Below are 72,089 nucleotides of genomic sequence, written 5' to 3' on the forward strand. Positions count from 1 at the left end.
ATGCCCCAAGAGCTTCTGAAAGTGTTTCAGTGGTACCACCATCCTGCCTCTGAAGGAACACAGGCAGTTCAGCATGGACTGGGCACACTCATTGGTGAGACGCGCCACCACACTCACCGAGTCTAACTCCATACTGAGAAAAGAGTTTCCCTGCACGGGAGAGAGCTTTCTCTTTCTCAGTTGACTCAAGCCCCAACTGCCTGAGGTGCCGGAGCACCAGGTCCCTGTGATCGCACAACTGTTCTCGTGCGCGGGCCATGCTCGAGACAGTTGAGGTTCCTGATGCCAACTTCCCGTAATGGGGCAAGGGCGCCCTCCAAGATTTTCGCAAAGACATGAGGGGACAGGGAGAGCCTGAAGGAGGACCCTGTACTGCCATGCCCTACCCTCGAACGCAAACTGACAGTCTGTGTCGAGGGAGAATCGAGACATGAAAGAAAGTGTCCTTCAGGTCAACCGCTGCAAACCAATCCTGGGGTTGGATGCATGTGATGATGCGCTTCTGCATCAACATCTTGAACGGAAGCTTGTGCAGGGCCCGATTCAAGACTCGCAGATCCAGGATTGGCCAGAGGCCACCGCCTTTCTTGGGTTCGATGCATATTTTTCCTATTTCAATTTTTGTTTTAAAAGTATGGTAAAGACTGGTAAAATGTACCAGCAATGACATTTAAAAATATACACTTTTTGATATATAAAAATAACAGGTAGCCCATTAGAATGATATAACATCTAGGTTATCCATCTCATAGTAGCCTACCAAAATTTTATTAACAGTAGAACTGAAATCTTATTGTAGTCTTCAAATCTGGGTACTGTCTTCTATTTTAAAATCACTTACAGAGGAAGTTTCGTCCCATCAGGCTAACATGACAGTCACGACTCGAGCCGATGTAAGCTTCTCTTTTTCTTTTGTTTTCACTCGCGATCTTTACAACACACATTACATTATATATTTCATAGCACACTCATTTTATGCGTGTTTGGCACCACCTATTGTTGTGGGTGTATTATTAACATGTCAAAGTCTAGACCCTGAATATAAGGCGACCGTGTTTTTTCAGATGTATTTCCAAGAAAAAAACATTGTCTTATATTCTGGTCAATATGGTACTTATTTTGGACAAAAACAACGCAAAAAACAACACAAAAGTTTGGGTGAGCCTTTCTCACCTCCCTATAGCAACTCACTTCCTGTTTCTCACTAGCTCCCTCTAGCTCGAGAGGGTGGTATGTGCCGTAAGCGAGGGCTGCCACAAAGAGCGGACTATTTAAAGATCAGCCACACTAAAGGCCAGTGTATTAGATAAGTAGTGGAGAAAACCTAAAGCTTACAGTACCTGGTATTCCCAGGCGGTCTCCCATCCAAGTACTAACTAGGCCCTACCCTGCTTAGCTTCTGAGATCAGACGAGATCGGGCGCAGCCAGGGTGGTATGGCCGTAAGTGAGTGCTGTCGCAAAGAGCGGGCTAATTAAAGATTAGCCACCCTAAAGGCCAGTACTGTCCTTTGTTCCATCATTAGCTTCTTTATTTTCCATCACATCCTGCTTCACATTGTCCACAGATAGTTGTAGTCCACTCATTACCTCTTCTTCTCCTTCTTCTTCTGCTCATTATCACTTTCTTCCTCTTATTCTACTTCTCCTTCACTGCTCAGTATATCCTTTGTTAATCCACTTGTTTGCTGTGATGCATTTACTTCATCAGCCTCCTCCAAAGACTCCACTTCATTATGTGTCTCCATCTCCATTTCCTCATGTTCCTCTTCATCTGTTTTACATGTGCATCTTAGCAATGCCTTTCTGCAGCCTTGGCACCGCTGGAGCTTTACAGTCCCGTGCTTAATGCCCCTGCTCAAGACAATTCCTGCATAGAAATAGAGGGCAGTCCTTTAGCTCATGTTCTGCACTTGTGCAGATCCTGCATGTTTTCCATTGGTTATCATGAATCACTCTGAAATTCTCCTTCCTTAGTCATAAATTTTGTGGTATATGGTAAAGATACCACCTCCTTTGGGAATTTTACTCTCAAGAGGCGTGTTCCGTCTGCCACTGTTGTCCCCGGATAATATCTTCTTCTCACAGGAAGAGTAGGAGTTACACCCCAACTGATCAGTTTTTGAATTATTTCTTCATCCACTATGTAACTTGGAAAATTCAAAAAAGAGACCATTCTTCTGTTGCACACAACTTTCTGACTTCACATTTCTGTCCATTTATCATTATTCCATCCAACATCACTTCACAGTCCATCTCATTTTCCATAGTCATTTCAGTCATTGCTTTTTTTCTCCTTAGCCCAATAATGTCAGTTTCGCTTCTTTCTTGTATTCTCTTTGATATCTTGTTTTTCCCTTTAATCTGTTTATCATTTGTTGACGTTGAGATAAAGTCCCAGTTTGCTCACCTCCTTTTGCAAGTTCAATAACTTTGCTTGTTTTCAAATCTCTCTTTCCTTCTTGTTCAGTTGTTGTTCCTTGCTGTTTACTCCTTGATACAACCATTGCCCATGTTTCATTACTATTTTCTCTTATGCCTTCTTGTGCATCCCTTTCAACTGAATCTGGATTCCTTTCTTCATCACCATCCTCCATCTCATTCCATGTTACCAGTCCTTTTCTTTTCTCCTGTAAATCACACTTTATCAATCTCCAGAGCCAAAACATTTAGTAAAAACATGTTGTTCATTTAAAAATTAAACACACACACACACAAAAAACATTATTTGATTCAATTTTAAAAACCTTGATTTCATTAAACTTTAAATGAACAATAAATGGTACAAATCTAAAAAAAAATGAAAGAAAAAAAGAACAAAAATATAAAAATATAACAATGTGTGTGTGGAATGTTGTTTTATAATTATTTATTTACATTGATTTTTTTTTTTACAGTAACTTGGAGGAATGACAAAATTACAATGTGCCTAAAATTGAGAAAATGAAAAAAGTTTTGCACAGTTTTTGTGAGGTCATTTTGGGGCCCTTGAGATGTTTTGACATGCCCTGATATTTGTGCTTATTTCAGCTGCTGAAAACATAATATTGACCGAATTTTTTGTATTCAGCACAAACTGTGCTACAATAATATGTGACCAAGATGGCTGTACATGTTTGCATCTTTTAGAAAAAAAATATTATGCGTGGTTAGTAAATTTTGGAAAAATTCTTTTTAGCTGAAATAAGGCCATAAAACCCACACTAAATAGTTCTGAATAAGACTTTTGAGTAATCAGCCTTGTAGGCTAGAATATTTAGAATCATTCTGCTTATTCATTCACAGAAAACAATACATTGATTAAAATTTTTCAAGACATGTTTTTGTTACGGTCGTGTCTTCCAAGAAGTACGAGGAGATGACAGAATGAAACTTAAGTACTTTAATGATGGATAATCCTTCAGGAATAACAGAAATCACATAAATCACGATATTTAACTTAACTTGGGCACTACATAACTTTAAGACTAGACAAAGGAGAAAACCAAACTGAATGCTTATAAAGGAAACAGGAACAAAAGAGCAAACAACATAATCAAACTCAGGTGGAGACAATCAAACGATAATTAACCAAATGAGGACAGGAACAAAACCAAATAAGGAAACGAGGACTAGGGTAGACAGATATGTAACAGTTTTGTGATCGAAAAACTATATGCGAGGGAGTGGCAATGGCCTTGAATATTAAGTGCTTCTCACCAAAGAGACAAAGGGCCCTCCCCTAATGGCCTCTAATGGCCCATCAGTGTGACTGTGACTTTGAGGCAGGTAAGAGAGAATGTGAGTTTTTTTTTTACATTATTTGTATTTTATTTACAACACCGTATAATCAAAACATACATAATGAAGGTCAAAGACACATTATTGTGCACACTGATCTAACCACAGAGACGTGAACAGACTTTGAGTCATTCCTGCAACAGATTCTGTTCAACAAGTGAAACAAGTAAATCATACCTGATATTTACGTGTGTTATTTAAGTGTTTCTACTTCTTTCCATGGATTCAAGAAGAAAAAAAACATAATCAGTAGTCAAGGAGCTTGTTTTAACATAGAATATCAGTGTAGTTGAACATCTGATGTTGGTGCAGCACTCTCAGAGGAAACCAGTTTGAAGAGACATCAGGATACATCTGGTGCTGGTATCTGATTCAATAAAATACAAACAAAAAAAAACATTTGTGAGCATGTTAATATCAGGAACATCTGTATATATATCATAAATATCATATATATCACTATCATAAAAAAGAGAAAGAAATCTTATATCTGAGAAACTAATTATTATTGTTTAGCACGTTATTAAAATCTATTTCTGAACAGAGTAGGCTATTAATAATAAACATGTACTAAACATTCTTAGACTCATAGCATTCATCATGTTACAGTGTACACTCATATTACTTTTATTGTTTTATATAAAGCATGAAAACATCATCGCTCTGTAAGAAATTTAAATACAGTGAATTGCCTATCATATTCAAAATGTTTACATGATTTCAGACATTGTAGTCAGGAATTATAGTTTGGGAAAAACCCAACTATGATTTTGTAGTCATATAGCCTAGTATGTATGATTTTATAGTAGCTTATGATATGATTCTGTAGCCATAAACTCATGCATGCTTTGTACTATAAAAGGATGTACTCCTACTATAAAAATGATATTTTATATCTGAGAAACAAATTATTATTGTTTTAGCACGCTATTAAAATCTATTTGTGAACAGAGTATTAATAATAAACATGGTCTAAACATTCTTAGATGCATCAAATTCATCATGTTGTCGTTTGGGAACAACCCAACTAGTAAAATGGGTTCAAGTTTATGTCACAATAACACGTTAACTAATGCAAAAAAAGAAACATTACTTACTCATCAGATTAATCTCCTCTACTGGATGAAATCTTGTTCTTCTTTCGAGGGAAATCCTGCCTCTTCCCGAAACGAACAGTAGCCGCGATGAGGATCTCCTCGCTCTTTGTTTGTGTTGGCCGTTTACACGCGCACGTGTCTCGCGTGGTTATTTACATATGAACGGCGTGAGCCACAAGGGGGCGGAATCGCATTAAAGATAATGAGTTAGACGGAACAGACTGAACATCGTGTTGGTTTCATACAGATTACTTCACCACATAATGTTTTAGATATGGCTTAATTTAAAAGTAGACATTTCAAGCTTTCTGTAGATATAACTCCCATGTCTGTGTGCTGAGTATTTGCTGAGTTACAAAGCCAGAGACAAAGAGCTGCTCAGAGCTTCTAAAGCTCCAGGTGCGGTCCACATATATGCGCAGCACTCTTACGGGACACAGCAACGTTCCTTCTCGCACAGACACTGTGCAAGGTCAACGAAGACGAGGACCTGTTCCTCATCCTTGTTGACCTTGCACAGTGTCTGTGCGAGAAGGCTCACTGGGTGAAACGCAAACTTGCGTAAAGTCCAAGGCCAGCTGTGTGCTAGTGCATTCGTGCCAAGGGGGCCTCGGTCAGGGAGTCATGCAACTGACCGTGGGAGGGCTCGTGGAAGGCAACCAGGTTTACCTGAGCTTCCCCGAATTGACTCCAAAACAGCCGGATCGTCTCGGGATGGAGTCGCCATTCTCCGGGGAACGTGAGCTGTCGTGAGAACACATCGGCTGCACGATTGAGATCCCCCAGGATGTGGATGGCATGCAACAACTTGCGCTGCATCTGACTCCAGAGGACGAAATGGCGGGCGAGTTGTGACATGCGACGTGATCGTAGACAACCCTGCTGGTTGATGTACGAGACAGCCACAGTGTTGTCCGTGCGGACCAACATGTGCTAGCCAAGTAGCAACGGCCAGACCGCCGCAAGGCTAGTAGCACTGCCAGCAACTCGAGGCAGTTGATGTGCCAAAGCAGTCACGGCCCTGTCCAGAATAGAGGCTGACATTTTTTCGGGATTCCCACGGGTCACGGGATGGGAAACAAAATCGCATTAAAAAATGTCATCGGGAGTGGGCGGGACCGGGAATAGTAATGATACTCAACTTTATACACAAATATACCTTTTATATAAATAAACTATAAACTGTATATTTTAATTCTGAACTCAGTTCTAGTTGCCCTGTCTCGCTCTCCTCCTGTTTGCTTTGGTGTGGCTGCGTGAATGACTCGTCCGTGACGGACAGATCATTAACGGCTGGTCTATGTAGTAATATAAACTATCATTCATTGTAAAAAATGAAAGTAAAAAAACTGACGGTTAACGCTGCAGTAACGGCGCATATTCTCTCCGAGGCACATTGCGGGTAATAATTTCATGTAATTTAATAATAAAAGTAGGCTAATCTAATAATAATAATAATAATAGGCCTAATAATAAGAAGAATGTAACAGGCCTACATTAATTGGAAATGCTAAATCCTCTTAATATTGCCAATTTTTATGCTTTTGACAATATCTCTGGCTATCTACACATGCATAATACGATGCAAAACAGCACGGGAGGTTATTACCCGCAATGTGTGCCCGTGTGGAAATTACTAGATATGTGTAAAAAATAATAAATAAAATAAAATAAAGGTAACTTAAATGAATAAATAAATAAAACAAAACAATGAAAAAAAAAAAACTTTCTTTCTTTTCTATATTCATTCATAAATTATATTACTTTGTAAGTGTCATATTTGGCATCATCGACCTCAAATATGGCTTTTCATCTGAAAGATGTATGTAGTAGCAACTTTACATGGCCGCTCAATATGATGTTAACCTAGAGAAATGTGCGCAATTGAAGAGTTTGTGCGGAGAGTGGAGCTGAATAGCGCCGCTGCAGGACAGATGGAGGCGCCGGTGCGCTCACTTGCTCTTAAAATCTCCGTAATTTTTGGTCATACAGATAAAAGTAGCCTAATACATCTTTCGAATCTGTAAAGACTCGCTTATTTGTGTACACTCAGAATAACAACGAAATGTTGCGCTTTAAAGCAATCAGGGTGTGTTTTAGGTCTCTGAGCGAGAAACTTCAAACTCTGTCTTTGAAAATATATCTATAGAGAGTGAAATGTCTACTTTCAAATGAAAAAAACGAAAAAACAAAATTCAAATAGAAAACGTGTGTGTTAGCATGGATGATTTACATAAAATTTAATGTGTGCAATGTAGCCTACACGGTGCATAAATTGGCTTTCAGTTCAATATAATAACAAAAACTACATTTTGGGTTTTATTCAACTAAGGTGGGCACGCCAGATCTGTACTATAATTTTACTGTAACTGACAGATTTCGCCAAAAAAAAAGTATAAAAAAAAAAACGGGAGTGGGAGGGAATGGGAGTAATTCTTCCGGGAGTGGGCGGACGGGATTTCCAGTTCTTTCGTGGGATTGGGACGGACGGGATTTTTTTTTGTGGGAGTGGGACGGAGAGGTTTCAAAATGCACTCCGTGTCACCCTCTAGTCCAGAACCCCGAGCATGTAGCGCACCAGCCTGCACTGGAGGCATACATCGTGACAACAACATGCCGAGACACTTGTTCTAAAGGCACCCGATCCGTAGAAAGACAAGGTCCATCCAGGGGCTGAATAAGCGGAAACGCTGCTGGCGTGATGGTCACGCAAACTGTACCGCCGCCATGCCCATCTCGGGACTTGGGAGTGTAACCGGTGCTGAAGTTGTCCCATATGAAGCAATCCGGCGGCGAGACTGCAGCTGTGGATGCCATATGCCCCAAGAGCTTCTGAAAGTGTTTCAGTGGTACCACCATCCTGCCTCTGAAGGAACACAGGCAGTTCAGCATGGACTGGGCACACTCATTGGTGAGACGCGCCACCACACTCACCGAGTCTAACTCCATACTGAGAAAAGAGTTTCCCTGCACGGGAGAGAGCTTTCTCTTTTCTCAGTTGACTCGAAGCCCCAACTGCCTGAGGTGCCGGAGCACCAGGTCCCTGTGATCGCACAACTGTTCTCGTGCGCGGGCCATGCTCGAGACAGTTGAGGTTCCTGATGCCAACTTCCCGTAATGGGGCAAGGGCGCCCTCCAAGATTTTCGCAAAGACATGAGGGGACAGGGAGAGCCTGAAGGGAGGACCCTGTACTGCCATGCCCTACCCTCGAACGCAAACTGACAGTCTGTGTCGAGGGAGAATCGAGACATGAAAGAAAGTGTCCTTCAGGTCAACCGCTGCAAACCAATCCTGGGGTTGGATGCATGTGATGATGCGCTTCTGCATCAACATCTTGAACGGAAGCTTGTGCAGGGCCCGATTCAAGACTCGCAGATCCAGGATTGGCCAGAGGCCACCGCCTTTCTTGGGTTCGATGAAGTAAGGGCTGTAAAACCCCTGCTTCATCTCGGCTGGAGGGACCAGCCCGATTGCATCCTTTGCCAGGAGGACAACAATCTCCTCGTGCAAGACAGGTGCGTTTCGGTCTGTCACCAAAGTCTCGAGAACACCGCTGAACTTGGGAGGTCGCCTGGTGAACTGAATCGCATAGCTGAGTCGGATTGTGCGAATGAGCCAGCGGGACGGGTTGGGCAGCACAAGCCATGCCCCCAAACTCTGTACAAGTGGCACCAAAGGGACAATCGACGTAATCGACCCTTTTCCTGCAACGACGACGACAAAAGGGAATCCCTGTAACACAAAGGCAATGCAAGCAAGTACCTCCAGGTCTAACTGAAGTGGTGCATTTAATATAAATTTTAGCCTTATTGAGAAACTCAATGCAAGGGTTAATTAAGTGATTGATGGTTTGTTCAGGTCTATGCGATAGCACGTATTGCTATAAACTTGGGATTTCACATTCTCATTCTCTAAACTCCTCCTTTCTCTCTTTCTGCAACGTGTGAATGTGTGTGTTCATGTTAGATTAGTTTGTTTTAGGTTTATATAAATAAACTCATATTTATATTGAAAAGAGAAGTATCTTGTGTTTTGTGCTTACAAGTTAATGTCTTAATCTGCCGATCTCGTTACTGTGCTTATTAATAGTGTTTTCACTATATTTTTGTATAGTGCAGAATTTGTGCAGAATTAATGTTATACGGCTCGTTCAGTGAATCGCTGCCGACTCGGTGATCAGCCGCAAAACAGTGATTCTGTTCAAATTCCCTATAAAATCATAAATGATTCCCTTTGAGCTAAATTAAATTATATTTATGTATCAAACCCTACATCAGTAATGTATCTTGCACATATTCTGAGAGATAATTTGCAGCGAAAAACAAAAAGGTCCTCTCCACTACCCGTTATACTGCAGATAATGGTTGCCCTACGCTTCTTTGCTTCTGGGTCATTTCAAGCAGTTTTAAGTAATACTGTGGGAATTAGTCAATCTAGCGTAAGCCGAATTGTCTTCAACATGTCAAGGGCTCTCAGCAGAATGGTGAAGAACTTCATCAAGTTTCCATCTACAGTGGCAGAGAAAATCCTCATTAAACATAAATTCTTTGAGATTGCAGCCAAATGTATTGGGTGCAGTGGGACACACATTGCCATTAAGGTACAAGATATGTAATACATAAATTAGTTAGATTAACATTATTTATCTTTAACTTGCTTTCAACATTTATCTTTGTAGGCACCATCTGATGATGAAGAACTGTATGTCAACAGGAAGAATTTTCATTCAATTAATGCCCAGATAGTCTGTGATGCTTCACTGAAAATAACAAACCTTGTAGCAAAATGGCCTGGGTGTACCCATGATTCTTTCATACTCACCAACTCGGCACTGGGTCAACAATTCAGTGAAGGCCAAATCTCTGATGGGTGCCACTAACCAACATTGCAGAAGCACGCAATAATCTAATAGCACGACGATTCACCTGAGAAAAACTAATAATGCTTTACTGTTACTTTAAAAACACACCACATTCACTGTTACTTAAATTTTTTTACTTCATTTGTTCATAAAACATTTGACACATTTGATTTTTCATATAAAAATATATTTTATTTTCAAGTAAATTATTACAATACAATCAAATTATACTTTAAGTCTGCCCATTTCTTTTTCACCCCATCCACATCTCTAAGCGAGTTGGCCACCGCTGAAACGGCCTCCGCCACCTGTTCCCATGCGCGTTGCTTACTTTGCATCGAGATACTATTATCCAGTCTCCCAAGGAGTACTTTCTTCCTTGCTATAATTTCCTCTATCTCTTGCCTAGTGAAATTTTTGTTTCTTTTCGTCATCCATGTCAAATTAGCTGAATATTTTATGCTTTTCTGCGAGTAAATTTCTCTTTTGATGGTTAATGTCGTTAAATGAGCCTGATGAGCCTCTGAGGGATGTAGAAAACCCACCAAGCAACTCAAGAATGCAAGCACGCAATAATCTAATAGCACGAAGATTCACCTGAGAAAAACTAATAATGCTTTACTGTTACTTTAAAAACACACCACATTCACTGTTACTTAAAATTTTTTACTTCATTTGTTCATAAAACATTTGACACATTTGATTTTTCATATAAAAATATATTTTATTTTCAAGTTAATTATTACAATACAATCAAATTATAAAAATTCCGTCATAAAATATATATTTATATTATAATATTATAAGATATATTTCTAGAACTACAATTCTGCAGAATAAATATTTGTATGTAATGTATATAACATGATATTTGTATATAATAAATACATATTTGTTGAATTACTGCAGTTTACCTTTCTTTATTTCTAGTGTTAGTCTCTCTATTTCCAGCCTCTCTCTCTCCACCTGAAGCAACTCCTCCTGAACTTTTCGGAGTGCAGCAACTTCTTTCAGCAGCTGGGTCTGTATGTCAACCATCTCCTCTGTGCGGAACCTCTTTGGCTTGGGAGTTTGGCACAGAGTAGGGTTGCCATCTAACAGGATCTGGGATAAATTCATCTCAGGCTCCAGGGGGGGCCTTAAACAAAATAAATGCAACTTTCATGACACATATACTGTATACAAAGATATATTAATTATAAAATTCATGATGCACAGATTACCTCTTCAACTTCTCTCTCACCAGCAAGGCCCAGTGTGGAAGGTGAAACAACCGGCAGGAGCTCCAAAGTCAAGGTCACTGCATAGTAAATAAAGCATTACCCTTGGCACTTGCTGACTTGTTTGATATAGGCCTACTGTGTTTGGGTTAAAACAACGTTAAAGTTTATATATACTGTATATATATATATATATATATATATATATAGTATAATTTATAATTACGTTTTAACAGTTAAACAAACATTAAATCCGGCTATTGTAGTCGATAGTGTAGCCTATGTAACTAGCAATGTTTCATTAAAAAATACTACTAACTTATGTGAATAATAAAAACAATGAGCTGAATGTACCTTAACAAATGGGATAACTGCTTACCATCTTCTGTATCCACACAGGATTTGACGCCTGTCACCGCTGTATCTCTGATGACTGGCAGAACCTTCTCTTTAAATGCATCCAGAATAATAGACGGTGATCCACCACCTGTCATTTTTTGCTCCCTTAATCTCTCTGCTCCTTTTTTTTTTAACAGCCGACTTTAAGTCTGCCCATTTCTTTTTCACCCCATCCACATCTCTAAGCGAGTTGGCCACCGCTGAAACGGCCTCCGCCACCTGTTCCCATGCGCGTCGCTTACTTTGCATCGAGATACTATTATCCAGTCTCCCAAGGAGTACTTTCTTCCTTGCTATAATTTCCTCTATCTCTTGCCTAGTGAAATTTTTGTTTCTTTTCGTCATCCATGTCAAATTAGCTGAATATTTTATGCTTTTCTGCGAGTAAATTTCTCTTTTGATGGTTAATGTCGTTAAATGAACACATCTCACGTGCTTTACATTCAAATACTTGACCGGGATGTGGCAGCTACTTTAAAACAGGATAATAAAGTGATACAATTAAAATGTAGCGGTAATGAATTTGTTGTTGCTTATTTATTTATTCTTAAGAAAAGAAAAAAAAATGTTCTTAAGAACAAATTTGAGAACTTAAGATTTTTTCAAGAATTGCACTTAAGAAAATTCTTACGAACTTCTCAGAATTTATCTTAAGAAATTTCTTAATGTATTTCTTAAGATGTTCGTGAATCCGGCCCCTGGTTTTGTTCTGGTCTAAAGTTGGAAAAATAAACCCAAGTTGTCATCAAAATGAAAAGAGGTGGCTATGAATTCAATAAGTGGCCCTCCATGTGGGCATTTGCTGGGGAGGAGGAAGGAGGAAGGAGAAAGGTTGATAAAAAAGCGAAAAAGGTGACACAATCCCAGTATGCCATTTTGAGAATTCTGGATATCGGTGAATAATTCAACACACCTGCATTATTTATGCTGGGAAAAGCTCAGATCAAGAGATCTTCTGTACAACACTTGACAACTTGTAGGTGAACAAATATCAGCCGTGCATGATACACACTGTACCAAACACGCAACAGCATCCACACATACACTAAAAACAATGAAGGTTGTCCCGTTTGGGCTAGTTTGTGGATGATTTACTGACTCGGTTTTGAGTCCTGAACTTTTGTTTCAGTGGGAAAGACACCTCCCGCTGAATCCAAGCAGTAAATTCTGCTGTCTGTAGTAAGTTTACAATGATTGAACAACCTAAACAAGGGGAGAAACAAATGGACATGATTTCAGTCATGCTGAAGAAATAAATCACTATTGGCATACTATAGAACAGGACTCATTCATCAGACAATGTTCTAGAACATGTTCCTCAGAGGAAGTTCAATATGACACTATTTGTGGGGGAATTACAGGCATCAGGTAACTCAGCTACCATTAGAAGACATATTTTTGCTGATGTGAGAACAGTTTTGTGGTGACTTTGAAATTTAAGGTGAAGCAGACTGAGAAAATGGAAGTGAAAAAGGTTGATTAGTCTGTGAAAAATATAAACTGTGTTCCAAAACCTAATGAGCCGCCTAAAAAGAAAGCATTTTAAGGCATCATAGGGGCACGTCAGATGTGACTGCTGTGTTCTAAGATACCTCATACCTCAGCCAAATTATATATCAGTATAACATGTATAGTTCAAAAAGAAGGCAATTCCTCAATGCATTGTGATTAATTAGAAAAAAAAAAATCTTAGATGCATAATACAATCTTAGAGACATAATATTCATGTCCTATATATTCTGTATGCTTATTAAAGTATCGGTGTTGTTGCTATTAACGAAAACTTAAAATATTAAAAACAGTTTTCAGTAATTAAAATAAAGCTTATAATATAAAACAGTGTAAATATAAATTTTTTATGAAATTAAAAATTTAAAGAAAAATGTAAAAAAGGATGAAAAAGTTGGCGTACTAAAATGAGTAAAACTGACAACGAACAAATAAACAAACACAAAAAATTAACCCTATAAATAAATAAATAAATGATGAAAGCAAATAACAAAACAACTATAACAAAGAAAAAATAAAATACAAAAACATAAAAATAAAACATTAAAAATATTAATAAATACCTTAATAGTATATAAATAATTTTAAAATGACACTGTAGAGTATTAGTCAGTTTAGCAACATGCTAAAATCGGACTCTATTGAAAAACCTTTTAGGTTAATTCCTAAGAAACTTGGCTTGGGTTTGGGGGTGGGGCTATCCATTTCAAGTCAAGTCAAGTCAAGTTGAGCTTTATTGTCATTCCGCTACATGCGGGGGCATACAGTGGAACGAAATGTCGTGCCTCACAGGACCACGGTGCTACATAAATACAGGCATACAACAATGGAGTAAGACAATATAAACCTATACACAACTATCCTACTGATAGATTTTGACTATAAATATAAATATACTATCTATAAAAAGTACCTATACAAACTAAAAAATACAAACTATACAAACTATACGAATGCTTCAGATAAATACTGTACATGTGCAAGGAGAAGCATTGAGAGTTCAAGCAGCTGGCTGGGGAACAGTGCAGGAGGATTTGTAGTGCATGAGCATGTAAACATACATATATTACTGAGTCTTTTTGTGGGATTTGTATACACACAGCAGTGTGTGTGAAAAGTGACTAGTGCGCATAGAGGAGGAGAGTGTGTTACTACAGGTGGTTTGTACAGGCCCACTCACCTGTGTGTAGCACACTTCGAATTGCACGTTACATGTTACAGGAGGTAGGGGGTTTGTGTGGGGGTTCAGAGAGGGGCGGGGTGATTTGAGTTCAGGGCTCTCACAGCCTGGGGGAAAAAGCTGTTGAGCAGTCTGGCAGAGCGGGCTCTGATGCTCCGGTACCGTCTTCCTGATGGTAGGAGCTGGAAGAGACTGTGGGAGGGATGCGTTGAGTCCTTCACGATACTATTTGGCAAACCAATAGCTGATGGAGAACCTGTTTGTTTTTGCTAATCCATGTGGTGGTGCTATAGTGATGTAGAAATGGTACATTTCACCTTTCACTCATAACTTAAAAAGCGATGTAAGATCTGTAGGCAGTTTAGGTCTTTGATAAAGAGGACAGATAAATGAGGACTAAAGCTTCCGTTACTATGGAGATAAAGTGTATCCCACATACTTATATTTTAGCCAATGTATCCAAATAGTAAGTCTTTACAATTTTCTTTACTCATGTATGTTTGTTCTCAGGAGTTGAATTTGTGGGAAATCTCTATTACCTCTATAATCTCTATTATTAACTCCCACACCCAAACAAGATCATTAAGATAACATAACATAAAACTGATTATGTAAACACTCAAATCTTACATAACAACATTGATACATTTACAAATTGGTTGTCATAGTAACGACACTAATTTGTGGAAATTCAGCACATTGTTAGTTCCACAAATCTGAATGCATTAGGCCTGTTTGTAAATTGACTGTTAAAATAAAACATTTTGCAGTTTATTATATGTGATACCATTATAGCCACTGGATGCCTGTATAGCTCTATGTTACAATAGTTGCTAAGAAATTGTCATCACACATAAATTTATTTTATTACGTTTGGATGTGATACATGTTTAGCTCAATGGTTACTTTTTGACTTCATCTGTTTTTTTGTTCAATTGTTTTGTTGTTGTTGTAATGTCAGTTATTGCGTTATTATTTCAGTCAAAACTATAAAACCCCTTGTTTCTATAAAACCCCTTGTTACCCCAAACTACGTAGGCCTATAATCAGTGACATAAAAGTATTCAGAATGCTACTTGTTCTTTTATTACTCATTGATGTGTACCCTCTATATGTATGACGCTGCTCCTTTTAAGCGCTGTTGGAATTTATTTATTTATTTTTAATTTTTTGGAAGCTAATTAATTGATTCAGCATTTCGACACTTCCGTAAGGATGCGTTAAATTTGACAAAGCGGATTAATAAAGTATGTATTGAATTGATCTTGTGAATAAGCGAATTTTACTGCACCAATATTTTTTAACAAGTTTTATATGGGAATATTACACGACACACTGAATCTTTAACAATGCATTGGCGCAAAAACGCACACCTTTTAGACCAGTTTCACATCAACATTTCTCGACTTCCACAAATACTGCCTAAACATAATACTGATTTTGTGCACTTTTTATGTACCAATATTTTAAATTGGCCTTTGAACTTGCATGGCAAAAAAAGCCTTACCTTGCCAAAACACTGACAGAACCCATTGATCTAATGGCATTGTTGAGCGCTCCAAATCCAAATGCAAACTTTGCATGCACCAATCAGAGGCAACAACTAACAGCGCTCTGATCCAATGGCATACAGGCATCGTCAGAATGACAGTACTCTAGCCCAATGATGTTGGGGGATCCAGTGGGGGCGGCAATCATATTTCAGGGTGTCCGTGCCACTCTTGATCACAAACTTGTTAAAATGTAGTGGCAGTATGTGCGCTCATTGGCGCCCCCTCTAGCTGGTCCTGCTCTAGGCTACCGCCTAGCTTGCCTATGCCTAGAAACGGTACTGGTCTGACATAATCTCTCTTTCTCTCTATTTGTGACTATAGATCTACATTTATTCAACACTTTTTTTGTCCTACAGGCGCTTTAAATATTTAAAATGAGGCCCTTTACCAAGGTCAGGCCGCATGTGGTGCAAATCACGATCGGATGTCAGCACTCTGCACCTTTCAAGCTCGAGGCAATAGCTCCTGATTGCTAATACCCTGTTTGTGCTGTTTTAGAATGGTAATTTGGTAATTTAGCATAGCCACAAGCACTCACTGCGCTGTAACGCCTCGGTGAGAGGGAGAAATAAATAGCATAAAATCAAATGAAATAACATGAAAAAATCAGGAAGAGCCAGTGTTTAGGGCTCATTACTTCTCCACTCCTGCAGAGGGTTCTGGTGAGCCTAAATGAGCAAAATAAAATCAACATCTCTCTCTCTCTCAATTCAAGTCAATTTTTCAATTCAAATGAGCTTTATTGGCATGACTGTGTAACATCACAACGTTGCCAAAGCAATAAATATATAATACAAACATACAGATAAATAAAATCTAGGGGAAACACATATACATGTCCATATTATACACATGTAAGTAAATAAAAAACAAACAAATAAGAAATTACAAAATAAATGAATACAAAGAGCAGTTATAAATGGAAAGGAGGGATCATCCTTTTTCCCCTCATTTGATGGCAGGAGGATACACTTTTCCTTTTCTCCCAAAATATAACAGAGTTTGCTTGCATGCTTGAACTCTTTTGTTTGAAATAGGCGTCTCTAAAATGTTTATATTTGCTGCACTTTGTGAGGAAGTGCAGCTCGTCCTCTATAAGTCCCTCTGTGCAGTGAGAACACAGTCTGATTTCTCTGGCTCTCCAGCTCTGCTTGTGTCGGCCCGTCTCCACACACACACTGAGCTCACTCAGACGATACTTCGTCAGCAGCTTTCTCTGACCATAGTTTTTAATACTGCTCAGGTATGGTTTCAATTTATTATCAGATTGTATACTGTGGAAGTAAGTTAATTTCTTTAATTGAGCTACTTTGCGCTGCCAATCATGAATGTATTCTTCCTGGTTCTTTCATTTTTGAATACTTTAACTGAATTGTTGAATTGAGTTGATGTTTCTCCACTAAATAGTGTAAGGGGTCACTCTCTGGGTGTTTTTTTCCTTTAAGTGAAAGCACTGTAATGGTAGCTATCTGTCAGTGTGTCTGAAACATTAAGTGAGTTTTTGCTTGAAACAAGCAAAATAATCTGCCAATGGGGTAAGAAAAATCTTGTTTTCTGTTTGACATAAGATTATTTTTCTTACCCCATTGGCAGATTATTTTGCTTGTTTCAAGCAAAAACTCACTTAATTTTGACATGTTTTTTCTGAAAACAAGACAATAATTTTTACTCATCTAGTAAGAAAAGCATTTTTTGTCACAATTATCACGCGGTATCACGATGAAAATGTAATCCCATGTGTCCTACCCCTAAGTCTGAATGCATTTAGGAAAAACAGCATTTAAATGATAATTTTGCTACAGTTTTTGCTTGGACATGTTAAACATATCTAATCAATTTGGGTAATACATTTTAATTTTAATTTTGCAACTTATAAAGCTTTAAAATATGTTTTTAATATGCATATTAAAACTAGTGTAGAAAATTGCAAATTTAAACTATATAATTGAATTTTCATTTTGCAATAAATGTTGCAGATTGTAAATTTAAATACAGAAATACATTGCCATTTTGCATATTACATTGCAAATTGAATTTTGCTACACAAATGCTTCCATAGTTTGTGGTTTGTACCAGAGAAAAGAGGAAACTCCATTTCTGCTTTTGTATGTTACTAAAACAGCATTAACAGGACTTCAAACATTTGAAGCCTTTTATTACATCCTGCAAACTGTATTTGTTTGAGCACATATAAGGTAAAAACAGTAATACTGTGTGAAATATTATTACAATTTGTTTATAATGTTTATACAGCAGAAATACACTCCTGACAGAAACACAACATAGACATCATTACTAAAAAATTACCTTTACAAAATAATTCATGCCTAAATTTAAAATAAAAATAGCAAAAACTTTGTCAGAGGAACTTATTAGTTTTTAAGTCAAAACAAGAGATTAATTTTCAAATGAACACATAATACATTAAGCAGGTTTTATGCATTAAACGACCAAAAACTTAATTATATGTATGTGGTTTAATTACATTCAGACATGTTTCATTTATAAAAATAGATAATTTTCATTTTTCAGGAAGATCACCTTTAACGACTGGGAAGTGTAGAACAATGCTTTTCAGTGACATGCTAATTGTTGGGCCGGTCTTTTGCATACAAACATAATGGACCACAAATTGACTTCTGTCACGTCACTTCAGTAGCTCCGACAATTAAAACCTCAGGTGGGAGAAATTGCACGGAGAAACAAAGAGAAAGTAGATGACAGAGAGGAGGGAAAATTTGTCTGACAGATTAGCAACATAATAGTTTTAGCTGGCTTGCCTGCTGAGTTTGGCTTTTCTGAAATCGCAGAACAAAGTGACCACGATGAAGCATCTTGACAGCCAGTAGTTACAACCATTCTCTAATATAGAAGAATATCTGACACTGTGTGCGTTTGATATCTGTTTGATTTAAATGGACCCATGAGTCACATGCCAGTGAGCAATTGAATAAAACAGAAATTAAGAGCTTTTGCTTTTCCAAAATTATAATTTGAGTTCATCTGTCTTTGGTGCTGGATCCTCTGACAATGAAATGAGAAGTTGTGCAGTTTGCAAAGTGTCATCCTGAGAAGTGTCATCTCACCTCACAACATCATGATTTCTGAATTTATATTTCAGGATTCTGATAAAATTTCATGAACTGGCTAACTTCCGAGTTTGATGCTAATGTTAAAAGTAAAAATACATTTTAATAGTAAATAAATGCTCTATTAAACACTGTTGCACAGTTACACAAAATAAGTCACTCCTTTGAGTTCACCAATCCAGTCACAGAAGATTGTGACATTTGTGTTAACTTCCTACATGTTGCAAGTTCCTTTTTGCATAAAAACATGACACATTATCACAAACACACAGACACATCTTGAGTACAACGAAGTAGGAGAGATATTAGTTAGTTAGATATGACTTATAGCTTTGTTTAATACTTCACATTTATGCTTCAACGTTAAAAGGTTGTAGCCATCCAAACCACGGTAAATGTCTGGGCATGTGAATGATGGTATGGATAAAGGTTCGATAATGGACTCAGAAGACAGAATAGAGAAGATGGTTGATATCTATGTGAGTGCCGAGGCTGTAAGAGATATGAAACATAAAGACAAAGAGGACTTTGACACCCAAACAACGAAAACCCAAACACCTCAACACACAGGTAACTGAGATTAATTGCTAATACATTTACTCATGAAAGCTGATGTAAATTGATGGAGAAATGGAGAAGAAAATAAACTACTATAATGTCTGTCATTTTCAGGAAGTGATTCAGTGAGGATCAGAAGCTCCAGATCAGCTGCAGTGTGTTTGGTTCTGCTGTGTGTTCTTCTGCTGACTGCAGTCATAGTGCTGTGTGTCTTCTTCACTCAAGAGAGACAACAGTTCATATCCAAGAACACAAACCTGACCAGTGAGAGAGAGCAGCTAATGCTCAAGAACACAGACCTGATCAGTGAGAGAAGCCAGCTAATATCCAAGATTGAAAATCTGACCAATGAGAGCGAGCAGCTAATACTCAAGAACACAAACCTGACCAATGAGAGAGAGCAGCTAATACTCAAGAACACAAACCTGACCAATGAGAGAGAGCAGCTGAGAAATGAACTTCAGGTTTACGGTAAAGTTTCTATTGTCTATGTAGTTATTTGCTATACAGCGGACATTTTAAAAACCATGGAGTTGGGTTGTGGTCTCTGTAACTTGTGCACACAATATATGATTATTTTATCTGTTATAAGCAGTGTTGGGTGTAAATAATTACTAAGTAATTAGTTACTGTAATTTAATTACTTTTCCCTTGAAAATGTAAAGTAAGGGATTACTCTTATTTTTCTGTAATTTAATTAGTTACTTCTTGTAATTGAACTTAATACTGTGTATAGACTGTCGAACATTTATACACAATACAATAGTGGATTTAACATCAAAATTTAAAGTCTTACCTTAAAATGCTTGCTTTTTATGTACCCTTCTCACTTTAAATACTTTGGTGAGTTAATAAGAATATTAGTAACACTTTAGTGTCCAATTCTCACTAACTTGCTAGTTATCAGCATGAATATTACTGGCATATTGGCTGTTTATTATTACTTAAAAAGCACATATTAATGTCTTGTTCTGCAAGACCTTATTCTAAATCCTTAATCCTACCCAATTCTTAAACTTAACAACTACTTTACTAAGTATTAATAAGCAGTAATTAAGAGTATTTTGAGGCAAAAGTCATAGTTAATAGAGAGAATTGGACCCTAATCTAAAGTGTGAGAATGAACCATTTCATGTCTATCCTTGTATCGTTAACTTGTCGAAGTTGATATAGGATTTAGAAAGTAATTAGTAATAAGTAATTAAATACTTTTTGGAGAGAGTAATTTGTACAGTAATCTAATTACACTGTTGAAGATGTAATTAGTAACTAGTAACTTACCCAACACTGGTTATAAGATACGGACAGATGAGTGTAAATGGGAATAAAAAGCTAACAGTTGAACTGGTTCTGTTAACAGTTGGGTGGACTTGCTATCAATCCAGTTTTTACTACAAGTCCAATGAGCAGAAGAACTGGACTGAGAGCAGGAGATACTGTACAGAGAGAGGAGCAGATCTGATCATCATAAACAACAGACAGGAACAAGTGAGTGAAAAGCAGGTTTATGTGTGTTTATAGTGTTTAGCAGCTGAATGAGAGATGATCAGATGAAGTGTGTCTATTCATGAAATAAATGTGCAACTGTTTCTTTTGCTCAGGATTTTGTTAAGAACATGTCTGGTGCTGCTATATTTTATATTGGTCTGACTGACAGTGATGTGGAGGGCACATGGAAATGGGTTGATGGCAGCACACTGGGCTCTGGGTGAGAAATCACTGAACTGATTATGTAATAAATGATTCTCACAGTCAGCATCATATCACACAGAAAGCAACACTGATCATCTAATGCTGATCTGTAGTTTCAGCTCCTGGGCATCCAATGGACAAATAACTGAGCCAAATGGAGGAGGATCAGAGAACTGTGCTGTGACTGTGGCTATACCTCCACCAGAGTGGACTAATTTAGTAGGGTGGCTTGATGTTCCATGTAATAAAGCTTATCAATGGATCTGTGAGAAGAGGATTTCACAAACCAAACTGCCATAGAAACAGCAGTATTTCTCAACCTTGTACCCAGGAAATACCTACAACTGCACATTTTGAATATTTCCTTTGTCAGACACCCATTTCATCTGCTGGAGTTTCTTCTAATGAGCGGATGAGTTGAGTCAGGTGTGTTTCATTAGGGAGACAAACAAAATGTTCAAAATGCGACTCCTGAAGTGTGTTTAATTCAACCAGAAATGTCTTGCAAGTGAACATCACAGAGTATTCTGCCATATAAGAGAGATTCCAGTCTTCAGTTTTTATTTGCACATTATTCAGTTATACATCGCCAATCATTGCAAGTCATTTCAGTAGTTAACCGTCTGGGGTCTGAGGGGGTTTTGGGGCCCTGGAGAAGTTTTGACATGTCCTGACATAACATTCTGCCTTTTTCAGTCTCTTAAAAATATATTAATGTCTAAAGTCTGATTACACTGTAATCAGCACAAACTGAGCTACAATAATATGTTAGCAGCATGAAAGTACTGTAGGTGGCCAACCAGAACGTGCTTTTTACCACCGTTAGCACTGCTGCTGCCGCCGCCGCCGCATCTGCAAAATGCATTTGCAGCTTTTGACCGCTGAGTGGCACTTTAACCACAAGTTATCAAGTGAACGCTTCAAAGTGCATTTTCACAAATAGCTGTCAGCTTTGCCTCGCAGATGTGTTACTTTTGACTGCTGCAGTCAGCGGAAAATGATAGAAAAACACTGCAGGCCTAGATAAAATATTTCATATTCACCCATGCAAATTTAGTACTTATGAAGTTATGTGCATTTCTCATTTAGAACAAATTCAAGAAGGATAAATGTCAAGTCTATGAGCCTGTGCTTATATTTACGCTAAGCTAAGAATTACACCATATTTTAGATTTGAAACATTTAACTGTCACAGTACGTCGGAGCCAGGGAAACGAGGAGACGAGGAACTTCTTCAAACATAGACTTCTATTGAGCCAAACACAGGGAACGCTGGAGACACGGAACGACAATCACAAAATGACCGGACACATAGAGAGGTAGGGAAGCAGAGATCGGCGAACAATATCCAGAGGGCTTGACAAGAGGGGTAGTCCGATAATGTTAGCACTAATCAAGGCAGGAGCGAACAGAGTGCAAAACTAAGACTAAATAGAGAACCAAGGCAGGCTATAAACTTCAGGGATGGCAGAATACAGGAAATAAACGAGATACACAGGCTACACTGCAAAAAAAATGCTTTTCTTACTTAGATTTTTTGTTTTGTTTCCAGCCAAAATATCTAAAAATTCTTAAATGAAGAAGGATTTTCTAGACAAGTAAAAATTATCGTCTTGTTTTCAGAAAAAAACATGTCAAAATTAAGTGAGTTTTTGCTTGAAACATAAAAGAAATCACTCGACATAAAATAAACAGAAAAATAATCTTGTTTTCTGTTTGACATAAGATTATTTTTCTTACCCCATTGGTAGATTATTTTGCTTGTTTCATTTTTGACATGTTTTTTTCTGAAAACAAGACGATAATTTTTACTTGTCTAGAAAATCCTTCTTCATTTAAGAATTTTTAGATATTTTGGCTGGAAACAAGACTAAAAATCTAAGTAAGAAAAGCATTTTCTAAAAGCATGTTAAAAAGCTGTTTGGTTTTAGTTCGTCTGAGTTTTTCCACTTTCCCTCACTTTCCTTAGCTTAAATAGCTTGTAAAAGCACCGTGCGCATTTTACTTTCACTTTTAAATTAGCGACAATTCGGCATCAATTGCTTAAGTTCAATTGAAGCAACAACAAAATACAACGTAGAACATAGCCTATAACTTTTATTAACAAAACGAATAAAAATACACCATGCTATATGCCTAATATAAAATAATAAATAACTTTTAAATAGGTAGCCTATACAAAACTTAAAATCAGTAAAGACTGAGGAACAAATAGCGTAATTATAAAACATAGAACGTTTATTAGCGAAACGATTAAGAAAGTTTGGAGGCACGGACTGCATACACCTTGATGTAAAATAATGGAAAAAATTAGGCTACAGTTTAAATAAAATAAAAATCAGCAAATACTGTGGAAGCAAATAAATGAGAAACTTCCAATATCACCTTAGGCTAAATGGCAAGTCAACAGGCTTTTCAAAATCCAAAATATTTTTAAAACAGGTGCTTTTACATTTCGTTTTGAAACACTTTCGTGATTCTCTTGTCTGTCAGTCAGCTCGACTCACTCTCCTCACGTGATAAATGAAATCTGATCTGTGATGCGTGCGACTGTCGTTCGTTCGATGTGCTGCATTGAGCAGCCGCGTTCAGTTCTAGTTGTCGTGTCTGTTCTCTAACCTGAACTAGATGATTTTTATTACTATTAAAAAAATCTAAATGACGGTGAGGGACGGTGCCGTGGTGGGCAAGTGACTTTACCGGTGTTGTGGCTTAACACCGGTATCACCGCCAACACTGTCTATCGCAGCAAACCTAGTGTGTATGTAATCAGTGCACTCAGTTGTGTAGTGTGAAAGTCCATGTGGTGAGCTGGTGACCTCTGGTGGTGAGTGAACGGAAGTTCATAGACCGGATTCGTTACAATTATAATCATGCTGATGACTGATAGCCTAGTGTGTGTGTAGGTCTATACTGTTGTGATCTGTTTCAGGCTTTCTGTATCATAACATTTTAGAAATGAATTCATTCTAATAACATTTTAGAAATTGCATTCTCAACGAGAACATCGCGGAGATTCAGCCCAGTGCGGGTCAGAAATGCACAGGCAGACTGAAGGACAAATCGTCAAAACTAATTTAAATGTCATATAATGTTCATTGTCACTATTATCTTATTTAAACCTTTCATGTGTTTCACATTGTGTCGCTATCTGCTCTGCATTCATGCAGAGTGCAAGATTTGGTTGTTCGGAGCGCATGCTGCTGAGTGAGACGCTCAAGAGATGAATTAATTAATGAATGTTTGTTTTTATTTTGTATCATTGCATGTAAAAAAAATAATAATTCACTTATGTATTTGCAAAATGTGAAACTGCGATCTTTGCGGTCTATAGCATTTTATAATTATTTGTACAATTTAACTTTACCTGCTTTGTATCTGTATTATTTAATGCATAAGCGATTTATTAAAACAATTTTATGAGAGTCATTAAAAAGTGTTTATGACTGCGACATCCCTTTATTCTTGATCAAGAACACTAATGATCAACGAATTGGCAGATCATTTTAAAATGTCTAATAGCCTTCAATTTACAGGTTATAACTGCACCTGTCTCGGATGTAGACTTGTGAAGATTTATTTGAATGCGGATCCCATACTGTAGCGTTAACCTATTTATATTTAAGTGTTTGTGCGGAAAACTATTAATGTGCATGCATGACAAGGAGGCGCCCGCGTGATCACTTGCATTTTCTCCTGATAATGAAATAACGAAAAATTGGGGTACCTCACATACATGAGAAAAAAGTTTACTTTTAATGAAACCAATTCAAAACGAAAGCAAATGCTCCCTGATTATATAATTTGCATGAAGGTTGCATTTCTCTCTAAAGGCACGTCCAGTACTGTGGAGATGAGAGTCAGCACCGTGCTTGCAGCCGACAAGAAAACATTAGTTTATTAATAAATAAATAAAATGTCTCCTTTTTTTCTTAATTAGTAGGCTACTTGTGCTTTGTGGCAAACTTAATGGGTGTGCTTGAGCGCGGAATATACTGTATTAAGGCTCATTATGGAGTAGCTAATTTAATATAAACGTGCGATTAGTTGAATGATGACATAAATGTACGACTATGTCACGGTGCACGCAGGATGGAACGAGGAACACGGAGACGAGGAGTAACTTCAAATAACAGTCTTTAATGAATCCAAACAAGGCAGGGCAAGACAAGGCAAGGTTAACACAGACAGGAACACCGGGGAGTAACGAGTAGACCAGACAAACACTAACTGAACAGACAGGACTATAAATACACAGGATAATCACAGATAATTAGACAAACACAGCTGGACAAGAAATAACTGATACTCACACTTAACAAGGACAGGAACATGACCAAATAAGGAAACAAGAGGCAGGAACACATGACACACACAACAGAGGATTGACAGACTACTAGTAACTAGAAAAGTCTTAAGTGGGGGCAGCCCTAAATACCCTCTAAACATCTCTGTTAAAGTTTTTAAAGCATTTTATACGTGTTTGCATAAATTCTGCTTTCAGAACGGTCCGTAACAGAGAGATCCCAGATCGCAAAATTTGTCTGGCACCCTTGCTCTGGTTCTGGCCCAGTTCTGGCTGGGTCCCCGGCCCAAAACTGGCCCACACACTGAAAACAGACACAAACTATTTCCTCTGGCCCAGATGTGGCCCACACCCTGTAAAAAGACTTACTGTTTTATGTGGCCCAGGTCTGGCCCAGATACTGTTCTGGCTGATACTCGGCTTGGTCCCCGGGCCAAATGTGGCCCAGAAACTGCCAAACATACTTCAATTTAGCAGGGAAACACAAAATCATCCATTTAAATTTTTTAAGGGATTTTATTAAAATAATGAACAAATACATGAACATAATTTATAACATATTCATTAACAAATACTCTATAATATCGACACATTTTTTAAACAACAAAAGTAAAATATTTAACACTTAGAACAAAGAACAAAACAAAGTAATTTACTAAAATAATAAATAATAATAACCAAATACAAAATAATTTTGTAATGAAGAACAAAAATCACTCTCTCATGCCCACCCACCCACCAACACAAGCACATTAAGCACATTATTACACTTTAAACAATTGCCTTCTGCAAAAGTGTTCTCTTGCGCCCGCCCTCTCGATCTGCTGCCAGCTGGAGCCACCTCTTTATGGTCCCCTCGACCTCCATTTTACAATTAATAATTGTATTATTTTAATTTATTTATTTTAAATTATTGTATTATATTAAATTGTTATAATATTGATTGATTGATTAAATAATAATAATAATAAAGAAAAAAATCGAATTAATTATAATAATAACAATTACAATTATTTGTTTTATCAACTTGTTTAGCCTGTTTTTTTAATGAAATAATGCACATACAGTATCATGGCACGTAAAAAAAAAAAGTTATGGCCGGTAAATGTTCTCAAGTCACCAGCAGGTGTGGAAAAATATTAGTTTAAAGATGTGTGTAGATGTTTAGCAGTAATAAATAGTTTTGATAATATATATTTTTTTGGAATTTGGAATATTTGGAATATATTTCAATATGGTATTACTGTAGAAATTTCTGTCTTATTCAATTTTGTATTATGTCAGCTTTGAACTAATCAGTTTTGAAAAGAGCGAGTAAACTATAATTTTGGTTTGATGGTTTTTGCGTCTGAGAGAGGAAAGAATTCATATATACTGAAAGAAGTAAAACCAGAATGCATATTGTCCCAAAGTAATGAAAAATGATCCTCAGTTTAGCCAAGCTGCTGTTGTGCATACTGTGTGAAATGATTTGATAGTGACCTAAATAATGATAATATATAATAATGCTTATTAGAGATTGTGAAGAACTGTATTTACTCATATCTGATACAGAAACAGCTAACTCTGTGTGTGAACCGATATACTGTCAACTTACCAATCACAATCTCTCTGAGTTGAAGAGTGGCAACTGAAGTCTTTCCATTGACTCCTCTCCAATTAAGGTTCTTCGCCAGGGAGTTGGCAGTCACCCTCTTCAATATGCGCCAAGTGCAGTCGCACACGTCCACCTCACCAATAAGCCCCAAAGAGTTTATCTGAAACAGAATTAAAAAAAGAAACATTGAATAAACATATTTCAACAATGAATTACAGTAGAACAAATATAAAGATATATATTAAAGAAAGGTCGATATAAAAACTGTCATGTGCAATTTAAATGGTTGTATCAGGCATGGGCAAACTCTGTCCTGGAGTGCCGATGTCCTGCAGAGTTAAGCTCCAACCCTGAAAAAAACCTCACCTGCCTGTAGTTGTATGTACTTTTTTCGTGAAGAAAAAGTAGATAATTTTTCGAGTTTGTAGCAGAAAAGTATCCACGTTTTTGGAAAACACTACTACGTCATAAAATTGCATCTGGTGACATAATTGTGTTCATTTTACATCTGCTGTCAATTATTCAGATAGACAACATTCTTACATGACATTTTTGCCATTGCACAAAAAATACACATCAACATTTCTTTTCCATTACTCACAAGTTTATTTATCCTTACCGTGCCCTACACTGCTCATTATCTGTTCTACAAATGCTTACCAGCTTATTCAGACAAGAAAGAGCGCGTCGCCGCAGATCTGCCGTTCACAAGTCTAATGTCCGGAGAGTGGTGCTGATGTTTTTCCACAATGCTGTATGAATGCAATACATCACAAACAGCTGCATTATGCTTATCCATTTTTCATATTAAAATGTTACACTGAACATGCTTAAAATTGATTTATATTTTATATTAAATATTTTCTAAATAATTTGTAATAATATTTAAGGAATTATTATTGTTTGCTGTTAATATCCGTGAAAGAACTGAAGAAAAAAAAACTTTTAGATAAAGTTTCAGTGTTGGCTTTAAGTTTAAATATTTAACCATTTTAATTAAGTACTATACACCAAGAAATAAAGACAGGCCACTTGCATGATAATATATTCTTTGTTGATCGTTTTTGTTACGTCTAGAGCCGTAAGGTTCTGTTGTGTGAACTCCGTGTCTTGTTTTCTCTCTCTCTCTCTCTCTCTCTCTCTCCCTGCAGAACCTGTCTCTCCCACCTGAGGCTAATTAAGAGCTCTGCAGTGATTGGAAAATGGGAGAGGAGAGCGAGTATTTAAACGTCAGCTGTTTCTCAGACCAGCAGATGGTGGTGGCTGGATGGTGTGCGGCGGCTGAGAATTCCTCTCTGGACTTCAGACTTTATTGTGAAGCCCTAATTGGTGCTTTGGTGTACCTTTATCTCAATTGTGTTGAGTGTTGAAGTAGAGTTTCTGCTGTTGGTTTTGTTGATTACAGCTAAGACCGATCCTTAATCTACAGAGAAGTGAGTGTTAATTTCAGTAGCCCATATTAAATCTTAAGCTTTTATTTATGTCTCTTGTTTTGGGGTTCAGTAGGAAGGTGGGTGCCATTTTGTTTTGTATTACTACTTTTCTCCTGGTTATGTTAGTTTAGGGAGTTAGTTTAAATCTGCTGTATTTTGTTTTCTTTTCTTTAAAGTTTAGTCAGTTGGTTTACACAGTTAGCTCCTTTATGTTTGTTATTTTGGCCTTGCCCCCTTCTGAAATTAATACCCCCTTTCATATCACTTCTGTTTAGATGGTAAATAAAAACTTCTCTTTTTGCTGAACTACCGTGGCTGTGTGGGTTATTGTACCTTTTGATTATTCTGGGTCCGGAGACGTTTTCTCTGCCGTCGCACAGTGCCTCACCATCAACCATTTTTTTTTTTTAGTTCTGTTGCGGTCTTCCCTAGACCATTTTAGACTGTAACAGTTTTCTAGAGTGGAAAACCCACATCATACTGTCAAATTAATGACACAGTTCCCATCCTGAGGCTGTATTTTGATGGGGAGTCTGACCTCCACCCTGATCTGTGCCTCAGCCGAGCATCCATACTGCACCTGATAAACGCAGTCCCTTATGAGGTTCAACAGGGATGGCCAAAAGAAATAGAAGTGCTAGTGTTCGTCTACTGGCTGGCCCATGCGGCATCCTATAGAGTGGTTGCTTCAGCCTTTGATATCCCTCGGTCTACAGTCCATAGGCTTGTGCACAGGGTCAGCAAGGCCGTCCTTGGCCTCCTAAGAAGAGTCGTTCGGCTTCCTCAAGGTGAAGAGTTAGAGGAGGTGGGTGCAGGATTTTCCAGGCTTGCAGGCTCTCCTGTTTTCAGTGTGGCAGTCGGAGCCATTGACGGCTGCCATGTTCGTATAAAGCCTCCATCAGTCAACGCTGCCTGTTATTCAACAGGAAACTGTTCTTTTCAGTTCAGTTCCAGGCTCTATGCGATCACCAAGGAAAATTCCTGCATGTCTATGTAGGCTTTCCTGGTTCTGTGCATGGGTCCTGAAACACAATTGCAAGTGCAATTTATCACAAAAAAATATATACCCACCTGAGGGCCGGTGCATCCTAGGAGATGGGGGGTATCCCTGCCTAACAGCCTCTATATGCATTATGACCCCCTATCGTGAACCTGTTGCTACCCCTGTTGAAGCTCGCTACAACAGGCATCACTCCAGGGCAAGGTGTGTTGTTGAGTGGGCTTTTGGCATGCTAAAGTCAAGCTGGAGGTCAATTTGTTTTTAAATTGTGTTGTGACATGCTGTGTGTTGTGACATGCTGTGTCATCCTTCACAACATGTGCTTTGCCAATGGTGACATAATTGAAGCTGAAGATGTGATCACCGATGATAATATCGCCAACCATGAAGAGAATGCAGAACGTGATTTGTGGTGATGCCATGAGGAGCCGTCTGGCAGCAGCAGTTTCTGCACCTGATATCGGAATGTAACATTAAGAGGAGCATTGTCAACTCGTTTTGTATGTAATATATTACCTTGTTCTTTCTTCAGTACATACATGCATACATACTGGGGGTGGGCAACTAAACCATAATGAGCTCTGGGGCAGTTTCTTTTTAATATAGAGAATGATTAACAAACCTTTTACAATCATATTGTAAATACAATTGTCAGGCTTATTGCTAATTCAATTTATGTTGTTGTAATGTAATTACACTTTCATTTGAATAATTTAATGTACCTCTTTCTTTTTGTCACACTCATGGTGCGTTCACACCAGACTTGAATGAAGCGTTAAGCGAGTGATTTACATGTTAAGTCAATGCAAGGACGCAAATAGACATCCTGTGGCGCCGAATTGAGCGTTTCGGGCTAATCGCTCAAGTTGAAAAATTTGAACTTTGGTGAATATTCGCACCACGTTAACCAATCAGGAGCTTGCTCTAGTAGTGACGTGATTACAACGTAGCGAGGGAGGCAGAAATCCGAAAGAACAATGGAGGACAAAATCATCGTCACTGTATGTGGATATCCGGAGCTGTACGATACATCTTTGTACTTTTACAGAAACAGGAATAAAAAGGATCTTGCTTGGAAGAAAGTTAGTGAGGAGGTTGGACAATCTGTTAAGTTGTAAAAAACGCTCTTTACTCAATTTGAGCTATATATATATATATATATACATATTGAGTTGATGTGTTTATTCAGATGAAGTGTGCAGAAAGAAGTGGAAGAGTCAACAAAATCCATGTCAGCCATTTCGCAACGAGACTGGAGCCGCCTGGCAGAAGCCCCTCCCTGACATGAATTCGCGTCTGTTGTGAAGTGAATTTCATGCGCAAATGAAGCGAGTAAACTCAAAATGTTCAAGCGTCCAACTACGCGTGAATAGCGTGATTTATTCGCGCAAGTCACGTCTGGTGTGAACGCACAGTAACATATTCCCTTGCTGTCAGCCAGTTAACAGTCTTACCTGTACCTGTCTGATTTGGCTGATGCTCAGTGGGCTCTTCCTCACTCTCTGAGCCTGCTTTTGCCTCATCTTCAATGAAAGTATAAGTATTACACATTTAATTTAATATTATACATCATAAATCTATATTATATAGCCTACTAATAAACAACTCACTTAGAACATATTTTAACTATTTAAAGGCATACTATTAATATGGTTTTAATAAAATGTTTTAAATATGTGTTATGTAGATTACTAGTATCAACTAAGACAAGTGATTATAATGGGAAATATGATGATTTACCTGTTGGTTTGCTGGATCTTTGAATCTATGTTTGTAATGTTTAGCAGCCTCCTTCGCGCTTTCTCTCCGTCTCTGTCTTATTTGTTTTGTGAAGGCTTTTTTATTAATTTTTTTGTCTACAAAGTGTGCCAACAACAGCAAACTTGTTTTTTTTATCTATATTAGATCCCATCGTGTACAATAATTTGATTTGAAATTGTAATTCCAAGAATGTGGATATTTTGTTAGCATTTTTAGAAGACCGAGAGCAAATCATTACCGACAGAAATACAAAAACAAACTAGTCTACCAAATTACTAATTCAGCGGATCAACCACTTGACTGTAATGTGAAATGTAATGCATCTACCTGTCAATGCAACAACCTTCGGGAACTGTTGTCTCCAGTCCTCTCTCCAGAGAGCTGGCACATTGTGAGTGATGCTGCGGAGCGGGCGAGAAAACCCGGAGAGGATCAGCAGAATCAGTCGATCTTTAGCGAAGCGGTGACAGAACGCTTTGAGCTGGGGTAATGGGTTGGTGAGAGGGGCAGCTCAGCCGATCTGGGCAGAGGGACAGTGGCCACCAGGCCACCCCGTTGTGCACGGCCCTGGCCTAGATAGGCTATTTCTCACATCTGTAAGTATAAGACAAGTACACTGGTTTTGGCTCATTTTTGTGACGCACTCCACAGTTGAAGGAAGCGCACCCTGTTTTTGTTTTCTTCATTTTACAAAATCACAATGATTTGTTGATATTATGAGCGTACACAAATGCTTAATTGCATACACTAATTGCTTCCACAGTCCGCACAAACACTTGGATATGCCTAATAACACATATTTATCTACATTAACGTCATGTAAGGTGCTACTACTATGCTTAAATTTTAAATGATAAGCCATATTTGAGGTCAATGAATGATAGGTTTGGATAGATGTAGCCTCTAATTACCACAAAGACCAGCCCTTTACAATCCGTCACGGACGCAGACAGTTTCTTTCTATTTTCCTTTATTCTTTGTATTCTAGCAGCTAACCTAATAATAACATTTTGGTCAACTAATGGTTCTAAAGACACCACAGACAGCCGCAAACTTATAACTGTTAATTCATTTATTTTCAGGCAAATTAATCAAATCAAATTAATATATCCTGAGATATTTCAGATATTTCTGTGTGTGCCATATCAGCATCAAAACTCAAAACTTCAAAAACAAGGAGTTTTTGAAACAATGAAAAAACTAAAAAATTATACAATGTATAAAAACAAAGCAAATCAAAGAATAATGAAAAAAAAGGTTATTCTTTTTTAAAGTGATTTGGCAAACACCTCCATTAAACTGAGGAACCTCTCCTCTCTTGCTGCAGCCTCTCTCCACATCCCTCATTTCCTGTCTCCTCTGCGTTCTCTCCTGTACTCTTCCTCTCTCTGCCTGGCTTCTTCCTCTCTCTTTTAGTCTCTTCATATTGTCTTGTGTCTCTCTTCCACCTCTCTTGCTCTTCTTTCCTCTCTCTGTTGGGCTTCTTCCTCTCTTCTTGCCTCTCTTTCTTCCATCTCCTTGAGATATGTCAAATGTTCCCTTCTTCTCTTCCTTGGTGCAGATGGGCCAGCAACAGAGAATGAGGAATGATCAGCAACATCCTTGCTGCCAGACTGTATGAGCAGTGGTGGGGTGATGGATGGCTTAGAGCCTAATACAGCATCCATCACCCCATACCACTTCCAGGATGCTGCTGTCAGTTCCCCATCCTCTGTGCTGACCCCTGACTGTGGACACTTAAGATCCTGTAACAAGAAAACAAGCAAAATAAATATATGAACAGTATTAAAACAAAGATAAAAATAAGTACAAAAACTTACTTTGTACTTCTGCTTGAGGTTTTCCCATTTCTTTTGACCCAAGCAGCAGACACTTTGCCCTGAAGATTTCTTTGCTCTATAAAAGTTCTTAAACACACACAAAAGCAATTAATAACACCATAGATTGTGGCTGCACAATATTGGAAAGAAACTGACATCGCAATACTTTATTTATTTTTCTGCTATATGTATCACTATATATATATATATATATATATATATATATAAAGGGTTGATTTTTTTTATCAATTTGCATTGTATACTGAACAAAATTATAAATGCAACATTTTTGTTTTTGCCCCATTTTCATGAGCTGAACTCAAAGATCTAAGACTTTTCTATGTACACAAAAGGCCTATTTCTCTCAAATATTGTTCACAAATTTGTCTAAATCTGTTTTAGTGAGCACTTCTCCTTTGCCGAGATACTCCATCCACCTCACAGGTGTGGCATATCAAGATGCTGATTAGACAGTTTGCTTTAAAACGAATGGAGTTAGATATGAGTGCAAAGTCTGCAGCCGTTGCCTTTAATGAATTTGATGTCAGTCGAAACCGGAGGATGGTTCCTCCTTTCTGTGAGAAGGACGTTGAAATTTTTTTGCCATTTTGAGAGGGTTGCTGTTTCTTTGAAGTGGCCTGAGAATGTTTGGTCACTGTTGCTACAATGTGTGATTACTGGTAAAGCGCAAGAAGTATATGCGGCATTGCCCATAGAGGAGTCTGCAGATTACAAAGTGGTCAAAACTGCTATATTAAAAGCTTATGAATTAGTCCCGGAGGCTTATAGACAGCGTTTCAGACATTATTCAAAGCTTTCGTTCAGACTTATGTTGAGTTCGCGTGTGAGAAAGAAATATTGTTTGATCGCTGGTGTGCGTCTCAAAAAGCACAAATTTGTTCTAGCACAGAACAAATGAGGCAGTTGATTCTAGTTGAAGAGTTCAAAAATTGTTTACCTGCTGCTCTGTCCACTTATATAAGTGCACAGAAGGCAGATACCCTTCATAAAGCTGCTATTTTAGCTGACGACTTTATTTTAACTCATAAGGTCACGTTCAAAGAGAAATCGTGGGATAGAGCTCCTGCTGCTTTACCTGTTTCGGCTTTTCGAAAAACTATCAGCAGTAAGCCTATTGTTACGGCTGCTGATCAGGTTTGTTTTTATTGTAAGGCTCCTGGTCATTTAATTGCAAATTGTCCCGTTCTTAAGAAGAAGTCTAGCCAAAAATTTGTGGGACTGATTTCGGGAAATTTTCAGTCTGATTTTGCCGATAATGCTTGTGACACTGTAGTTCATTCTTATAAGTCCAGTTATGGACCTTTCCTGCAAAATGGAACTGTGTCTGTTCCTGGCCTGAAGGAACCTGTACCTGTTCGCATGCTTCGGGACACTGGTGCTGCTTTATCGTTCCTTTTGGATGGGATACTGCCATTTTCTGATGAGACCGCTACTGGCAGTGTTGCTTTGGTTCGAGATTTTGAGATGGGAGTTATGGAGGTTCCGTTACACAGAATTCATTTGAAGTCTGAGTTGGTTACGGGGGATGTAGTTGTGGGTGTTCGTCCATCTCTTCCAATTCCTGATGTAACTTTCATCTTGGGGAATGATTTAGCTGGAGGTAATGTGTGGAGTTGTTCTGATGTGCCACCTGAAGTTGTGTCTGTGCCATTTGTTTCTACTGTGGATGAGTGTGCTTTGTGTGTTGTTTGTTTTCTCGGCGTGTGCGCTTACTCGCTTTATGGCTAGATCTGCTGATATTTGTAAGTCAGATGAGGTGGATTTGTGCGAGACGTTCATGGCAAATCCTAAATTGATTGAATTGTCTTCTGTTGTTCCGCAGGAAAAAGCAGATTTGATCTCCGTGAGCGAAAGAGAGGCTGTTTCTAAAGATGGTGCTGACTTGACTTTGTCACCTGCTAAATTAATTGCTGCTCAAAAGGTCAGATTCTACGCTTGCTCCGTTGTTTGAGTTAATTCATTCAGGACAGGGGAAGGTGGGAGATTTACAGGAATACTTTCTCAAAGATGCTATTTTGATGAGAAAGTGGACATCTCCCAATTCTCCTGATGACTGGAATATGGTTAGTCAGATCGTAATTCCAGAAGTCCACCGAGAGATGATTTTGAATGTGGCACATAATGGTCCTGCTGGTCACTTAGGTGTTGTGAAAACATATGATCAGATTTTGCGAAGTTTCTATTGGCCTGGTCTCAAGAGAGATGTTTCCCGTTATTGTCAAACCTGTCATGTTTGCCAGATGGTTGGAAAGCCGAACCAAATTATTCAGCCTGCTCCACTTTATCCGATTCCGATGGTGTCTGAACCATTTGAGCACATAATGGTTGACTGTGTCGGCCCCCTTCCGCGTTCCAAGTCTGGCCATAAATACCTGTTGACACTAATGTGCGCGGCAATGCGTTTTCCCGAGGCCATCCCTTTATGTACTATTACTGCAAGAACGATCTCTAAAGCACTTGTTAAGTTTTTCACATTGTTCGGTTTGCCAAAAGTGATTCAAACTGACTGGGGAACGAATTTTACATCTCGTACGTTTTCGAAAGTGCTTAAACTTCTCCGTATTCAGCATAATGTCTCTGCTGCTTATCATCCCGAGAGTCAGGGTGCGTTGGAGAGATTTCACCAGACCCTGAAGTCTATGCTTCGTGCTTATTGTTTTGAACTTGAACGAGACTGGGAAGAGGGAGTCCCGTGGTTACTTTTTGCTTCACGTGAAGTGGTACAAGAATCGCTCGGTTTCAGTCCTGCTGAATTATTTTTTGGCCACACTCCGTGCTAAAAGAGAAGTGGCTATGCGATTCAAAATGTGGTATCCTCCCCGAGTATGTCACAAAGTTCCGTACTCGCCTTTATCGCGCCCGTGAGTTAGCCAAACAAAATCTCGAGAAGACCCAAAACAAAATGAAGACTTGGTTTGATAAAAAAGCTAGAGAACGGATTTTTAGCCCTGGTGATAAAGTTTTGGTGCTGTTACCTGTGCCAGGGGGTTCGCTGCAAGCTCATTATAGTGGTCCTTATGTGGTTGAAAAGAAACTGTCAGATCGTGATTATGTGATTCACACTCCAGATCGGCGTCAAAGTTCCCGAGTTTGTCATGTTAACATGATAAAGGCTTATCATGACCGGAAAATGGGCGTTCAAAAAATCTAACTGTGTTCCTTTTGTGATCGATCCAGGTGAGGTGTCTGCGGTTGGGATGACTGTTCAAGAACAGCTTGGATGAAGAAGTGAGCCTTTCAAGGTGTACGGTTGAAGGCAGATTAAAAATTCTGAGATGCTTTTAACTTTGTCCAGTCAGTTGCCACATTTGTCTCCAGTGGAGAAAGCTGATATTTTGGAATTAGTAAGTCACTTTCCGACTTTGTTCAGTGACACTCCTGGCCAAACATCAGTTATCGTGCACGATATTGATGTGGGGGTCCTTTCAACCTATTAAGCAACACCCATATCGTGTCAATCCGTTGAAGAGAGCTCTTTTGCAGAATGAGGTGCAGTACATGTTAGAAAATCACATCGCTGAATCTAGCTCCAGCCCTTGGAGTTCGCCATGTTTGCTTGTCAGCAAATCCGATGGTACTTATCGGTTTTGTACTGATTATCGGCGAGTAAATGCTATTACGAAAACTGATTGTTTTCCGTTGCCGAGAGTGGATGACTGTGTGGATCGTGTGGGATCTGCGGTAAACGTTTCGAAACTCGACTTATTAAAAGGGTACTGGCAGGTTCCTTTGTCAGAACGTGCTAAGGAAATTTCAGCTTTTGTGACTCCGGATGCGTTCCTTAAATATGCTAGTGATGCGGGGGTGGGAGCTGTCCTTCAGCAGGTGGGGGCTGATGATGTAGAACATCCTGTATGTTATTTTTCGAAGAAGTTTTCCTCTGCACAGCAGAATTACTCTACTATTGAAAAGGAGGCTCTTGCTTTAGTCTCCGCAATTCAACATTTTGAGTTATATGTAGCTTGTTCGCATCCCCTTATCGTATATTGCGATCATAATCCTCTTATTTTTTTTTAATTTGATGCGCAATTGTAATCAGCGTCTTATGTGCTGGAGCTTGTATTTGCAGCCGTACAACCTCAAGATCAGGCATATTCAAGGTAAAGACAATGTGGTGGCTGATGCCCTATCCCGGATGGGGTAGGGGCATAGGAGTGTGTTTAAGAAAAAAAATAATAATAATAATAATAATAAGAAAAAAATCTTTGCATGCTTTTGGGAAAGGTGTCTTTTAATAGATGCTTGTTCCTCTTATGGTGACCGTTCACTTTTTGGGGGATGAAGGTGTTACATGTGCATGTATTTGTTATTGTTTGTCTGCCCGCTAGGGGGTTGGAAACTTGTTACCTATGTTTGTGATTGAGCAGATTACCTACAGCGGTGGACCATCAGCGCGTGTTGAAAAGAAGCCACGCAGCTGCATTTGGGGGCGGAATTTGAGTGGCCGTCCAGACGTGGAGATGTGTTCTCCTTTCTACTTTTGCTCTCCTGACTAGTTCCTCCCATTCGTGGTTCCTATTTTTGTATTATTTTAAATAAATCTCCCTATGAATCGAGCCTTGTTGTGTTGTCCCTCATTATGTTATAGCCTTGGCTGTAACATAATTGTTACATGTGCATGTAACAAGCAATTAATAACACCATAGACTGTGGCTGCACAATATTGGAAAGAAACTGACATTGCAATACTTTATTTATTTTTCTGCTATATGTATCACAATATATATATATATATATATATATATATATATATATATAAAGGGTTGATTTTTTTTTATCAATCTGCATTGTACACTGAACAAAATTATAAATGCAACACTTTTGTTTTTGCCCCCATTTTTCTTGAGCTGAACTCAAAGATCTAAGACTTTTTCTATGTACACAAAAGGCCTATTTATCTCAAATATTGTTCACAAACTTGTCTAAATCTGTTTTAGTGAGCACTTCTCCTTTGCCAAGATACTCCATCCACCTCACAGGTGTGGCATATCAAGATGCTGATTAGACAGCATGATTATTGCACAGGTGTGCCTTAGGCTGGCCACAATAAAAGGCCACTCTAAAATGTGCAGTTTTACAGGGGGGTGTCCGAAAACCAGTCAGTATCTGGTGTGACCACCATTTGCCTCACGCAGTGCAATACATCTTCTTCGCATAGAGTTGATCAGGTTGTTGATTGTGGCCTGTGGAATGTTGGTCCACTCCTCTTCATTATCATGCTGCAACATGAGGTGATGGTTGTGGATGAATGGCACAACAATGGGCCTCAGGATCTCGTCACGGTCTCTGTGCATTCAAAATGCCATCAATAAAATGCACCTGTGTTCGTTTTCCATAACATATGCCTGCCCATACCATAACCCCACCGCCACCACATCAGCAAACCGCTCACCCACACGACGCCATACACGCTTTCTGCCATCTGCCCTGTACAGATGAAAACTGGGATTCATCCGTGAAGAGAACACCTCTCCAAAGTGCCGGACGCCATCAAATGTGAGCATTTGCCCACTCAGGTCGGTTACGATGACGAACTGCAGTCAGGTCGAGACCCCGATGAGGAAGACGAGCATGCAGATGAGCTTCCCTGAGATGGTTTCTGACAGTTTGTTTAGAAATTCTTTGGTTGTGCAAACTGATTGTTGCAGCAGCTGTCCGGGTGGCTGGTCTCAGATGATCTTGGAGGTGAAGATGCTGGATGTGGAGGTCCTGGGCTGGTGTAGTTACATGTGGTCTGTGGTTGTGAGGCTGGTTGGATGTACTGCCAAATTCTCTGAAATGCCTTTGGAGACAGCTTATGGTAGCGAAATGAACATTCAATTCATGGGCAACAGCTCTCTCAAAATGCTCCCTCAAAATTGCGACATCTGTGGCATTGTGCTGTGTGATAAAACTGCACATTTTAGAGTGGCCTTTATTGTGGCCAGCCTAAGGCAAACCTGTGCAATAATCATGCTATCTAATCAGCAGCTTGATATGTCACACCTGTGAGGTGGATGGATTAAGTGCTCACTAACACAGATTTAGACAGATTTGTGAACAATATTTGAGAAATAGGCCTTTTGTGTACATAGAAAAATGGGGGCAAAATCAAAAGTGTTGTGTTTATAATTTTGTTCAGTGTATATATTATGAAAATCTTGTCAATTATTTCTCCCATTATTACACTTACCAAAAACACATTAATATGCAAATTAGATTTAGTTTATAGATACATTGTATATAATGAGAAAACCTGTTTATGACCATTTTACACACATTTTGCATAAAGAAAAAGGTATATCGAATCATTCTGTTATGACATAGTTGAGAATAATCTTTATACACATTTTGGTAAAAAAGAAAAGAAAAAAATCAAACTAAAATGTATTGGTGATTTAAAATATCAATTGTTTTTGCCTATGCATGTGCATTCATGTCTTTTTATTTTTTTTTAAGAAATTGAGTCCCGATGTCCTCTACCAAGGACATAGCTTAACTTATGAATGAGCATAAGCATTTGAATTTTTTTTACATTATTCTAAATGCTCTAAACAATTTAAAGACATGAAAAAAACTAATTTTTTCCTAAAACTTTTTTTCTCGGGTCTTAAGAGGTTAATATTATCTGTATGAAACAGCTCATTCTGCTGCTTGATATTGCAAACTGATATTTCTTACCATATTATTTTAATGTACTGATGTAATTATAAACAACCTGCACAATTTTGACCATTTACTGCATTTCACAATTATTATTTTATTCTATATTGAACATTCACAGAAAATAGCTAATGCCCACATTGAGAAAATAAGGTGGATAGAGCAGACTTTTTTAAAGCATTATGGAGTTTGGTTGTGATTTCAGTAACATTTAGTGTATACAATATATCTATATATACATATTAGCAGTTAAATGAGAGATGTTCAGAGGAAATGTGTCCATTGTTTATACTATAAATGTGTAATTGTTTAATTTGCTCAGGATTTTGTTAAAAAAAAAAATGTCTGGATTGGTGTGATGTGGAGGGCAGATGGAAATGGGTTGATGGCAGTTTTAGATGTCAGGTGTGTTTAATTAGGCAGACATACAAAATGTGCAAAATAGGACTCCAGAAGTGTGTTTCATTCGACCAGAAATACCTGAGTGAGATTCCAGTCTTCAGTTATTATTTGTACATTATTCAGTTATACATCACTCCAGTGCTTAAAAGAAGTTTGAATAAAATAAAGTTGTTAAAAAGAAGGCTGTGGAATTATTATTAATTCATCCCAGGTTTGGTTTGTAAGCATTTTTCAAAGGTATAAAGTATGTGAGACGTGATAGTTGCATTGCAAACATCATGATTAAACACATCTCATCTTAAAAACCATTACATTTGCAATTACAGAACTCTAAATGAAGTGCCTACTGGAAATATAACAGACCTTGGCCTATGTACTGTAACGATTGTACACTGACGATTTTGTCATATTACATACTGTGATACCATACTACAATATAATGGAGTGCAAAAAGTGTCTGTATTTACATATTTACTAAATAATAGTAACACATACTTTCATAATTTGCACTTACTGTACAGTAAATAGTAACTAATGTTTACAGCTAGTCTTTAAAACTGTGGTTTTACAAAGAAATTCACATGTAGAAACATTTTCAATTTATATACAAAGCTAAATGTTGGCATGGCAGTAATAAAATAATCAGCCTGACTAGATGACAAAAAACAACAAAACAAACAAAAAACGGAAGAAGAAAAGAATGGAGAAGGGAACACTATAGTTCTCCTTTGGTTTTGGTTAAAATATAACAATCACCTCAGAAGCCTGTCATAACAGGAAACCCTGAGACAACCTGTAACCTATTCCATGTCATATATATATACTAGCATACACATCAGATTATATTTCACAATTCAATTTCAAAAGACTTTTTACAATTTACTTTCATACAACACCAAAACATGCCAGACATGTGTACTGTAGGTATCAGTAAATGGCATTTAATAGGCAGTGTTTCCAAAATTAAACACATGAGCTGTTAGTTTTGAAAGATGTGTCTAATGTAAAGAACTGTGTTTAGTGTTTTCACTGAGTGTGTCTCAAGTACAATTTGCAGTGTGAAAGCAATTTTAAAACACTACGTGTAACGTGTAACTTATATGCGATGACTTGACAATTAACCATAGCAACAGTAGGACGCTCAAATGATTTTTACAAATATATTATAAAAAGTGATGATGGTTAGCTAACTGGATGCTAAAGTAGCCTACATTTTAGTTTAATGAACCTCAACAGATTTAGCCCAAATTTATGAACACAAGATCCTTTCAAGACTAAACCCTCTTAAAAATCACTGAATATTTGGTACAGTGTTGGAAGAGCTACTGATCTATCAACCATTAAAAAAACAAAAAAACAAAACAAGATCAGCTGTCTTTTCAAAACATTTCAAAAGCTGTAAATGTTCCAAACACCAGCCAGCATCAAAAGGATCAAGCCCCTGAAGACTTTATACATATACTAAGTGAATCTGTGATAATAAATGCAATCAAACCTCATTTGCATGAACACAATACACATTGTTGAAACATATTTATAGTGATGTCCCGCAGCAATTTAAAGTTCCTTTATGCATAAATAACATTTGACATTTCCATGAAACGATTCTTTTATGCATGATTACATGGCTACACAGACACAGATGAGGAACACAGTTCACTTCAGAAACTAGTGTTTGTTTGGTGGCATCTTAACAACACCAAAACTGTCAGAAAGTGAATGAAGATATAGAAAAATGTACAGAGAACATAGTAAAAATATCAATGATATCTATGAAAATGACTTTGTTACAAAGGGTAAATTTGGAAGAAAGACCACGGACAGTAACGCAACAAGAATCCAGTCATCTGAACTCAAAGGTACTGAGATTGAGAATGCATTTCATCACACAACATAATAGCACAGATTTTGATAAAGCAGTTCATATCCATGAATGAGTATCTGACTAAAGAGAGAGCAGCTAAAACTGGAGAATTGTTTTGGTAAAGTGTGTCTGTTTCTTTGATCTTTTTAGTAGTTTCTACATAACAGGAATATAATCTGATTAGTTTTCATAGATATTTGTACATTAAGTGTAATTCTAGTGTATATATGGACCACATGAAAAACATCAACAAAATAAACTCAAATGTTAAATCTGTTTGCAATGTAAATAATGCATAAATGTTTCATATTTTTAGGTTCATTAAAGAAATTTATGGAATTTATAGATGATTTAAGGTGTTTAGGTATAATACTTATGTATATTACTTATCCCTATGAAGTACTTTGTCAGCCTTATGTCTTACATAACAACTCAGCTTTTAATAATGACACGGCTTACAGAAGGAAAGGAATCCTAATATTTTTTTACCTTCCAGAAATGTCAGTTTTGGAAAATCTGACCATAACATTTTGAATAATCAAATAGTGGCAAGTTTCTGGCATAATCATTAAACTTCTGACAGAACTCTTCTGAGGTGAGCTGAATTTCTGTACATAAAAAAAACAAAAAACAAACATTTCCACACATCAGGATATAGTATAATAATGTCCAGCTCTGAAACGCTGCTAGTCTTAGTTGTTATGGTTATTAGTTAGTTGGTATCTAAAAAATATATTAGCCTACATTTAGGTTATATTTTAGGACGCTCTCGTCTTCACTGGAACTCTCTGAAATTCAATAAAGGTACGACTCAGAAAATGGACACAGGAGCAAGACAAAAGAAGACAGATGATCTCTATGAAAATGTTGATGCTATGAGAGGTAAAATCACAATGGAGATCAACGACCCGAATACAACAAGAATCCAGCCATCTGAACACACAGGTACAGAATGTAATAATTAATTATTTTCCTCATGAAAAATAGTAGCACAGGAACAAACCTTCAAAGAGACAAAGCAGTTATGAACCTGTGCTGTATTTAATGCTAGTGAAGGGACTAACAGCATGTCTGTGTTCTTTAGGAAGTGATTGTGTGAAGATCAGAAGCTCCAGATCAGCTGTAGTGTGTTTGGTTCTGCTGTGTGTTCTTCTGCTGACTGCAGTCATAGTGCTGTGTGTCACACTCACTCGAGAGAGACAACAGCTCATATCCAAGAATGAAAACCTGATCACTGAGAGAGAGCAGCTAATACTCAAGAACACAAACCTGACCAATGAGAGAGAGCAGATAATATCCAAGATTGAAAATCTGACCAATGAGAGAGAGCAGTTGATACTCAAGAACACAAACCTGACCAATGAGAGAGACCAGCTGAGAAATGAACTTCAGATTTGTGGTAAAGTTTTATTGTCTATGTAGTTATTTGCTATACAGCGGACATTTTAAAAACCATGGAGTTGGATTGTGGTCTCTGTAACTTTCTGTGCACACAATATATGATTATTTTATCTGTTATAAGATACGGACAGATGAGTGTAAATGGGAATAAAAAGCTAACAGCTGAACTGGTTCTGTTAACAGTTGGGTGGACTTGCTATCAATCCAGTTTTTACTACAAGTCCAATGAGCAGAAGAACTGGACTGAGAGCAGGAGATACTGTACAGAGAGGAGCAGATCTGATCATCATAAACAACAGACAGGAACAAGTGAGTGAAAAGCAGTTTCATGTGTGTTTATAGTGTTTAGCAGCTAAATGAGAGATGATGAGATGAAGTGTGTCTATTCATGAAATAAATGTGCAACTGTTTCTTTTGCTCAGGATTTTGTTAAGAACATGTCTGGTGCTGCTATAGTTTATATCGGTCTGACTGACAGTGATGTGGAGGGCACATGGAAATGGGTTGATGGCAGCACACTGGGCTCTAGGTGAGAAATCACTGAACTGATTATTATGTAATAAATGATTCTCACAGTCAGTATCATATCACACAGAAAGCAACACTGATCATCTAATGCTGATCTGTAGTTTCAGCTTCTGGGCGTCCAATGGAATAATGACTGAGCCAAATGGAGGAAGATCAGAGAACTGTGCTGTGACTGTGGCTAAACCTCCACCAGAGTGGACTAATTTAGTAGGGTGGATTGATGCTCCATGTAATAAAGCTTATCAATGGATCTGTGAGAAGAGGATTTCACAAATCAAACTGCCATAGAAACATCACACACCTTTCTGACACAAGTTCAACAGTACAAATTGTAATAACTTCTCATCTAAAGCAGTATTTCTCAACCTTGTACCTGGCAAATGCCTACAACTGCACATTTTGAATATTTCCTGTCGTCAGACACCCATTTCATGTGCTGGAGTTTCTTCTAATGAGCGGATGAGTTGAGTCAGGTGTGTTTCATTAGGGAGACAAACAATGTTCAAAATGGGACTCCAGAAGTGTGTTTAATTCAACCAGAAATGTCTTGCAAGTAAACATAACAGAGTATTCTGCCATATAAGAGAGATTCCAGTCTTCAGTTATTATTTGAACATTATTCAGTTATACAGCACCAATCATTGCAAGTCACTCCAGTAGTTAACCGTCTGGGGTCTGAGGGGGTTTTGGGGCCCTGGAGAAGTTTTGACACGTCCTGACATTTCTGCCTTTTTCAGTATCTTAAAACATATTAATGTCTAAAGTCTGATTACACTGTAATCAGCACAAACTGGGCTACAATAATATGTGAGCTGCATGAAAGTACATGTTTGTGTTTTTGAGAAAAAACGTTTATGTGTGGTTAGTGAAAACTAAAAATTTTAAGTCACTGAATTAAGGCCATAAAACACATACAGAACATTTGTTCACAAGACTTTTGAGAACTGGATCTTGGTAGACTACAGTTTTTGCTACAAAATGATAGAACATATTTATAGAACATTAAAAAAACATCCTGGCGTTGTGAGACATTTAAATGCAATGAAATGACACATATTTTAAAATATGTGTTTCACTTGATTTCATACATCCCAACAAACACAGAACGTTCCCGTATGGTTCCCAGTTGGTTATTTTTTGGGGAACCAAATAAGAACGTTCTGGGAATGTTCCCTGTAGGTTATTTTTAGGTTTTATTTTTGTAACCTAAAGAGAACGTTCCCAGAATGTTCCCTGTAGGTTTTTTTTTTTAGGTTTTATTTTTACAACCTAAAGAGAACGTTCCCTGTAGTTTATTTTTTAAGTTTTTTAAGTTTTATTTTTATAGGCAAAACATTGGTTGTGAAAGGAGTGAAATTATTTCCTTCATGAAATTAATTCCTCATAAGGCCAAAGCTCAGGAACTCTCGCAGCACACATGACATGCAATAAAACAATAAATGTTCTAAACTGACAGGAAGATCTGGGAGAAAGACCATTTGCTCATCTGTCCCATGACCCATCCTTAGGCTCCCTCCTTCCCCCCTGGGCATGACATAGAAGTGTCAAGAGCTCAAGTTCCTATATTTATATCATGTATTTACTGTATCTTCAGAATTCACAATCATAACCCTTTCATGTTTGGTATCATTTTAAAGGTCTCTGTGCAATTGGTAAATTGGTCTCAATTTCACATTAGTCACTTGTATTATGAGAAATATTGAAAACTTTTGTAGAATTGTGTTCTGCTGAGGAGGGGGTGTGTCCCCCTTTAGGGGTCTGCGGAATGTTTATCCATCTTCATCCAGGAGCGACCCTGAGCACTAGAACCAAAAACACCAAAAGGTATTTTATGTAAAAAGTGGCTTAATTGTGAAAATGACCATAAAAGGTAAAAATCTATTTAAACTTATTGGAAAAGATTCATTTCTATCACTGCTGTGAACTGACCACCACACAGAATATGAAGAATATCAAAATCAGCTAGACTACCAGCACAATAACACAAGATCAGGACAATAACGCAAGCAAAATATCGTCTAATTCTCGTTATCGATAAAATCCTAGAAAATATCGAGATATAATTTTTTGTCAATATTGCACACCCCTAGCTGCCAGCCGTTCTGCGCAATTGGCAGAGCTGAATGTAAAATTTAACACGGCATACACCATCCTAACCCTCGCCAAAGAGGAGCTCTCTCTCTGTGTTTAACCAAACTCAGATTAATTTACGTGGTTTACGAAAGAAATCTGTCAGTGTTTCTTTTCTTTTTCTCTCTTCTTCAGCCCTTTGCATTTCCCGCAGTAGTTATAGCTCCCTGTCACCTGACAGCGGAAAGCAGTGACTGGGTAATATATTAACCAATCTGCATTAAAGTTAAGAATGTAAAGATGAAATCTGTTAATATATAATCTGTAGTTATGGTACTCATTAATTTTTGGTGGGTGCTCCTAAATTTTTGCTGGTGCTCCTAACTTTTTAAAGTTGGGAGCACCAGTGCTACCAAGTAAAAAGTTAATTCATTGTCATATTTTATGCACCCATTTTGGTCCCAATGGTAAAGAAAATCTGAGCCGAACTGGGCAGAGAGTGTAAATAGTTTGGCTCATCATTAGGCTATCCCATATGAGAAAGTGTGGGTGTACATGATAATATATAAAAATGTACATAATAAATCAAATTTATTTAAAAAAAAAAAATTAATTAATTAATTAATTCAGCAACCAATAACATTGCATTACACTGTATTTTATAACGCACCCACCTTTAATCAAAGAGAAACATAATAAGTACCCAAAAATTATAATCAAGTGAAAGTTTTTCTGGCCAAAAACATACTTGAGAAAAATATATATTTTTTAAAAAGTACACCTTGAAACTGTACCTGAGTATTAAAAAAGGACAAGTACCCTTGCCATATATGAATGAATTATATAATGAAAACGGAGATTCTTGTTTCATCATGTTGAAACATCAATGCAAAGTGAAACTGCTTAAAAATAATCTGAATAAAATGTTTTGTCAGACAGGCAGGTTTGGTTAAAGGGAGAACACAAAAAAACACAATGGCCATAGGTCAAAACATCTATCTTGACAACAACCATTCAAATGCAGCAAAGTGGATCACAAAAAAATAACCCATCCTTCACAACAATGGTTCTCAATTCCAGTCCTGGGGGCACCCTGCTCTGCACATTTTGCATGTCTCCCTTATTTAACAAACCTGACTGAGATCATCAGCTCATTAGGAGAGATGCTGCGTTCAAGTCCTCCTGGAACATTCGTACTTACGAGTTGACAAGTCGTTATTACGACGTTGGGTGCATTCAAGTCACTTTGGTCGGAACAAGATGGTGATTTAACTTTTCTACATAAAATTCAACAATTTCTTTTGACTCTACATCTACAAAATGATGAATGAAGAATGTGCATCGTGTTTTTCATTGTTTGGCGGGAAGAATAATGTTTTTATTAATATAATTACATTTTATTTGCTTTGTTTTATTTTGTGAAACCTTGCAATGTATATGGAATATCCATTTTATAAAAGCAATAAGGGCCGTTAAACCGTGGTTTACAGTGAATTTATAACATCTAAGGAGGTTTTAGTGTCATGCCTAACAATGTCTCAGCTATTATAAAATCACTGCAAACCATGGCTTCTTGGGGCTTATTGCTTTATTTGATACTATTAAAAATTCCTATCAAGAATATTTGATATCAAGAATTCAATTTTTATTAATTGAAATGTTAATTCTTGATATCTGTAAATGTCTTTCAACATGTTACCTTTGTTATTTCTGATATCAATATAAATTTGTCAGGATTATGTTCTGTTTTGTCCCAGTTTTCATTGTGTTTGGTTGCTATCTGCTTGTTTGACCTACTTTCCCTGTGTTTGATTGACCCAGTTCACCTGTGTCTTGTAAATTAACCCATTAGATCCTTTGTTTGCCCTGTGGATATAAGCCCTGTGTTTTGTTCTATTCGTGTTCTTGTGTTAACGTTGCTGTTATCTTGGTTTGGATTATCGCAGTTTGTTTCTGGGTTTCCATTCAATTCTACTCAACTGATCTTCAAGCCTGATCATTTCTGTATCAGTGTATAAGAAAGTGTGACAAAAATGGCTCTCTTACAAATCGCATTCATGATATCATAAATTAACATTGTCATTAGTGACAATCAAATTATTGATATCAAAAATGAACTTTTCTACCAGCGATGACGTCATTGTTGATATCAAGAATTAACATTTTTACTAGTGAAAGTGTAATTGCTGATATCAAAAATTGCCATTGTTACTAGTAGAAATTTAATTCCTGATATCAAGAATTAGCGCTTTAACTAGTGGAAAATGAATTGTTGATATCAAGAATTCATATCCTGCGAATGAATAAAAGTCAAAACGGTTTGCCATAGAACATAAATATTTGCCATAAATATAACACTCAGTACCTATCTTAACCCACTGAACCAGTCCAGACCCAGGCAACATCTGGCATTGCTAGTAGAGCATTATCAGTCCTTTCTTATTACCAATTCTATAGCCTGTTCTATAATGGATAGATTCTCTTATACAAACCTATCTTATACAAATAGAAAACCACAGAACCTTTACTGCCAATCCCCCCATTTTTCTACTTCTTAACTTAACTGCCACTTTCTGTTAGCATGGACCAGAACACTAAACATTCTCTTCATCCCCTCCTCCATTTCCTCTCAGTCTCTGAACAGTGTCAAGGCTTCAGCAAGCACTGTGTGTACAGCTGCTCTGGTCTCCATATATAGCTCCTCGCAGTATGTACGAAGTGATGAACTATATAGTATATGTACAAGCATGTGGACACCCCCTCCTAATTAACATTAGAATGAATTTATAACTTCAGTCACACTAAATGCATATGTGGTTGAAAAATAACCCAGGTTTAAATTAGATACCTATTCTTTATACAACTAGTACAAATCTGCAGCAACTGTGTGATGCTATCATATTAATAAGGACCCAAATCAAAGGAATGTGTTCAGCATCTTGTTGAATCTATGCCACAAATGAGGCAGTTATTATTTACTTAACTTAGCAAGTTGTACCTAATAATGTGGCCAGTGAGTGTAGATGTTTATATGTCTCCTAAGCCTTCTTCATAGCTGGCTGCACCATCCGTAATGTCCAGATGTCAATCGCAATAACTGAGATTAATTGGAATTTGAGCAAGACCAAGGAAAGAGTGTAAGCAAAATAAAAACAAAATTGGGGATTAATTGATGCATGCTTTTGAAATTAAATATTCAATGAGAATTTATGAGTCTGGTGTTGTTTAAGTGTCCACATACTTTCTGCTAGATATAGTAAAATACTGCAAAATCTACCATTACCACATTTTCAACAAGTCCAATATTTTGGATTTAGAATGGATTCAAAAACCAAGAGGCAACGCTACACAAGGCAGTGGAAATATGCACGGAGATCATTGCATGAAAGGTGTATTGGAGAGGAATCATCAGTTCATCCAATAACACCTTAAGAAATAAATAATGAAGAAAAGTACACTGATGAAGACATCTCAAGGGTTACCGAAACTGTAGAAATTGGGGTCAGTGGGGAGAGCTGCAGTTCAGGACCTGACAGTGTGGCCGATGGGTCCAGTGAGGAAAACTGTAATTCAGAAACTGAGAATGAAAACGAAGTGGCCCCAACTTCACTCTCAACATTTTTATAAGAATGAGCAACAAAACACCTCATCAAGTGTAATGCCACAGATGATCTCCTGACAGGACTTTAAAAATTAACACCCAGAGCTCCCATCAACAGCAAGGAGAAGGACCTAAACGAGAAGTAAAATATTTGGGTTGTGTGTTGGATAGTAATTTGACAGGAGAAAAGATGGCTGCTTTAGCTCACTCTAAAATTTGTAATCGAATAAAATTTTTAGCAAGACAGGCTTTTTTAGATACTGAAACTTTAAAAATGTTGGCTGGTGCATTAGTGCAGTCACACTTTGATTATGTTGCAGTTTTTTGGTATAGTGGCATAGCAGACTGCTCAAAATAAGTCCACTGATGCATTTGCGAGATGAACATTATAGGAACATTTTTTTTAAAGGTCGAAAAAAGGGTAACCTTTTTAAAACTAGTCATGGTGTTTAAGATATTAAAGAAAGTATCTGTTAGATTATTATGTATTTGTAAGAGAGGTTCACTGTCATTCTACAAGGGCGAGTAGTAATGATATTTATCCTTGTAGGTTTAGGAGTGAAATGGGAAGAAAGTCTTTTTTATTTACTAGCTCGGTTGCGTGGAATAAATTGCCTGGGTGTATCCAAGAGATACAAGTTGATAGTAGTTTTAGAAGGGGACTACAATGGAAATAAGCCGAAGGCTTTTTTGTGTATTTTATCCTCGACAGTTTTGAAATGTGTATGAACTAGTCTTTTTGGACTTTTTTGTATTATGTTTTACATTTTGTCAAATAATAAAACAAACAAACAAACAAACAAACAAAGGACACTTCTGAAAACTCCAAGACTCATTAAATCTGTGGTCAAATCTGGAATGGAGTGTGTCCATTTTAAGTATGGCTTTCAGGTACTTTATACACCACTGGTAGTAGTATAAGTAAGTAGTATGTAGTAAGTATACACATATCAGTGTACTAGTGGTATACTAGTAAGTGTACTATTTCAATACTCCTTAGGACTAAATTGGCCCACTTTCTAGTATATAAAAGTATACTTATAAGTATACTTTGAGTATAACAGTAGTAAACTTTGAGTACACAACTAGTTTACCTCTATATTTTTAGTTTGTACTAAAAGTGAACTTAAAGGTTTACTGATAGTTTACTAATTAAATACTTGTAGCATTTTAGTACACGTTGAAGTGTAGTCTCGTTTAAAAAACTAGTTTAGTAGTTTTATACTGCAAGTATACTCGTATATACTTTAAGTGAACTTTACATCATACTTTAAGTATATTACTATGTCCCTATTTAGGTATTAATTTGTATATATTTTGTTATATGAATATCTGAACATCAAAAGAAAGAACAGGGTATCTGCTTGTAAACAAAAACATTTTATTCTAGCTATCATGCATTCTTTTTTTTAAACACTTGAATGGGGTAAGTTTCATAAAAAATAAAAATAAAATAAACAACATTTTAAACAAAAAGCTGAAAAAAGACTGTGAATTGTATTCAGAATGATAATCAAAATGTAACTGGAGTCGATCAATACCCCAAAGCTTGACAGTCATTATTACCTCTTCATTGGTCAACATTTTATTCCATAACGTTACACAGTTTTGATGCAGTTTTATGTCTGATGATGGTGTTAGATTACATGTGGAATAGGGATGTCCATCTCATGACTTAGGCTGATACGATGTGCAACTTGATGCATAGCCAACGATAATACATTAAAGATACATATGAAGCAGCTTGCGATGCGATACGATACGATTCACCCCTATTACGATGCAGTGCGATCCGATTTCGATTCGATTTGATTCAACACAATGCGATTCGATGCAATGGAGAAAATATGATCACTTTTAATGTCTTGAGGCCTGTTTCATGAAACAAGTTTACCAAATAAGCCAGGCTTATTTCAGTTACTCTGACTCATTGTCAAATGATTTGGTTCCATAAAGCAAATTTAACATGAGAGAGTGGTAATATCATTGTATTCCTATTGGTCAGTGTTAGAGGAACTCAGCTTAGTCTGACAGTTAACCTGCTTTAGACCAGGTTAGTTTCCCAGCATAAGTTGCCACAGTGACTAAGCTTTATCTAGGCCAGGGGTGTCAAACTCAGTTCCTGGAGGGGCACAGCCCTGCACAGTTTCCTGAACCTGGGATAGAGTAGCCTACAATGTGAACACTATGAATGGCAGAGAACACTATAAAGTGGGGCAAATTCCAACGTCGCAAGGACAGTCTGGTGCTTCTGACTCACAGCCTGTAAGCACGTTTCGATATTTAAAGAGTTTGCTACTGACTATTCAAACGCGAGTTTTGAGCAGTGTAGTGTAGTGCTTGTTTGGCGTTTCTCCGATCACAAATGCAGGCATGGTGTTATGTTTACGCGGCATGATGCAATGCGTAAAAAAAAAGTGTGTTGAAATGAAACTCTGCAGGATGGTGGTCCTCCATGAGCAGAAATGGACACCCCTGATCTAAAAGAAATACTTGTTAAAGCCTTTTTATCTGGAGAATTAAAATGTTAAAATGAAAATCATTACTTACTCGTCCTTTTTTTTTGCAATATAAATCAAGCTTCAAAAAACGTATGCAAAAATAATTATCGCATGTGTCTATAGAGTATAGCCAGAGTCTTTTGTAGAGTAATTTTGTCTGTTGATGTTATGACAGATTTTTGATTTATTATCATTTTTTAATAAACTAACTTTAATGTAATACTATGAGCTGATTTTTATTTTTGACCATTCTCTCATTATGTTTAGCACAAGTGGTAAGCTTTGGCCCAAATGTTACTGACAAAAGTTCCTTTAAAAAGTCTACCTTCTTAAAAACTACTAAATAATTCAAATTGATGGAAGAGCATGTAAAAACAGCTGATGCTAAAACCGTTAACGATATATTGATCAACTCTCTGGACTTTGATGTACCAGCAACAACCTAAAAGCTATTAAAATTTTGAGAACATCAATTATTAAAATGAATATATGCATTTGAACCTCATTTAAATGAACACAATCCACATTGTTTAAACAAATATTGTCCTTCTGCGGTAAGTTAAAGTTCCTATATGCAGAAATATTCAAAACAGTTTCACAGAAACAGTTCCTATATGCGTAACTACTGGCCACATAAACACAAATGAGGAGCAAAACACAGTCCACTCCAGAAGTTAGTGGAAAATCTTTCACGAGACAGGTTATAACCAATGAGACTGAAATACACTTTAAACAATATTAAAAACAATGGGGCCTCATTCATGAAACACAAGCACAATTTTTTTGTAAATTGTTCGTAAAGTCTTCGAATTCTTTAAATTGTTCATATTTTCAAAATGTTAGTTGGTATGAAAGAAATTTACACCTGCTCCCTATGTGTAAATGGTGCGTAAAACGTTCCATGTTCTTTTTGGCAAACTGATGACACTGAATTTTGATGCACTGCCATTATAATGTTTTACAAGTTCGTTTGCTGCTTTTAATTATTTTTTTTATTTTTTTATTAAAAAATATATATATATTTTTGATCAATTGAAAAAGTTGATAAACTGTTTAGCTCTGGCTTAACTTTGTGTTGAACGCAGCGCTTGTCACTGTCACTTTTTACCCAGCTGTCCAATCAATGGAGGAGGGGCGGGACAAATACGACACTGACCAATCATCCTATCATTACTTGTACAACAACTCAACAACAATAGAGAAGTTAATATTACTGGTTACTGCATTTTTATATTCAGTAATTTTCTTCAAAATGAGATACTAGTAATACGTTACTGCCGTGGATATTCCTTATCATAGCAACCAAAGTGTCTCAGCTGGAAAAACGCTGTGCCACCAAAGTGTTCTCAAGCACCACTAGCTGGCCGTTTTCAGAAGAGCACCTGGCATTTTTCAGGTGGCTAAAAACGCTTTGGTGGATACACGTTATTGAATATTTATTGTTAGCCATATGGCCTATTAGTCTTTTTTGCATTTATGCAATATACTGGAGCCAAACCTGTGAAAGTAGACCAGAATATTCCACTGCGTTCCTGCACACGCTGTAATTCATACGTGTACAAGCGTGCATGAGCACCTGAATGATTGGAATTCATTAACATACGCATGTTTAACTATCAAATCGGATGTTTATGAAGCGTTTGTGAATCCGGAGGAGAGTTTTTTACGTCCATTTTACGTGCAAATTACTCAGAATTTACTCCTATAATTTATGAATGTTTCATTTATGAATGAGGCCCATTATGTGTATAAAGTTCACAAATGAAAACAACCTCTTTCAAAAGAAAAAAAAAAAGTGTCCATGAAATAAAAGTTCAAAATATATTTACAATAAATTTGATGTTGTTTGTAAACTTGACAAGAGAAAATTACTTTTTCATTTTTGACCCTCTTAAAAATCATTGAATAATTTGTACAGTGTTGAAAGAGCTCCTAAACCATCAACCATAAAACAAAATATCAGTCTTAACTTTTGATGTACCAGCCACAACCTGAACATCTCAAAAGCCGTAAATGTTCCCAAACACCAGCCAGCATCAAAATGATTAAGCCTCTGGAGACTTTATACAGACACTGAGTGAATCTATGATAATAAATGCATATGAGCCTCATTTAAATGAACACAATCAACATTTGTGAAACAATTAAATTGTTTCTGCAGTGAGATGAAGTTCCTTACCACATAAATACTTGGCTACACAAACACAGATGAGCAGTGCAACACAGTTTGTTGGCATTTAGTGATGGCAAAACTGTCAAAAAATGAATGAAAAAAATACAAGAAGTAAATTTGGAAAAGCGATTACAGACCATAAAGCAATTATAACGTCCACCCTTTGGCCCAACGATGGAACCCGATGACATGAGTGAAGGTCTAATGTGTGTAGGTCTTTTACATGTGCTTCTGCAAAGTTCACTTAAATTATTAGGATTTAGTTTCAATTTGATTTGATTCTAGCTCTACATTTAATCTGATTCCAATTTAATGTGACCATTGAATTTAGACAGTATTTCTAATTAAGAACTGACACAAACATTGATTATGTATTAATGTAGATATTTGGTTATTCTGAATATCCCATACTTTCAATTGTTCAGCCATCAGGGACCCAATGTCACAATTGAGTCTTACGCTGGCCGTACGTGGATCTCATAATAACACAAACTCGCCAGTCTGATTTTAATCAGAGGCTGTAGGTTGACCAATCCCTTTAAGTCTGCCGCCTACTGCTTGCTCTTGACAAAAAGTTCAGTTTACTTAGTCTTTTCCAATAAAACTTGCTAAACAAGCTGATTCTAACAAGCTGGTTATCTGAATCAGGTGTGTTAACTAAGAGAGACATGCAAAATATGCAGTGCAGGGTGAGGGGGAATAGGGAACCGCTGACTTAAAGCATGAAATAAACATGAATGAACATCAGAACATATTTTATTTCAATCGCAGAAAGACGTCAATACACAGCATTTTTCAAGTTTAATCCACCGAAGTTGATCTATACTCTCATAGCACTTGCATATCATTGCTCTTTTGTTGATTTTGATTGCTTCAATTGTCCTCATTTATAAGTTGTGTTATTTTACTTTATGTTATTATATTTACTCAATATGGTAATATCTTACTTAAAATATGATGAATGTTCAAGAATGTAATCCATATACTGATCAATATGCTGAATTATTCCAATACTGGATGTCTGGTATTTTCCATTGGAGTGTACCAGTGAACTTAAATAACCCAATGAACTTTGGGTGATTTCCAGAATATGACAGGAACAGGTAAACAAGTTTGATGTATGTCCCATGGGATCACCTCCAACCAATTGGAGGCCGTAAAATAAAAGTTTTTAAAAAATGGCAGATATGGCCATATTCCACCATTAAAAAAATGGACCAGGTGGGCTAGTAATAAATTGTGGCAAACCAAACAGGCATAGCCAATTAAAAACCGGAACTAGTAACCAATTAAAAACCGGAACTACCAATTTTGGGTAGAAGGATGGGTATAAAATGGATGCCCCGACAGACAGAGACTTCAGATGCGGTGACCGTTATCTCGGCTTTGTTACATTGTTTAATAAAGTCTTATTTTGACATCTGGAACTCTGCTTTTCGACCTTCATTGATTGCATTGAAGAAATCTATCATTGCTGGCTCCGAGACACAACAAAGTCACTTTGGATAAAAGCATCTGCTAAATGATTAAATATAAATGTAATGTAAATGCATGTCGCCACACATGTACACTTACTATACAAAATGCATACATGTCTATCAAGGGGTACCGCCCTAGTGACAGCTTTTGTACAATTTTTTCCCAATAGTGTAGAAATAAAGGTGACTTGACTTGCATATTCAGTATCTATTTACAAAGTACTGTAAATGCAAAAAAAATGCAAGGGTAAAAAATTTATTTGAACACTCAGTGTGTACAAGCTGAGGGTAAACTATCCGACTCTTTGGTGATTGCCATAGGTGTTCCCCAAGGATCTGTGCTGGGTCCACTTTTATTTACCATTTATATAAACAGTCTTGATTACGACATTCAGGATGCCAACTTTAATTTCTATGCAGATGAGTCTGTCATGTATTGTAGTGCTTCTTCTGGACAACAAGCCGTTTATAAGCTCCAGTCAGCCTTTGATGTCATTCAATCACGGATTTACAATCTAAAACTTGTTTTGAATGTTGATAAAACCAAGTATATGTTGTTCTCAGGTTTAAAAAAATTTGATGATAATTTATCCTCTCTTCAGACCCTACAAGGTACCGTGATCGAATTACTAAAAGAGTACAAATATCTTGGCATTATTGTTGACGACGTCCTATCATTTAGCTCTCACATTACTCAACTGAAGAAAAAATAGAAAATTAAGCTTGGGTTCTATTTTAGGAACAAGTTTTGTTTTTCATTCAATGTACGAAAGAAATTGGTTACTGCTACTTTTCTACCCGTGCTTGACTATGGTGACGTAGTGTATCAGTTCGCACCATCATATCTTCTATCCTCTTTAGATGCCGTTTATCATGGTGCTTTAAGATTTATATCAGATTGTAAACCCTCAACTCATCACTGTATATTGTATAACAGAGTAGATTGGACTTCTTTGCTTATCAGAAGAAAAATGCACTGGTATTTAATTATTTATAAAGCCATTCTGGGGATGTTGCCCTCACATCTCTGCTGTCTCTTAAAACAGAAAATTGTTGAGAAATACTTATTTCGCTCACAAAATTGTTATACTCTTTCTGTTCCTTTTGTTCGATCTGAATTAGGTAAAAAGGCTTTTATGTACACAGCTCCGACAGACTGGAATCTTCTGCAGTCGAAACTGAAATTACAAAATTTGCTGTCTTTGGATCATTTTAAAACAGTTGTTCGGCAAATGGAAATTGACTCAATGATATTAAACTGTTTTTAGTCTGTTTGTGTTGTAATATTTTGTGATGAAACTGATGTATTGCTGCCCATTTTGGCCAGGACACTCCTGCGAAAGAGATTTTTAATCTCAGAGAGTCTCTTCTGGTTAAAGGTTAAATAAAATAAATAAAAATAACTTTGTTTCTCAAAACACTAACTCCCGGTTTCACAGAAAAGGCTTAAGCCTAGTCACAAACACAGATGAGGAGCACAGTCTACTCCAGGAGAGAAACTAGTGTTAGTTTGTTGGCATCTTATCAACAGTCAAACTGTCAGAAAGTGAACGAAAATATAGAAAAGGGAAAATGCACAGAGAACATGAGAACAGCATCAATTATATCTATGAAAATGACTTTATCACAAAAGGAAAATTTGAAGAAGAGTCCACGGACAGAAACACAACGAGAATCCAATCATCTGAACTGACAGGTAATGAGATTAAGAATGCATTTCAGCACACAACATAATAGCACAAATTTGGTAATTGTCACTTAGAGGCACAAGCATTTTCTCAGTTCTCATGTTTTCAGTTTTTGTGTGCTGTGCAAAATGGATAAATCAAGAGAATAAAGTCATGTTGGTTCATCTTCAGGAGGTGATTCAGTGAGGAACAGAAGCTTCAGATCAGCTGCAGTGTGTTTGGTTCTGCTGTGTGTTCTTCTGCTGACTGCAGTCATAGTGCTGTGTGTCATCTTCACTCAAGAGAGACAACAGTTCATATCCAAGAATGAAAACCTGACTAAAGAGAGAGAGCAGCTAATACTCAAGAACACAAAGCTGACCAATGAGAGAGATCCGCTAATACTCAAGAACATAATCCTGACCACTGAGAGAGACCAGCTAGGAAATGAACTTCAAATTCGTGGTAAAAATTTCTTTAGTCTATGTAGTTATGTACTATCCACCTTATTTTTTTAACGTAAGAGCGGTCACTTTTAAGTTGAATGTGTCCAGCTTCTGGTATCATGCACTTCCACTTATTATTAGCTGTATGAAACAGCTTGTTTTGCTGCTTGATATTGAAAACTGATATTTTTTTTACCATATTATTTCAATGTATTGTTGTAATTATAAACAATGTGGTCTTTAGCGCAAATTGTTTGACCATTTACTGCATTTCGCAATTCTTATTCTATTCTATATTGAACAATCACAGAAAATATCTTACTTCCACGTTGAGAAAATAAGGTGGATAAAGCATCATGGGGTTTGGTTGTTGTCTAAGTAACTTTCAGTGTATACAAAATATGAGTATACTATCTGTTATAATAAATTACAGACAGGGCTGGGGAGTAACGAAATACATGTAACGTTGTTACGTATTTAAAATACAAAATATGAGTAACTGTATTTTGTTATAGTTACATTTTAAATGGGTGGTAATAAGATTACAGTTACATCCGAAAAGTATTTTAGATTACCAAAGTGATTACTTTGATTTTTAATGTCATTTATTTATTTTAATATTAATGTAAAATGATTTTAACCATGAGGCAACTGGTGATACTCAGACTGTCCATACAGCAGCCTGCCTGCAGAGTGTAGACTATAGTGATGCGAGAGAAAATCAGAAAGCCTAGCGCGTAATTGTCATGGAAATACAAAGACGGTTTTACTTATAAATGTGAAAAAGGACGGAACATCACAGTAGGCTATGTAATTTTTCTTTACCTGCAACAAAACGTCTCTCGGCTTCAAAGGAACATCTAACCTTGAAAAAGCATCTTAAAGCAATTTGAAGATCAAAGAAGATGCTTACAGATAAAGTCTTGTATAAACAGTCCAAATACACACTGGAAAAGGAGATCAGAGTGGCAAAGAGGAATTATTCTGCCAAGCTAAGGAACAAATTCTCTTCCAGTGATGGCTTCAGTGTGGAAAGGTATAAAAGATATCATCAGTTACAAGACACCATCCCCCAGCATTCTGGAGAATCAACAACTGGCAGACGATCTGAATGAGTTCTACTGCAGGTTTGAAAAAACACCCCACACCCGCCCTGAACACCTCTCCTCACAACCATTAACACCTCCAGCAACCCCCCTCTCCCCCACACCTGCAATTCAGATCAGCGAAGATGATGTGTCCCAGGTCTTCAGAAAGAACAAAAGAAGGAAAGCACCAGGCCCAGACGGTGCGTCACCAGCCTGCCTAAAATCCTGTGCTGACCAGCTGGCCCCCATCTTCACACAGATCTTCAACAGATCACTGGAGCTGTGTGAAGTTTTGTTCCTTGCTTCAAAAGCTCCACCATCACCCCCGTCCCAAAGAAACCCAAAATTACTGGATTTAATGACTACAGGGCTGCGTTCTTTCCCCGCTGCTTTTCTCTACACCAGAGGTCTCCAACCACCGGGTCGCGACCCACTACCGGGTCGTGAGAAAGTTCTGGGGAAAATGTGTAGGCTATAGATATGACGCTCTGTTATTTATTGTGCGTAAATGATTTTTCTAATTACTCTTTATTTTCGTTGTATGCGATTGATATCGAGTAGCAATTTGACGATGGTTAAATTAGTAAATAAAAGATTGCTCTGATCTGTCATAGGGCTTAAACGGATCGCAGTTGATCCGTGATATACGGACCAGGTCCAGACCCCACCTTTCGGCATGTGATTCGCAGATTAATTAGCCAATTTATTTAATCTATTTAAAACCACAAGAAGAAATTAAACAGAACTCAATTCGTTACTTGCGCGCTGTACTCACACACACCCATAGCACGCACAAGCATAGAGACGTGTTTCAGACAGTGCGGCATACCGAATTGATTCCTCTTTCATGTAGTTTTTACAGTAGAAGGCGAGCCAATGGATATCACACAAGCAACATGCAAACTTTGTGCAATAGTTATGCCGGTGACAGTCTTAACTTCAGTCATACAGAAAGTGAAAGTAAAAAAAACTGACAGAGTTTTCTAACGCTGCATTAACAGCGCATATTATCTCAGAGACAAGAGACAAATCTACTTCAACATGTGCTGATAACAGTATAAATGAATAGAACTGTTTTAAAGACCCTATCCACAACAACAACCTGGACAACAAAGGGCTGGCAAAATCACTCTGGACCCCTCACATCCAGCACACTCCCTCTTTGAACTGTTACTGTCTGGTTGACACTACAGAGCTCTGAGCACCAGAACAACCAGACACAGAAACAGTTTCTTCCCCCAAGCAATCCATCGTATGAGCACTTGACATTAAACGTGGAACACACAACACTATTATACATTATTTATTCACCACACATACTTTTTTTTTTCTTTCATTTCAAATTTGCACATATCAGACCTGTACACACATAATGTTATATGTTGTTTTTTTTTTTTGTTGCTATTCTGTACATTGCCTATTTGTATATTTGTATATTATTCTTTTATATCTGTGTCCTGTCCTGTTGCTGTCTTTCTGTTGCACTGTAGAGCTTCTGTCACTATAACAAATTCCTCGTATGTGAGCTTTATTGGCCAGGTATGTTTACATTCTCGTTCTCATTTTCTGTAACGGGGTAAACGAGACGTGAGACGTGCGGATCCATGTGCAAAGCTTTATTTAGACAGAGACGTGGTCATAAACACAGGCAGGGTCGAACAACGGCAAACAGGTATGGCATGGGCAAGACACAGAGTAATCCTAGGACAAGCGTGGGTCGACGATCGGCGAACAATATCCAGAGGGCTTGAAAAGAGGGGTAATCCGATAACGTGACTAATAATCCAGGCGAGGTGCAAACAGAGTCCGAAACAGCAGGCAAAGGGTTAATCCAAGATACTAAGGCAGAAGATCAAGAGACAGACAAGGCAATACGAAAAATATCGTCACTGCCTGCGTCATTGAACTTGCAACACGAGTCACAACAGACGCGCTACATTTCATTGTTTCATTGTCAGTTGAGTAAGTACAGACTGTCCTCTCGTTGATAGCAGAGGAGCGGATCCAGCAAGAGCGTGATGGAGTGGCACGGAATTAAAAAGTTTTTCAGGAGTCACAGCAGTAGAGGCGGCGCAACTATAACGACATGTAAATAATCCCACCCACTCTAAAGCGGTACTAAACTGCAGTGGAAACGCAAACCGAGCCGAACTGAGCCGTGCCGTGTCGTTCTGAACCGTGCCGAGTCGAGTCGTACCACGCAGTGGAAAAGCGCCACAAGACTAAGACTGGAACTAAGATAGGAAACTAGGCTCCGTAAGGCAGCTATCACTAGGTGAGTGATGAACACAGAACCATACAGGAGACTAAACACAAAACAAACACGGAAAGGCTTGGTAAGTAGCTAACACTAGGAGAGTGCTAAACACTAGACAATACTTGGTGATCTGTGCAAGGAAGTCCATGGTTTATGTAAGTTGTGTGATCAGTGCAGTCAGCTGTGTGTGTGTGTGTCTTCAGTGCAATGGATGATGGGTATTGTAGTCTGTGGGTGATGTGCAACAGTAGTGTAGTGCAAGAGTCAATTCGATGGAAGGGCAACCTCTGGTGGCTATCGGTCGGAAGGCCACAGACCAGATTCGTGACATTCTCATTCTCAAATGATTTATCATTTAAATTGCACATAATTTGAAATAACTTGCCCTCCCCCTCTTGCTCCTAATTCTACCCTTTCTGTATACTGGTGTGAGGGTAGAACAACCTGTCAATCACATCCAGCCATCCAATCAATTTCTGATGAACAAAATCAAGACTCATCATAATTTTTTTTTTTCTTGTTTGAGAAGAACTTCTTTGAGAAAAAGGAACTGATATCACAGGATATCACATCTGCACAGGAACAAAGAACTAAATCGTTTAATGTTTGACGATAAATGAGCAGAAATGTCTGATCTTTATGATGATGTGATCAGGACTGAGTCTGAGAGAATAAAGACAAACAGAGCAGAGATGACGGTGGTTAACTATAATAATGCAGACTGTGTGAGAGATCAAGATTTCAGGACAGAGACAAACAAACAACAACCACTTCAGCGTACAGGTAATCGCATACATTTCTTTGATTAAATGTCACAGTTTGCTCATGTTCAGTCATTTAACATCATGTCTGTGGTGTTCAGGAAGTGACTGTGTGAAGATCAGAAGCCCCAGTGTGTTTGGTGCTGCTATCTTCTTCTGATGCTATTATAGGATCTTAAGTTAAAATTAAGATCGCCGAATAAAAGTTTGGATTTGGGTCTGTTCCTTGCAGTCGTATGGATTGAGAAGATTTGGATTACAGCGCACAAATAAAATGGTTTCATTTCGTAATAATGTTTTGTTTTTAAATGCTGAAAATATGTCAGTATTGTACGTTTTAGTGCCTGTAAAAACGTAAGTAAATGTACATTTTATAGAACCACATTTTACGTAAAATACATACAAATTATCATGAGATCACGTTTGGTTTTCTCTGATCGTATAGCTGTCCGAGCGTGAAAATACCAGGTGCAAATGCTTTTGAGACCGATCACTCAACCCACTTCAGGAGGTGGTCTAAGACGCATTCCAGACAAAACTGGACAAGTGTAAATGCATCTGGTTTTTGAAACCACATAAACTCTCCTATGTGGTCATTGATCTAGAAATTAGCTGATGATAAAAATAAATGCAGTATGGTATGTGTAACAAAACTTTTAACCTCTGTAATAACAGTGCTATGTGCAAAATCAAAAAAATAAAAAATAAAAAATAAAATAAATGTAAAAAAAAAATGCAAGTATTTTCAACCTTAAGGGATGATGCACGGCTAGCTGTGCATTAAACGATTTTAATGCACTTTGCGTCAGGTGCTTCTTGGCCTCCATGTTGTGGATTAAAATTGTTTAATGCACAGCTAGCTATATATATATATATATATATATACACTACGCTTAACCCCAGAATGCCTTACTATTTTTACATTTATATATGAGGAAGAATAACAGCATGAAAGCTCATTTACCACCGTGTCTGTCATCAACAGGAAGTTCCAATGAACTAATGCCACATCTCTTCAGAACAGCAGCAGTGTGTGATAAGATGAAGAGCATTTTAAAATTAGTCGATACAATGAATACAGCCTTTAATAGTGAATCATCAAATCATTCATTCAAATTATTCATTCGGCATTGGTTGAACACATAGACTGTAAAAAAACATGGACGCAGTGTCCGTGACATCACTCGTAGGTTTCTGAAGAACATTTTTGAAGCCTAAAGTGGGCGGAGCCGACCGCTGACATCTTGGCAGCGCGTCACGGAGCATCACTCCCGGATACTTGAAAATGGGAAAAAAGGCGGGACGTGGGTGCCTGTTTGCTGAAACCATGCGTCTATAGTGACAGCAGCAGTGCTGCCGTGCAAAGACAAAACACCATAACTTAGTTTTTGGTCTAAAATTAGTTATTGATAATTTTGACATTATGACCTCCATGTGTATGTAAGTCAAATGCCGTGACAGCATATCACAAATAAAATCAATAACTGTTTGCAATTAAATCCTTTTCCTATCTTTTCTTGTAACTAGTAAGTCGTTCTTATAGGTTAAGCTATTTTAATTCAGTTCGATGTAAAAACAATAGGCTATGTCTTGCATCCTTTAATGTTAGCGAACATTGCAAATAAATTGGTTGTAAAACGGTATCCACTCAACGTTTAACTTTTTGTCTGGTTGTTACGGTCAGAAAAAAAAAAACCTGAATCACATTACTAGATGTTATAGCCTAGCCAATGATCTCTAGATTTTATACAGATGTTACTATAATGGTTCTATAAATGGTGATCAGCACCCAAATATTGTTTATAATGTGGAAGTTACTGCCTTTTGCCTTGGCGTGACATCTCACTTTTTGCAGACAGTGCAGAGTACAATATCAATATAGGTAAAAATCAAGTTTGAGATCATTTTCATTAAAACATCTAATTGCCAGATTTCCAGTATCCTACTTATAATTAATTTTTCTGTACAAATAAAAATCTTTAAAGCCATTTTTTTAAGTTTCGCACTAGCGAGTTTCACACTCTGGAGCAGAGCTCTAATCCACCTGTCACTCAACTGGCCACGCCCTTAATTATGCAGAACTTTAAGGCTTAATATAATTTAAACGGATGAGTTATAAAAAAAAATTCACCTCCCTCACAGTTGTCATGAAGGGCAAAATTAGCTATATAAACCAAAATAATTTTTTGCACCAGGCTTGTAAACATGTTTTTTCTGCTGTAAAGTTGGGCATTTTAACATGGAGAGTCTATGTGATTGACTCCCTTTTGCAGCCAGCCTCCAGCGGCCAGTCGAAGAATTGCAGTTTTAGTCACTTCCGTGTTGGCTTCACGAGAGAGAGCGGGAGGTTGCTACTTGGTTGTACACTAGTTATTGCATTGCTTTGTGGGATTGAATGAGTGCATTTGATAATGTCTACTATAGTTTCAGGCATCACTACAAACAGTGTGTTTGAAGCTGCTGTGTTTTCTTCTAAACATTTAGCAAATGAGAACAGTTCAGTCATTCATGATGATGAAGATCTGTAGAGAAATGCTTATGAATGTTCTTCAAATTCTTCAGTGTTACTATTGATACTATATACAAATTTTGATATTATAAGATATTACATTTACACACACAAACACCCACAATATAGTGGTAAAGTGAGACAAATGGATTTTTCATATTTAAAATAAATATATTCCTAAAAATCACTAGTAATTTTTATACATGTTTATAGATTTACTTTATGGATGGTTCTAAACTTAAGTGTCTGATGACACCTTTTTAATTTTTTTCACACATTGACTACACCTTTGTTTCCCGCTTGTGTTAAAAGAAGACAAGCACTGACTACTTAAACACATCTATACAAGAACAAGGAACTAAATAGTTTAATGTTAGACAAGTTTAATGTTAAAGAGCAAAAATGTCTGATGATATTTATGGCGATGTCTTCGGGACAGAGACTGAGGGAATGAAGAGAGAGAGAATGGAGATGACGGTGGATATCTATGAGAGTGTAGATCATGTGAGAGATCATGACTTCAGGACAGAGACAAAGATACACCAACCACTTCAGCGTACAGGTAATCACATTAATTTCTTTGATTAAATGTTCCAGTTTGCACATGTTCAGTCATTTAACATCATGTCTGTGGTGTCCAGGAAGTGATTGTGTGAAAATCAGAAGCTCCAGAGCTGCTCCTATGTGTTTGGTGCTGCTGTGTGTTCTTCCGATACTATTATAGGACTTTAAAGTTAAAGTTACAGACAATAACTAATTGTCTGCGTATGTCACAAACTTCAGTGTTCCTCATGAATGAACACACTCAGTAAGACCATAAATCTAATATTAATTATCATGTTAATTACAGTGCGCCTTTAGCCCCAACAGCAGGAGATTATTATTTGAATTAATTGTGTGTTACCTGTGTCTGCACATCTCTCTACAAACAATGAAGCTGTGTTTAGTCACTTCAAAACACCACCTCGTTGCTGAGGAATATAATGTAGCGATCTAGTATCTCTAGGCTATTTTATTAATAAAAGTTGCGGGGTAGCGCTGACAACAAGTTTCTGTGTGTGTGCAGCGCAATCTGGGGTGTATTCCAGAAAGCAGGTTATGTGACATACCCGGGTATGTTTGAGGATAAGTGAGCGGATAACCTCAGCTTTCGGTTCCAAAATCGGAGGTTACTTTCAGGGTATGTAAGTAACCATAGCAACTTGCTCTCTGAATATAACCTGCTCCGGAGCAGGTTATGTTCCAGGGTTAGTTCACTTCAGCGCTATCAGAGCATGTATGATCTACTGACGAGCCTTCAGTGGGCGTGACAGATAGCGCACAATAATATATACTATTACAATACAGTTACAGCAAAGTCTCTTTAAGACAAGTCATGTTACTCGGCGGCCATCTTTGAAACATCTCTCGGGCATCAAAGTGCAGCTCCTATCTCTTTGAATGGGGAAACATCAAATTCTCCAAAACTGTTCACTAAGCTTACAATTAAATTTCATATTTGAAATCACCAAAGAAATCCGACGACAACTGTATCATAAATGTTGTTTCTTTTGCTCAAATAGCGTTATAAAAAGCTTATTTTTCAGGCTAGATCAGCCAGTGCGCATGTGCAGTCCTAAACGCACGTCTCAGAACGCTGACTGTTTCTATAGCAACCAGGACTTCTAACGGCAGCTGCAGTGACGTGCTGACTTTACCGATTAGTGATTGGCTCTTTCATTCAGAAGGCGGGGCTTCCTGCGATTGAGCGGCCATATTGAGCGTTGCATTTTTCCACATTCAAAACTATAGGAGTGACACGTCTTGGGTATTCTATAGTCTTTGGTTACAGTATGTACACTGTTAGACATTTCAAAGGGTTTTTACAGTAACTTACTGGCAACAGTAAGTTACTGTAAACAGTAGCAAGTAGCAAACTGTATTTGATTTATCAGTATACTACTGTAATTCATTCATTTTAATATAGATTTCATTAGATTTTACAATTTTTATATAGAATTCATTTTATTTTTACTCTACATAGGTACTACTGGCATTCAATTAAAACAGACACAATAATTACAAAATATCAAATTCTTTATTTAAAACATTGCATGTATAACACTTAAAAATACACACTTCCAATGCTGGAACAGTGCATCTTCACCATTTCTCCTGTTTTAGGATGTTTTGCAGTGCATTATGTTGTGTCCTCTGGATTCATCCTCACAAAGAATCTTTAGGCAACAGAAACATAATGGGGAAAAAAAAGACAAGCAGCCAAAGAATACATAGCTGTCTGCAAAACCCAGGTGCTGCTCCAAAATGTGGCCACCATCTTTGCTCACCATCCACTTTGACAGAAATGCCTTCTTTGAAAAAGAAGTAGAAGAAATGGCACACTTTTAAAAGGCAAACCTCACATAGAATACACAAATCTCTCAAAACCATAGTTGTTCTCTTACCATGAATTATCAGTCTCAGGTTGGCTGGCCTCCTCATGTCTTGCTTGATGCTTCATTGCAGTTGCCTTTAAAACACAAATACGAAAAAAATGCAGTAAATCTTAAATTCCATTAAAAACTATAACAAACTAATTCTAAAACTAGAAAGGCAGCTAGCCATAAAACTAGTTTAACCTAGCTAACATACGATTTTATTTTCTCAGGCTATGGCCAACGTTAACTACACCTGAACTAAATTTCACATTAGTTAACCTAATGTTAATATAAGATAAGCGTTGCTTGTTAAAAACAATTTTAATTCTGCAACTTAATTCAATTGTGTAACGTAAAGCCCAACAGCCGTTTCCGGGGAAACCTCTAGTTCTCCTGCTTTAAAGCGCCTCCTGCTGGCAGAGAATGAATTTGCATTTTTAATAAGTCTGTCCAAGTAGTTATCGCTGCATCTCAGTCCATCTGATTTACGCAGCAAACATATTTTGCTTATTATCAAGACATAATCTACTCTAGAGGGACTTAAAATAAAACGACCTCAGTATAATGGCGCCAAAGAGACCGTTACAGTAGTATACAGCAATTTTAAAAAATACAGTAAGTCTCTGTATGTGGGGTCTGACGTCACAGAAAATTCCCATGATGCAAAGGGTATTACAGTTATTTACTGCAAAGGGAATTTGCAGTATTACACTGGGTGATATACAGTAAATAACTGTGGAAATTACAGAAATGTCTAACAGTGTATATAGCTTACTATATATATATATATATATATATATACAGTGGGGCAAAAAAGTATTTAGTCAGCCACCAATTGTGCAAGTTCTCCCACTTAAAAAGATGAGAGAGGCCTGTAATTTTCATCATAGGTATACCTCAACTATGAGAGACAAAATGAGAAGAAAAAAAAATCCAGAAAATCACATTGTAGGATTTTTAAAGAATTTATTTGCAAATTATGGTGGAAAATAAGTATTTGGTCAATAACAAAATTTCATCTCAATACTTTGTTATATACCCTTTGTTGGCAATGACTGAGGTCAAACGTTTTCTGTAAGTCTTCACAAGGTTTTCACACACTGTTGCTGGTATTTTGGCCCATTCCTCCATGCAGATCTCCTCTAGAGCAGTAATGTTTTGGGGCTGTCGCTGGGCAACACAGACTCCAAAGATTTTCGATGGGGTTGAGATCTGGAGACTGGCTAGGCCACTCCAGGACCTTGAAATGCTTCTTACGAAGCCACTCCTTCGTTGCCCGGGCGGTGTGTTTGGGATCATTGTCATGCTGAAAGACCCAGCCACGTTTCATCTTCAATGCCCTTGCTGATGGAAGGAGGTGTTCACTCAAAATCTCACGATACATGGCCCCATTCATTCTTTCGTTTACACGGATCAGTCGTCCTGGTCCCTTTGCAGAAAAACAGCCCCAAAGCATGATGTTTCCACCCCCATGCTTCACAGTAGGTATGGTGATCTTTGGATGCAACTCAGCATTCTTTCTCCTCCAAACACAAGTTGAGTTTTTACCAAAAAGTTCTATTTTGGTTTCATCTGACCATATGACATTCTCCCAATCCTCTTCTGGATCATCAAAATGCTCTCTAGCAAACTTCAGACGGGCCGGACATGTACTGGCTTAAGCAGGGGGACACGTCTGGCACTGCAGGATTTGAGGCCTTTGTTACTTTGGTCCCAGCTCTCTGCAGGTCATTCACTAGGTCCCCCCGTGTGGTTCTGGGATTTTTGCTCACAGTTCTTGTGATCATTTTGACCCCACGGGGTGAGATCTTGCGTGGAGCCCCAGATCGAGGGGGATTATCAGTGGTCTTGTATGTCTTCCATTTTCTAATAATTGCTCCCACAGTTGGTTTCTTCACACCAAGCTGCTTACCTATTGCAGATTCAGTCTTCCCAGCCTGGTGCAGGTCTACAATTTTGTTTCTGGTGTCCTTTTACAGCTCTTTGGTCTTGGCCATGGTGGAGTTTGGAGTTGGACTGTTTGAGGTTGTGGACAGGTGTCTTTTATACTGATAACGAGTTCAAACAGATGCCATTAATACAGGTAACGAGTGGAGGACAGAGGAGCCTCTTAAAGAAGAAGTTACAGGTCTGTGAGAGCCAGAAATCTTGCTTGTTTGTAGGTGATCAAATACTTATTTTACCGAGGAATTTACCAGTTAATTCTTTAAAAATCCTACAATGTGATTTTCTGGATTTTTTTTTCTCATTTTGTCTCTCATAGTTGAGGTATACCTATGATGAAAATTACAGGCCTCTCTCATCTTTTTAAGTGGGAGAACTTGCACAATTGGTGGCTGACTAAATACTTTTTTGCCCCACTGTATATATATATATATAGAGAGAGAGAGAGAGAGGTGTATGCTATTTTAATGATAAAGCGCTAATAAATAAGGTTAGCCTATATATTGCTCTAATATGGTTATTATATTTTATTGGCATATATAACAGTTATCTGTATAAATTATAAAAGACTATTATGACAAGGTAATGTTTAATTTATTATATTAGCCTATATATATATAATTTATATATATAATATATTTATATAATATATATATATTTATTAAATTTTATATTATCATCTCACACATGGATCGGCATTGTCTATAATGTATTTCTATAATAAAAATACATATCTGATATGACTTAATATATAATTAGCATCAAACAAACAATATAATTCTTATTCTCAAGGATTAAAGATTAAAGGGTAAAAAAATAAAAATGATTGCAAAACCATCAATTAGGTGGTGATATGCACTAAGCATAAGGCCTACATGACCTTTGAACAGAAGAAGAAGAAAGAAGCAATATGGCGCGCTTATTCTTACCGTCCGTTTCCATAGTGACTCATCGATTCGTCACTCTGTTGAGAATGTCTTGAGTCTTAACCAGGAACATACTCTGAGTTGAGTGAACTTACTCCCGGATGTGTTTTTGGAACCACATACCTCGAGTAAGCAAGGTTTGGGGTTAATCAACCGAAAGTTCAGGGTTTATCTGACGGTAAGTTAACCATGCTTTCTGGAATACACCCCTGGAATCTCCAGCCTTCAACCTCTCTCTGTGTGTGTGTTTGTGTGCATCAATTAATGCAGCACACTAATATTGAACGGTGATTAAACTGACTTGGAACTACCTGTGCATTAAACGATGCATACCTGCCAGCCAATCAGAATTAAGTATTCAGACAAACCATGGTATAAATATAAAAATTATATATATATAATTTTTATATTTATACCATGGTCTGTCTGAATACTTATATATATATATATATACACACACACACACACACACACACACACTACGCTAAACCTGTTGTGACGAGTCAGAAGCATTTGGATCCATTTGCAGCTTTTATTTAGAATAGTCAGACAATACAGGGTCAAATGCCGGCAAAGCAGAACAGCAGGGGCTAGACAGAGACAGAGTCAAATACCAGGTGGAAGAACAGGGCATGCGGCTAGCAAACAGAGTCCAGATGAAACAATCCGAGGTCGGGGCAGGCAGAGAACAATCAGAAAAACAGGAAACAGTCCAAGGTCAAGTACACAGAAATCAAACATGGGTATATCGCTCAGAAATGACAGCCAGAGCAAATCAAGACTTCGCAAAGAGTCTGTGTGTGTGAGTGGCTTAAATGTGTGTGTGTGTGTGTGTGTGTGTAAATGAGGTGCAGGTGTGGATGATCATTCAGTCCCAGGTATGAGGATGATGGGAATTGGAGTCCGAATGGAAATGGTTAATATTCAGGGAATGGCTCCTTCTGGTGGTGCGAGGGAGGCGGTACTGGAGCCTCCTCTGTAACAAAACCCCAGACTGCCTTACTATTTTTACATTCATATACAGTACGAGGAAGAATAACAGTATGAAAGCTCATTTACCACCATGTCTGTCATCAACAGGAAGTTCCAAGGAACTAATGCCACAGCTCTTCAGAACAGCAGCAGTGTGATTAGATGAAGAGCATTTTAAAATTAGTCGATACAATGAATACAGTCTTTAAGAGTGAATCATCAAATCATTCATTCAGTATTGGTTGTACACTAGTTATTGCATTGCTTTGTGGGATTGAATGAGTGCACTTGATAATGTCCACTATAGTTTCAGGCACCACTACAAACAGTGTGTTTGAAGCTGCTGTGTTTTCTTCTAAACATTAAGCAAATGAGAACAGTTCGGTCATTTATGGTGGTGATGACCTGTAGAGAAATGCTTATGAACGTCCTTCAAATTCTTCAGTGTTACTATCGATACTATATACAAGTTTTGATATTATAAGATATTAAATTTACACACACAAACACCCACAATATAGTGGTAAAGTGAGACAAATGGTTTTTATAATAATTATAGATTAAAATGAATATATTTCTAAAAATCACTAGTCATTTTTATACATGTTTATGGATGGTTCTAAACTTTAGTGTCTGATGACACCTTTTAGTTTTTTTCACACATTGACCAAACATTTTTTCCCCCGCTGATGTTAAAAGAAGATAAGCACTGACTACTTAAACACATCTATACAGAAACAAGGAACCAAATAGTTTAATGTAAGACGGTTAAAGAGCAAAAATGTCTGATGATATTTATGACGATGCCTTCGGGACAGAGACTGAGAGAATGGAGATGACGGTGGATATCTATGAGAGTGTAGATCATGTGAGAGATCATGACTTCAGGACAAAGATACACCAACCACTTCAGCGTACAGGTAATCACATTCATTTCTTTGATTAAATGTTCCAGTTTGCACATGTTCAGTCATTTAACATCATGTCTGTGGTGTTCAGGAAGATCAGAAGCTCCAGAGCAGCTCCAATGTGTTTGGTGCTGCTGTGTGTTCTTCTGATGCTATTATAGGACTTTAAAACTAAAGTTACAGACAATAACTAATTGTTTGCGTATGTCACAAACTTCAGTGTTCCTCATGAATGAACACACTCAGTAAGGCCATAAATCTGATATTAATTATCATGTTAATTACTGTGCGCCTTTAGCCCCAACAGCAGGGGTGCTTTTTACCCCAAATACCATACATATTTACATATTCTTTCGTTATTTAAAAACTGTTGCTTTAATTATCTTAAACAAAACTGAAAATCATAAAGAAGACCTTTGTCTCAAAATATATGCATTAATTTTAGCGATTCTCATTTGCTACTTAAATCTACAACATTTTAAAAACCATCAAATATTAGATCAAGTAAGCACAGAATCAACTTCGCACTGCTGCGTGTGATCATATCAAAGATCAGACAAATATACACGCGCATCTTGAAAAGCGGAAGTTTTGGAAAGTGCTATGCCACGTTTCTGTGCCATCTAGTTGGTTAGATGAAAATAATCAAAGGCACCTTT

General features: G+C 37.4%; 3 protein-coding genes and 1 non-coding gene across 8 annotated transcripts in view; 3 read left to right on the forward strand and 1 right to left on the reverse strand.

Annotated features, from left to right (window-relative positions):
- Nucleotides 1-1,328: 1,328 nt before the first annotated feature.
- Nucleotides 1,329-1,447, reverse strand: LOC131538194 (5S ribosomal RNA). The gene has a single exon (XR_009270514.1). It is a non-coding gene; the product is annotated as a 5S ribosomal RNA (ribosomal RNA).
- Nucleotides 1,448-15,833: 14,386 nt separating this feature from the next.
- Nucleotides 15,834-28,715, forward strand: LOC131537209 (asialoglycoprotein receptor 1-like). 3 transcript variants are annotated; one of them, XM_058770513.1, is made up of 6 exons: nt 15,834-16,841; nt 18,131-19,257; nt 19,360-19,716; nt 20,606-20,733; nt 20,847-20,953; nt 21,051-22,483. In XM_058770513.1, exons 2-6 carry the CDS (start codon nt 19,083-19,085, stop codon nt 21,235-21,237), a joined length of 954 nt encoding a protein of 317 aa, XP_058626496.1. In that variant the 5' UTR covers nt 15,834-16,841; nt 18,131-19,082; the 3' UTR covers nt 21,238-22,483. The 3 variants fall into 3 exon arrangements, with proteins under 3 accessions (XP_058626496.1, XP_058626495.1, XP_058626497.1); XM_058770512.1 differs by having other exon boundaries at nt 19,058-19,257; XM_058770514.1 differs by lacking the exons at nt 15,834-16,841; nt 21,051-22,483 and adding an exon at nt 27,992-28,715 and having other exon boundaries at nt 17,581-19,257.
- A 12,903-nt stretch (nt 28,716-41,618) lies between these two features.
- Nucleotides 41,619-44,426, forward strand: LOC131537236 (C-type lectin domain family 4 member M-like). Of its 3 annotated transcripts, XM_058770554.1 has the most exons (7): nt 41,619-41,778; nt 42,280-42,378; nt 42,588-42,728; nt 42,868-43,182; nt 43,368-43,493; nt 43,607-43,713; nt 43,814-44,426. In XM_058770554.1, exons 4-7 carry the CDS (start codon nt 43,165-43,167, stop codon nt 43,998-44,000), a joined length of 438 nt encoding a protein of 145 aa, XP_058626537.1. In that variant the 5' UTR covers nt 41,619-41,778; nt 42,280-42,378; nt 42,588-42,728; nt 42,868-43,164; the 3' UTR covers nt 44,001-44,426. The 3 variants fall into 3 exon arrangements, with proteins under 3 accessions (XP_058626537.1, XP_058626536.1, XP_058626535.1); XM_058770553.1 differs by having other exon boundaries at nt 43,607-43,913; XM_058770552.1 differs by lacking the exon at nt 42,280-42,378 and having other exon boundaries at nt 43,607-43,913.
- Nucleotides 44,427-70,053: 25,627 nt separating this feature from the next.
- Nucleotides 70,054-72,089, forward strand: part of LOC131537207 (C-type lectin domain family 17, member A-like) — an 18,118-nt gene continuing 16,082 nt past the window's right edge. The window contains exon 1 of the mRNA XM_058770509.1: nt 70,054-72,089. This exon is cut by the window's right edge and continues 1,153 nt beyond it. The gene's annotated coding sequence lies outside the window, so the exon portion shown is untranslated.

The sequence above is a fragment of the Onychostoma macrolepis genome, chromosome 03 (assembly GCF_012432095.1).
Source record: "Onychostoma macrolepis isolate SWU-2019 chromosome 03, ASM1243209v1, whole genome shotgun sequence".
Taxonomy (NCBI): Eukaryota; Metazoa; Chordata; class Actinopteri; order Cypriniformes; family Cyprinidae; genus Onychostoma; species Onychostoma macrolepis.

Bases quoted from the DNA above. Each gene is read 5' to 3' on its own strand.
- LOC131537236 (XM_058770552.1), top strand. From the start codon at position 41,655: ATGTACAGAGAACATAGTAAAAATATCAATGATATCTATGAAAATGAC. The intron at 41,779-42,587 runs GTACTGAGATTG...AATTCAATAAAG, and splicing joins CCAGTCATCTGAACTCAAAG to GTACGACTCAGAAAATGGAC. The intron at 43,183-43,367 runs GTAAAGTTTTAT...TTCTGTTAACAG, and splicing joins AAATGAACTTCAGATTTGTG to TTGGGTGGACTTGCTATCAA.
- LOC131537209 (XM_058770513.1), top strand. From the start codon at position 19,083: ATGTCTGGGCATGTGAATGATGGTATGGATAAAGGTTCGATAATGGAC. The intron at 19,717-20,605 runs GTAAAGTTTCTA...TTCTGTTAACAG, and splicing joins AAATGAACTTCAGGTTTACG to TTGGGTGGACTTGCTATCAA. The intron at 20,954-21,050 runs GTGAGAAATCAC...GCTGATCTGTAG, and splicing joins GGCAGCACACTGGGCTCTGG to TTTCAGCTCCTGGGCATCCA.